This window comes from Nicotiana tabacum, chromosome 7, assembly GCF_000715075.1.
Source record: "Nicotiana tabacum cultivar K326 chromosome 7, ASM71507v2, whole genome shotgun sequence".
Taxonomy (NCBI): Eukaryota; Viridiplantae; Streptophyta; class Magnoliopsida; order Solanales; family Solanaceae; genus Nicotiana; species Nicotiana tabacum.
In genome coordinates, this window is record NC_134086.1 from 138,622,645 (window position 1) to 138,694,733 (window position 72,089).

The 72,089-nt window shown below is 38.2% G+C and overlaps 3 protein-coding genes and 2 pseudogenes across 3 annotated transcripts in view; all 5 read right to left on the minus strand.

The window, feature by feature from the left end:
* Nucleotides 1-3,128: 3,128 nt before the first annotated feature.
* Nucleotides 3,129-22,349, minus strand: LOC107821635 (uncharacterized; annotated as a pseudogene).
* Nucleotides 22,350-22,871: 522 nt separating this feature from the next.
* Nucleotides 22,872-25,745, minus strand: LOC107821005 (uncharacterized; annotated as a pseudogene).
* A 789-nt stretch (nucleotides 25,746-26,534) lies between these two features.
* Nucleotides 26,535-28,174, minus strand: LOC107781007 (uncharacterized). The gene has a single exon (XM_016601632.2). The coding sequence runs from the start codon at nucleotides 28,142-28,144 to the stop codon at nucleotides 26,792-26,794; it is 1,353 nt and encodes a 450-aa protein (XP_016457118.2). The 5' UTR covers nucleotides 28,145-28,174; the 3' UTR covers nucleotides 26,535-26,791.
* Nucleotides 28,175-29,010: 836 nt separating this feature from the next.
* LOC107781006 (pentatricopeptide repeat-containing protein At3g49170, chloroplastic-like) lies at nucleotides 29,011-31,848 on the minus strand. The gene has a single exon (XM_016601630.2). It carries the CDS (start codon nucleotides 31,811-31,813, stop codon nucleotides 29,264-29,266), a length of 2,550 nt encoding a protein of 849 aa, XP_016457116.2. The 5' UTR covers nucleotides 31,814-31,848; the 3' UTR covers nucleotides 29,011-29,263.
* Nucleotides 31,849-64,954: 33,106 nt separating this feature from the next.
* LOC107777096 (uncharacterized) overlaps nucleotides 64,955-72,089 on the minus strand; it is a 12,592-nt gene continuing 5,457 nt past the window's right edge. The window contains exons 8-18 of the mRNA XM_075217716.1: nucleotides 71,954-72,089; nucleotides 71,324-71,450; nucleotides 70,925-71,127; nucleotides 69,995-70,348; nucleotides 69,731-69,826; nucleotides 69,435-69,653; nucleotides 68,999-69,238; nucleotides 67,294-67,503; nucleotides 66,174-66,443; nucleotides 65,852-66,055; nucleotides 64,955-65,595 (exon numbers count right to left, since the gene is read on the minus strand). The exon at nucleotides 71,954-72,089 is cut by the window's right edge and continues 304 nt beyond it. Coding sequence (XP_075073817.1) covers nucleotides 65,440-65,595; nucleotides 65,852-66,055; nucleotides 66,174-66,443; nucleotides 67,294-67,503; nucleotides 68,999-69,238; nucleotides 69,435-69,653; nucleotides 69,731-69,826; nucleotides 69,995-70,348; nucleotides 70,925-71,127; nucleotides 71,324-71,450; nucleotides 71,954-72,089 — 2,215 coding nt within the window. The 3' untranslated portion in view covers nucleotides 64,955-65,439. The remainder of the gene's footprint in view (nucleotides 65,596-65,851; nucleotides 66,056-66,173; nucleotides 66,444-67,293; nucleotides 67,504-68,998; nucleotides 69,239-69,434; nucleotides 69,654-69,730; nucleotides 69,827-69,994; nucleotides 70,349-70,924; nucleotides 71,128-71,323; nucleotides 71,451-71,953) is intronic.

A 72,089-nucleotide genomic window follows, 5' to 3' on the forward strand; every position in this document is an offset into this window, starting at 1 on the left:
ATATATATATATATATATATATATATATATATATATATATATATATCACCTTTTATTCCTTCCAGAAATCAAGTGATTCAATCCCAACCTTTAACCGGTATATCATTAGAATAAGCATCACAAGAGAATTCTTGAAGAATCTTCTATTCTTCAATATATGTCAATGTAATTCTTAATTAATTTTTCGCATCATAATTGAACCGAGATGGTCAACCGGTCATGCCAATTAATATTTGTTTTAGTAAACCTCTAGTTTACTTGTGGCATATGATTCCAGCATCATGCTTAAATTTGTGTAGTACAAATTAAAAGAAGATCGGGTAACCTTTTATATTTACCCGGTATGATTATAGAAATATGAAGATATTCAATCTTCCTTTCATTTATAGTCTCAATATGCCAATCACTTTGACTTATATATTTGAAACTCAAAAAGTTTCTTTTGAGACTTTACAATATCAATGTCATGAATAAGTTTATTCATCCGGGTAGTAACAAATTAGTTTTTCCGGAGTTCTTAACAACTTTTGTACTACAAGATCTTTTATCATACCATTCATATGGTAAATGTCTCCTTCACGGATAAAATTATATCATAATAAATTGTCATGGTCAAAATCATCATAAGCAAAATCATTTCTTGCTTTAACTTTGCCTTTAATAACTTTTATAAGGCATGACAAAATAATATTTGGCGTATCACATGTACGCGACCAATGACATATTCATGTAACCACACAATAATATTTATTCTCTTTATTTTACTCAAACCTCCCTTAGAGGTGAGTTGTGTGGTATTCATATAATCATGAATTGCATGTCTTTATTCATTGCTTTTATCACATATTGCCACATTCAACTTTAGGAATGGGTTTGCATTCTCAATGCTCATCACAAGTCACATTCTCTTCAAGGAATGGATCATAATCAGCGACGTGCTTTATTATTTTCATACCAATTTGATGGTAAGCATTACCTTCACATTTTAAAGGACTATTTTGAGAACCCTTATTGTTCTCCTTTTATAATCATAGTGATGATTATTATTATTTTGATATTTGGAACGCTCACGTTCATTGTTCAACCCCTTGTCTTTATTGAAACTTATTATGCACTGCTATCACATTCACTTCAAGAATGGAGCAAATCAAGTGGGACAATTTTCATGTCTTTTCATGAAAAATATATTATTTTTCTTTAGTCATCATTATATCATCAATATGGTACATTGGGACTCAAACCCAATGTCTTACCAATATAAATGCATGTTAGGCCATAATAAATTGGGACTCAAACCCAACTCTTATCATTATGGAGCATCAGGACTTGATCCCGATGTCTTACACTCAATTAATGGCATAATAGGCTAAACAATATTGAGATTCATTCTCAAGCCTTAATTTCAATCACATGCCAAGAAAGTTATACACAACTAATTTGCAACTTAGCAAATCAAATTTGCTTTCTTAAATAAGTGTATAAATCTCAAATCAGCGTAAAGCTTTATTAATTATTTGTAGCATCTATATGAAATACAACCGTTTGTAGTCAGAATATTTCTTCTAAATTCTATTAGAGTTTAAAAGGATCATAAAATCATTGTCATAATATTTATTGAGTCTCTCTCAAAAATATTGTTGTTTTCGGGGTATACCCTACCTATTGGATTTGATTTAACGCCATGACTTTCCTTCACTCAATTCAACCAAGCAATTAGTGAATAAATTTATCAAAAGTACACCATATAGGTAACAACACATATGTAGTACTAATACATAAATTCAGCATTTATATTACCTGAAAAGTGACATTATAGGTAACAACTTACCAGTTGTAGCTTGTGCATCATTCATATAAAATACTTGAAAATGGTAAGTCAGTAGCAAGCATCAAGTAGGTCATGGATACTCGAAAATACCTCTTCTAGTAGTCATACTAATCACTGTTTGCTTTCAAATGATACGACCATAAATTATGAAGTATACTTTCTCAGTAGCTGATTTGTTTTCCAAATTTCAAAGAAGTAATTAATCAACCTAGATAAAGATGTGAAGTATTTCTTGTTTTCTTCAAGATGATTTATTCTTCTAATCAGTATGACAATTTTTTTTATTCTCCTTTTTTTTTTACTATATGCAAGTGCAAAAATCCAAAAGGAAAAAAATATTCATCCAAGTAAAAGAAAATGTTAAAAGCGGTAGGACAGATTTAAGATAGTTAACACACAAATATGCATAAGACATTTTATATAACATATCCTTGGTTACCATAACATGCCTCATATCAACAATTAACTGCTACTATGATTTTCACATATAGAACTTCGAAAATTTTATTCCATTCATGTAATATAAAAGATGTAATATTAATATGTGCTTATGCAATACATGTATGGTACGAAGTTGTGTGCATATGAGATATTAAAGGATGACAAGTATAACATAATTATACCTTCTTACGGTCCATTACTTACCATATGTAATTTTTCTTTACATCTAACCATGAGATGATATGTATGACTTCTAATTGCAATCTTTCCGGATGTAGGAAATATTTTGTAGATATATATACAATTGGTTAGAGAAATATTTGGATGTAGGAATTTTATATATATATATATATACAATTGGTTAGAGACTCGTGCTGATAACGTGTTATGAAATAAAAGCAATTTAGTAAAACATGAACAAGAAATAGAGATAGAGAGAAGGAAGAGATTTTCTTCTTTAATTGTGTGTATTTTCCTATCTATTACAAGGCCTTTATATAGGCATAAAAAGTGAAGAAAATATCATGGAATATGTCATTGAACATACAAAATATATCATTGAATATGTCATTAAGCATTTGAGATCAAGATCATGGAAGAAGAATAGACATCCACCATAATGTGATATTTATCATAACAAAAATAAAGTATTCAATGGATAAGAAATAATACTAGATAAACTGGAGATTCTTGATAAATTACACCAAAAAAGGATCTTGATATAATAAAGCCAAATTGATGGAGATCTCAAGAATCTTACTTAAAACTCAAACAATAAATATTTCAAATTACTAAAATAAAAGAATACACAGCAAGCAAAGCCGATCATTTTGTGGAACATACATAAAATTATGGCGGAAAGGAAATGGAAATACTCGGAAGGAGGATGAAAAGGTGTTATAAGTCATGGAGATGTAGAAAATAATTGAGGGGAAGGGTTGAATATTAGTAGTAGGTTGGTGGGGGAGATGTTGCCGGTGGTGGAGGTGAAGCATAGGAGACTGACTGCTCGTATGGAGGTGATGCATAGATGGGTGTTTGCTTGTAGTACGTTGGTGGTGGAGGTGAAGCATAGGTGGCAGATTGCTCGTGCTTCACAGGTGGTGGAGGTGAAGCATAGGTGGGTGCTTGCTCGTACTTCACAGGTGGTGGAGGTGAAGCATACGTGGGTGTTTACTTGTAGTACGTTGGTGGTGGAGGTGAAACATAGGTGGAAGATTGCTCGTACTTCACAGGTGGTGGAGGTGAAGCATAGGTGGGTGTTTGCTTGTAGTACGTTCGTGGTGGAGGTGAAGCATAGGTGGGTGCTTGCTCGTACTTCACAGGTGGTGGAGGTGAAACATAGTTGGGTGCTTGCTTGTAGTATATTGGTGGTGGAGGTGAAGCATAGGTGACAGATTTCTCGTACTTCAAAGGTGGTGGAGGTGAAGCGTAGTTAGGTGTTTGCTTGTAGTAAGTTGGTGGTGGAGGTGAGTAATACGATGGCGATTGTTCATAGGTTTTTGGTGGAGGTGGTGAATTGTAGGTTGTAGGCGACTTGTAGTACTTTGCTGGCGACGGGGACTTGTAGTAGTACTTTGAAGGAGTTGGGGACTTGTAATAATACTTTGTGGGAGCAGGTGACTTGTAATAATGCTTTGAGGGAGCGGGTGACTTGTAATGTATGGTTGCAACTGGTGCCTTGTAGTAGTGTTTTGAAGGAGCTGGTGACTTATAGTAATTCTTTGAAGGAACAGGTGACTTGTAGTAATACTTTGAAGGAGTATGTTTCTTGTAATACTTCTTTGCAACCAGTGACTTATAATAGTGTTTTGAAGGAGATGGTGACTTGTAGTAGTGTTTTGATGGAACAAGCGACTTGTAATAATGTTTTATCGGAGCGGGTGACTTGTAATATTTCACTACAACGGGTGATTTATAGTATTGCTTTGAAGGAGCAGGCGACTTGTAATATTTTGTTGGCAAGTGTGATTTGTAATATTTTATTGGTGATGGCGACTTGTAATAGTCGTGCTTCGATGGTGCTGGAGATTTATAGTAGTGTGACGGAGAATGTGCAGTAGGTTTCTCAGTTTTCTTGTAGTAAGGAGTGGGTACCTCATACTTGGATGGAGATGGTGATTTGTAGTACTTCTTAGAGTTGTAAGAAGGAGAAGTATAGCCATAAGAGTAATCAGCAACAACAGTGCTGGCTACTAAGCAAATTGCCAAAGCAGCTGTTAGTAAGGGCCATTGGCCCAACTTCCCTAAGCTTGTCATTTTGATTTGCAACAAACTATAGCTGGAAAAGGGAAAGATAGAACTAAGACTTGTCTTGCATATTTGAGTAGAGAGCTCTAATTTTTATAGGCAATGTGACATAATTTTGCACATTAATGTAATAGCTTCATGGTTACCCACTAAGCAAAGAGCAAAGTACAAATAAGGACTTGATCAGTACAAAGTGGGAGGCATTATCTGGTGACAAAAAATAATAAGAAATACTCAATAAAAGTACAACAAAGGGCGACACCGCGAAGTAGTTATAGAGTTTGACATTGTCCCTATCCCGTTGCGAAGTTAAAAATTTCGCTAAGGATATTCAAAGTTTAATATATACTAGTATTAGTACCCGTGTGATGCACGGATCACATTAAAAATATTAATCATAGCAAATTATAATTTTACTTGTTTAAGCACATGAGATTATATTACTTTAACAAAATTAAACTATCTTCTTAATTTATTTTAGTATACCCAATAGATAAACTCTATGATGTCATACTTTCTTCAAAATGTAATAATGAACTATTCCAAAAAACATATATATTAGAAGTTCTTGATAGTAAAAGATCTACGCCATTATTTAATTTTAACCCATATGCAGATTCTTTTCTTATATGTTTTGTTCCTAAAAATATGTATTTAGAAAACGATTGTGTTGAAGACAAACCAATTATTTTTCGAAAAATTATTCTCATTATTCTAGAAAATAGAGTTTTATTTTTATGAAAATTTGCTAATGAATATTTTTTAATTGAAATTCAAAAACTGACGACGCTTGAGACTTGACTCAAATATTTTATCTTTTAATTCAGATTAATAAATACTTACACTTAATTCAAAAAATAATTTATATCCAATTTTGTTATATTGCTAATTAATATTGACCAAAATTTACCATGTGAAATTTTTAATAGCTTGTCACTTGACTTAATACTTTATCGACTATTCTCCTCTTACCAGGTTATGCTTTAACACATATCTAAATGCTTAGTAGTCTATTTATGATTTATCTGATATTTGATCTCATTGTTATGATTCATTTCTTGCTACTCAATAAGAAGTGCTTGACATTCTTGAGAACTAATTTTCAAATAACTATGTCAAGCTGGAAAAAAAAATCAACTATAGTACCTCGTCTTTTTTCTTAATATCTTTTAGCAAAATCTATAAAAAAAATTAAGATAAATGAATCATATAATTATTGATCAAACCTTGTCAAAAAACTTCAGGCCAAAGGGAATTATTATTAGTATTTTATCCTGAATTTTTAAATATATTTGAATTTTACCTATTATTTGAAGTTAGAATAAAAGATTTACCAAAAAATCATATAATTATTGAATAACTCTACGTTCATTATTTTTATATGATATTATGCACTCTTATTATTAAATTGTTAATAACTTTTTATTACCTTGTCACTTGGATTAACATTGTGTTCGTTGCTTTCTTTTTAATATAATATAAGTATTTTTTTTACTCCGAATTACTTATTATTTTAAAAAAATATTTTTTCACAATTTTATAATTTTCTGATTATATTCAAAGTATAAATATCCACATATTATTTCTATTTCCTGTTTGTATTTTATTTTTCTACATGATATTTTAATTGGTTTTTCATATTTAATAATCTACCTTTAATCAAAGTAATGTCATATTTAAAGCTAAGATTTGATTTTTACTTCGTTCAACGTATAAACAGCAATGTCATATTGAATTTTTTTTGTGTGTGTGTTTTTGTTAACATAGGCAAAACATTTAGAGCAATTAGTAACAAAATCGCATGCTTGACCCAAAAAATTTGAAAAATTTAAAAGTTAAAATATTCACTAATTGATTACATTTTTTCTTTAACTTAATTTTGAAATTAGTAACTATTACTCTAAATTTATTGATTCTTTTCTTTTCATGTTTTATTAAAATGAGAAAAACATTAGATCAATTAGTAACAAAATCTTACTTTACATTTAACGTTAGATTACATTTGATTGGTATGATTTAGTGTTGATTGATGAAATGCACCATTTATGGGTATGGAATATAGGTATTAATTCAAAAAAATTGTTGATATTTCTCATTAGATTTTATCCCGATTCTTATTAGATTTTGTTCAAAATCTATTTAGATTATATTTAAAAGTGCCAAGTGGCATTTTCTCAATACACCACTTGCCTTAACCATATGCTTCTTTTTAATATAATATAGATGTATTAAAAGAAAATTTTAATTTATATACACAGTATAATATTCTATATACTCAAAATAATTTTTCGATGAAGGGTATTCAACTAACCACCTTTCACTCTATTTGGCTACGTTACTGCCCTTATCTCCAAAGAAAAGCAACAGGAAAACAAAAATGCAATGGTTATCAGCACGTTGTGTGCGATTCTATACAGACAAAGCCACTACAAAATCAGATGTCAAAGTCACCAGAAAAAGAAAAAAAAATGGAAACTATAAACAAAGTCTATAGAACTTCTATAGAAACAAATATTTTATATGTTTCTTTCACTAAGTAGAGGTAATTAAGGTTTGTGTACATAGTAGGTATGTTATTATCATAAATATTTTATGTGTTAAAATTATCATAAATATTTTATGTGTTAAAATTAAAAATGGTATACATGTTATCAGTTTGGTTTGGATTCAGATCAAGTACTACTTTTACTTTTTGGATTAATACCAAACCGAACCTAGTTGGATTATAAGCCAATTTCAGTACAAGAGATTTCAGGAGATTAACAAAAGCAGGAACCAAAATAAATATCAACAAACATTACTGTCAACTGATAAGGTTTGACTAACGAGATTGATCTTTTTTGCTTCGGCTCGTCTAATGACATTTTCACATTTTTTGCTCAGATATGTTTAAAAACAAATAAGACAGTAACTCATCTCTCTCTCGAGACTAGATAAAAGCCAGACAAAAGAAGTAGAGCATAGTGCAATGCCAAACATCTTGCTGAAAAATCAGTCATCAGACGACCTATGGTACATGAAGTACGGGTGTTTTCTTCAATGGTGCTCCTTATGATCATACTCCAATTCTCTAGTTACAGAAATTTTCAAAACATTGATATTTTTTCATTACATAATGCCAGCTAGGGTATACAAAATACAACATTGTGACGATCCAAAGGGGTCATCACCTGTTTTCTTACCCATTTCGTGCTTCCGAGGCCTTGAAAACCTCAATTTTAGTCGCTTCGATGTGCATGCGCAGCCGTGCGTGTAGCCGGAAAGCTTAAATATGAAATTCTGTGAAAAATGCTAAAATTTGATATTAAAATGAGTAAATTTGACTTCGGTCAACATTTTGGGTAAACAGACCCGGACCCGTAATTTGACAGTCCCGGAGAGTCCGTAGGAAAATATGGGACTTGGAAGTATGCCCGGAATCGAATTCCGAGATCCCAAGCCCGAGAAATGAATTTTTGAGTAAAATTATTTTTCTGAAATTTATAAAGAAAATTGAAATGAAAATTGGTTAGAACGTGTTGGTATCGGGCCCGTATTTTGGTTTCGGCTCTCGGTACATGTCTTATATGTGGTTTAAGATATTTCTGTGAAGTTTGGTTGAAATTGGACGTCGTTAGACGTGTTTCGGACTTAAAACTCTAAATTTGAAAGTTTATGAAGTTTGAAGAAAAACAAGTGATTTTGAGGTTTGATTCATTGTTTTTGATGTTATTTTGGCGATTTGATCGCACGGTTAAGTTCGTAGAATGTTTTTGAGTTGGTGCATGTGTTTGGCTAGTAGCCCCGAGGGCTCGGGAGTGTTTCGGAGTGGTTTCAAACTTAGAAAGATTGCAGATTTTGGCTTCAGCAGTTGCAGGTCATTCCTTCTTCGCGTTCGCGACGCATCCTCCGCGTTCGCGAAGCTTCCCATTTTCCTTTCATCACGTTCGTAGCATTGGCTTCGCGTTCGCGTAGGGTCAATTGACCCTGGGGGGCTTAGCCTTCTTTCCCTTTGCGTTCGCACTCGTAATCTCGCGTTCGCGTAGTGTCCAGGACTCCCTTCATCGTGTTCGCGTGAAGTCCCACGCGTTCGCATAGAGCAACTCTGAACCCCTGCACTTTTATTCTACGCGTTCGCGATAGCCTTTCTGCGATCGCGATGGCCTGTAAGTTCTACCCTTCGCGAATGCGACCAGCTTGTCGCGAACGCGAAGGGCAATTTCGCCCAGTTATAATTTTAATTCCAGAACAGTGTATTACGGGATTTTTCACAAGTTCCACGAGCTCCTTCTTCTCCAAGGTTCTTAGGCGTCCATTGAAGCTTTCTTTCACCAAAACTTTGTGGGTTAGTAATCCTTAACTCGTTTCCTTCATTTCTCATCAACATCTAATGAATTCCTAAGCCTAAAACATGAAATTTTAGGTAGAAAATTGGAGATTTGGATAGAGTTAGGGCTTTTTGATTTTTCTTGATTTAGACCTCGATTTGGGTCGAATTTGAAAATAAATTATATATTCGGGCTCGTGGGTGAATGAGTGATATGAATTTGGTCCGAACCTCGTGTTTTGACCAAGCGGGCCCGGGGTCGATTTTTGGAATTTTGGGAAGAAAGCTTGGAAATCTATAATTAGGCATTGGGTTTGATTTGTTTAGAATATATTGATATTATGAAGTCATTATTGTATAGACTTGATTCAGTTGGAGCCAAATTCGAGAGGAAAAGCGGTTGTTGTGGATTGATTGTGATCTTTGAACTTCGAGAAGCATTGGCTCGAGTGGTAATACGAATTGTGAAAGTATATGAGATAAATGAAACCCTTTGGAGCATTGGCTCAAGTGGTAAAGTGAGTTATAAAGTAAGAAATGAAAGAAAGAGAAAAAGTTATTAAATTGTTCCCTTGCCGGGATGCTTGTTGCTTTGTTGATTATCTCCCTTGCCGGGATGTTGAGATTTATTGATATTGTTCCCTTGCCGGGACTTAGCTGTTTAATTGTATTCCCTTGCCGGGATTTCTATTATTATTATTTGTTTAATCCCTTGCCCCTTATTTGTGATTGTTGTTTGGGTGAGGAAGAGCGATAAAGCACGTAGGGTAATGTCGTGCATTGTTTGCTATTGTGAGGAAAGAGTGTAAAGCACGAAGGGTGATGTCCTGCCGTACAATGTACCATTCCGTACCGATATTTATTGATTATATGGTGAGAAAAGAGTGTAAAGCACGAAGGGTGATGCCGTGTCGCATGATGTACCATTCCGTGCCGATTTTATTGATTATATGGTGAGGAAAGAGAGTAAAAGCACGAAGGGTGATGCCGTGCATTTGTTGATTTCTGATTTCCTTGTTGATATCTGAGTTATGTTATTTCTTTCATTACCAGTTGTTATTTGATTATTTTGAGGTATTAGATTTCCTTACCCTATTTGCCTTGTGATTGTTGTTTGAGTGAGGAAGAGCGTAAAGCATGAAGGGTGATGCTTTATTCGATCAGCTTCAAGGTGCCAAGGTATTTCAAAGATAGACTTGATATCTGGCTACCATCAGTTGAGGATTAGGGTACCTGATGTCCCTAAGACATCTTTTCACACTCGGTATGGGCATTACGAGTTCTTGGTTATGTCATTTGGGTTGACAAATGCCCCATCAGTTTTTATGGATTTGATGAACTGAGTGTTCAGGCCTTATTTGGACTCGTTCGTGATAGTCTTCATTGGTAATGTCGTGCATTGTTTGCTATTGTGAGGAAAGAGTGTAAAGCACGAAGGGTGATGTCCTGCCGTACAATGTACCATTCCGTACCGATATTTATTGATTATATGGTGAGAAAAGAGTGTAAAGCACGAAGGGTGATGCCGTGTCGCACGATGTACCATTCCGTGCCGATTTTATTGATTATATGGTGAGGAAAGAGAGTAAAAGCACGAAGGGTGATGCCGTGCATTTGTTGATTTCTGATTTCCTTGTTGATATCTGAGTTATGTTATTTCTTTCATTACCAGTTGTTATTTGATTATTTTGAGGTATTAGATTTCCTTACCCTATTTGCCTTGTGATTGTTGTTTGAGTGAGGAAGAGCGTAAAGCATGAAGGGTGATGCTTTATTCGATCAGCTTCAAGGTGCCAAGGTATTTCAAAGATAGACTTGATATCTGGCTACCATCAGTTGAGGATTAGGGTACCTGATGTCCCTAAGACATCTTTTCACACTCGGTATGGGCATTACGAGTTCTTGGTTATGTCATTTGGGTTGACAAATGCCCCATCAGTTTTTATGGATTTGATGAACTGAGTGTTCAGGCCTTATTTGGACTCGTTCGTGATAGTCTTCATTGGTAATGTCTTGGTATATTCCCGCAGCTAGGAAGAGCACGAGCTGCATCTCAGAGTGGTTCTTCAGACTCTGAAGGATAGTCAGCTATATGCGAAGTTCTCGAAGCGTGAGTTCTCGTTGAGTTCAGTTGCATTCCCGGGTCATGTCGTATCAACAGAGGGTATTCAGGTTGACCCGAAGAAGATTGAAGCAGTCAAGAACTGGCCTAGACCAACATCAGCTACAGATATTAGGAGTTTCTTGGGGTTGGCAGGCTACTATCGTCGGTTCGTGGAGGGTTTCTCATCTATTGCAGCCCCGATGTCCAGTTGACCTAGAAGGGTGCCCAGTTCAGATGGTCGGACGAGTGTGAGGCGAGCTTTCAGAGGCTCAAGACAGCTCTGACTACGACACCGGTATTGGCTTTGCCCACAGGTTCAGGGCCTTATACAGTCTATTGTGATGTTTCCCGTATTGGACTTGGTGCAGTGTTGACGCAAGATAGCAAGGTCATTGCTTATGCTTCGAGGCAGTTGAAGATTCATGAGAAAAGCTATCCAGTGCATGATTTGGAGTTGGCAGCCATTGTTCACGCATTGAAGATTTGGAGGCACTATCTGTATTTGAGGCAGATGAGGTGGTTGGAGTTGTTGAAGGATTATGATATCACTATCTTATATCACCCGGGGAAGGCCAATGTGGTGGCCGATGCTTTGAGTAGGAAGTCGGCTAGTATGGGCAGTCTTGTTTTATTCCGGTCAGTCAGAGTCGCTTGTTTTGGATGTTCAGGCCTTAGCCAATGGATTCGTGAGGTTGGATATTTCTGATCCTAGTCAGGTATTAGCTTGCACGGTCGCTCATTCTTTATTGTTGGAGCGTATCTGTGATCAGCAGTTTGATGATCCCCATTTGTGTGTCCTTAGAGACACGGTGCAGCGTGGAGGTGCCAAGTAGGTTACCTTAGATGCTGATGGAGTTTTGAGACTGCAGGGGCGAGTTTGTGTGCCTAAAGTGGAGGGGCTTCGAGAGTTGATTTTAGAGGAGGCCCATAGTTCCCGGTACTCTATTCATCTGTGTGTCGCGAAGATGTATCAGGATTTGCGGCAACATTATTGGTGGCGTAGAATGAAGAAGGATATTGTGGCATATGTGGCACGGTGTTTGAATTGTCAGCAAGTTAAGTACGAGCATCAGAGGCCTGGTGGATTGTTTCAGAGGATTGAGCTTCCCGAGTGGAAGTGGGAGCAAATCACTATGGACTTCGTTACTGGACTTCCGTTGACTCGGAAGAAGTTTGACGCGGTTTGGGTCATTGCTGATAGGCTGACCAAGTCAGCGCATTTCATTCCTGTGGCAGTCTCCTATTCATCCGAGAGGTTAGCTAAGATCTATATCCGGGAGATTGTTCGCCTTCATGGTGTGCCGGTATCTATCATTTCGGACCGAGGTACACAGTTTACTTCGCGTTTCTGGAGAGCAGTTCAGCGAGAGTTGGGCACCCAACTTGAGTTGAGTACAACATTTCATCCTCAGACGGACAAGCAGTCTGAGCGGACTATTCAGATATTGGAGGATATGCTCCGAGCTTGTGTTATTGACTTTGGAGGTTCGTGGGATCAGTTCTTGCCTTTAGCAAAGTTTGCCTATAATAATAGCTACCGGTCGAGTATCCAGATGGCTCCTTATGAGGCTTTATCTGGTAGGCGATGTCGATCTCCGGTTGGATGGTTTGAGCCGGGAGAGGCTCGGTTGTTGGGTACAGATTTGGTTAAGGGGGCCTTGGACAAGGTCAGGATTATTTAGGATAGGCTTCGTACAGCCAGTCCAGGCAAAAGAGTTATGCAGACCGCAAGGTTCGAGATATGGCATTCATGGTTGGTGAGCTGGTATTGCTCCGAGTGTCGCCTATGAAGGGCGTGATGAGATTCGGGAAGAAGGGCAAGCTTAGCCCTTGGTTCATTGGCCCGTTTGAGATTCTTGATCGAGTGGGAGATGTGGCTTATAGACTTGCATTGCCGCCTAGCTTATCAGCCGTGCATCCAGTTTTTCATGCGTCCATGCTCCGGAAGTATCACGGTAATCCATCCCACGTGTTAGATTTCAACACTTTCCAGTTGGACAAGGATCTGTCTTATGAGGAGGAGTCTGTAGCTATTCTAGATTGGCAGGTTCGTCAGTTGAGATCCAGGAGTTTCCCTTTTGTTCGTGTTTAGTGGAGAGGTCAGCCTCCTGAGGCATCGACCTGGGAGTCCGAGTCCAATATGCGGAGCCGTTATCCCTATCTATTCTCCGACTCAGGTACTTCTTTCTTTTGTCTGTTCAAGGACAAACGATTGTTTTAGAGGTGGAGAATGTGACGACCCAAAGGGTCATCACCTGTTTTCTTACCCATTATGTGCTTTCGAGGCCTTGAAAACCGCATTTTTAGTCGCCTCAATTTGCGTGCGTAGTCCGGGCGTGTAGCCGGAAAGCCTAAATAAGAAATTCTGTGAAAAATGCTAAATTTTGATATTAAAATGAGTAAATTTGACTCCGGTCAATATTATGGGTAAACGGACCTGGACCCATGATTTGATGGTCTCGGAGGGTCCGTAGGAAAATATGGGACTTGGGCGTATGCCCGAAATCGAATTCCGAGGTCCCAAGCCTAAGAAATGAATTTTTGAGTAAATTGTTTTTCTGAAATTTATAAAGAAAATTGGAATGAAAACTGGTTAGAACGTGTTGGTATCGGGCCCGTATTTTGGTTCCGGCGCTTGATACAGGTCTTAATGTGGTTTAAGATATTTCAGTGAAGTTTGGTTGAAATTGGACGTCATTAGACGTGTTTCGGACTTAAAACTCTAAATTTGAAAGTTTATGAAGTTTGAAGAAAAACTAGTGATTTTGAGGTTTGATTCATTGTTTTTGATGTTATTTTGGCTATTTGATCGCACAGTTAAGTTCGTCGAATGTTGTTGAGTTGGTGCATGTGTTTGGCTAGTAGCCCCGAGGGCTCGGGAGTGTTTCAGAGTGGTTCCAAACTTAGAAAGATTGCAGATTTTGGCTTCAGTAATTGCAGGTCATTCCTTCTTCGCGTTCGCGAAGCTTCCCATTTTCCTTTCATCGCGTTCGCAGCATTGGCTTCACGTTCGCATAGGGTCAATTGACCCCGAGGGGCTTAGCCTTATTTCCCTTTGCGTTTGCACTCGTAATCTCGCGTTTGCGTAGTGTCCAGGACTCCCTTCATCGTGTTCGCGTGAAGTCCCACGCGTTCGCATAGAGCAACTTCTGAACCCCTGCACTTTTATTCTACGCGTTCGCGATACCCTTTCTGCGATCGTGATGGCCTGTAAGTTCTACCCTTCGCGAATGCTACCAGCCTATCGCGAATGCGACCAACCTGTCGCGAACGCGAAAGGCAATTTCGCCCAGTTATAATTCTAATTCCAGAACAGTGTATTACGGGATTTTTCACAAGTTTCACGAGCTCCTTCTTCTCCAAGGTCCTTAGGCGTCCATTGAAGCTTTCTTTCACCAAAACTTCGTGGGTTAGTAATCATTAACTTGTTTCCTTCATTTAATGAATTCCTAAGCCTAAAACATCTAGACCTTAACTCGTTTTCATCAACATCTAATGAATTCCTAAGCCTAAAACATGAAATTTTGGGTAGAAAATTGGGGATTTGGATAGAGTTAGGGCTTTTTGATTTTTCTTGATTTAGACCTCGATTTGGGGTCGAATTTGAAAACAAATTATATATTGGGCTCGTGGGTGAATGGGTGATATGAATTTGGTCCGAACCTCGTGTTTTGACCAAGCGGGCCCGGGGTCGATTTTTGGAATTTTGGGAAGAAAGCTTGGAAATCTATAATTAGGCATTGGGTTTGATTTGTTTAGCATATATTGATATTATGAAGTCATTATTGTATAGACTTGATTGAGTTGGAGCCGAATTCGAGAGGGAAAGCGGTTGTTGTGGATTGATTTGGTCGTGGAAGTTGAGGTAAGTGTTTGGTCTAACCTTAGCTTGAAGGATTAAGAGTTGAGTTTTATTTGCTACGTGCTAATTGTCGAGTACGACGTATAGGCATGGTGACGAGTATCTATACGTTGATGTCTAGTATGACCGTGAGTCTTTATATTGCGGATATTCTGATCTTGTTGTGTCTTTCATGCCTAAATAATGATTTCTATATGTTGTAGAAAGCATGTGAAAGAAATTGTGATCTTTGAACTTCTAGAAGCATTGGCTCGAGTGGTAATACGAATTGTGAAATTATATGAGATAAATGAAACCCTTTGGAGCATTGGCTCAAGTGGTAAAGTGAGTTATAAAGTAAGAAGTGAAAGAAAGAGAAAAAGTTATTAAATTGTTCCCTTGCCGGGATGTTTGTTGCTTTGTTGATTATCTCCCTTGCCGGAATGTTGAGATTTATTGATATTGTTCCATTGCCGGGACTTGGCTGTTTAATTGTATTCCATTGCGGGATTTCTATTATTATTATTATTATTTGTTTAATCCCTTGCCCCTTGTTTGTGATTGTTGTTTGGGTGAGGAAGAGCGATAAAGCACGAAAGGTGATGCCGTGCATTATTTGCTATTGTGAGGAAAGAGTGTAAAGCACGAAGGGTGTTACCGTGTCGTACGATGTACCATTCCGTACCGATATTTATTGATTATATGGTGAGAAAAGAGTGTAAAGTACAAAGGGTAATGCCGTGCCGCACGATGTACCATTCCGTGCCGATTTTATTGATTATATGGTGAGGAAAGAGAGTAAAAACACGAAGGGTGATGCCGTGCATTTGTTGATTTCTAATTTCCTTGTTGATATCTGAGTTATGATGTTTCTTTCATTACCTGCTGTTATTTGATTATTTCGAGGTATTAGATTTCCTTACCCTATTTGCCTTGTGATTGTTGTTTGGGTGAGGAAGAGCGTAAAGCACGAAGGGTATTATCGTGCAAATTGTTGATTTCTGCTTCCTTGTTGATATGCTAGTTATGTTGTTTCCTTCCTTACTTGATGTCTTTCTATTCGGAACTGTATTCACCCCCACATCATGTTTCCCCTACCCGCATTGACTGGTTATTCCTGTATCTTTTCCCGTTGTATATATATATATGAACTGCACGGGTTTATTTGGAGTCTGGTCATAGCCTCGTCACTACTTTGCCGAGGTTAGGCTGGGCACGTACCAGCACATAGGGTCGGTTGTGCCGATACTACACTCTATGCTCTTTTGAACAGATCCAGGTCTTGGATAGCAGCAGTAGCGCGGGAGCCAGGCTTCAGTCCAGTGAGACACCGAGGTAGCCTTGCAGGCGTCCGCAGGCCCGACGTCTCCTCTATCTTTTATTTCAGTCTGTTATCTCATGTTTTCGAGACAAACAATTTATATTCTTCTTTCAAACGGTTGTATTTAGTACTCTTAGAAGTTCGTGGGTAATGTGACACCAGTTCTTGGGTAGATACATATGTTGATTTCCGCATTATTGTTCAGTTTCTTTAATTTACATCTTGTGCATATTTATTTAATTCCGTTGTTTTCATGATATTACTGATAATTGTCAAAAGAAGTAATTTGTTAATAAAGTAGCAGTTAAGAATTGGCTTGCCTAGCTCACATTAGTAGGCGCAATCACGACTCCTGAGGGTGGGAAATCCGGGTCGTGAAAAACATAAAAATGAATGTGCAAATCATATGGTTTCATACTGTACTTCTCTACATGATTACAGATACATGTTTTATAGCACTGGTAATTTGGGTTTGCTAGCGGGGCTGTAGCTATGGTATTGGGGCTCCTAAGGCTGCACAGAGGGAAGAGTGATGGTACCAAAGTGTTATTTAAATGCTACGGGTGTTTTTCGTTTATTTAATACATTTCCAGTAACTATTTACTTAAATTTTATTTTCTCGAGTTTATTCTCCTAGTAAATTCTGTATTATTACTCGAGTATTACTTGATTCTATTTAAAAAATAACACTGATATTAGCAATACATGTACTCCATTCGTAACAACGTTGTATCTTTTGACATATTTAACATAGAGAATTCATTTTAGAAAAGAATTGGAAAAATTATTCATATGCTTACATTTAATCTTTATTTTAATCAACCATTCTTGAGAAGAAAATTCTCTAGAAATAATACTCTTAGGTTAGGTGGTCCCTCTTCAACTAAATTGTTTGGAATAGATGTCTGATCCAGGAGTTATGTGTAAAGACCAAAATTGTTATGAAATAAAAACAATTTAGTAAAACATGAACAAGAAATAAAAGCAATTTAGTAAAACATGAACAAGAAATAGAGATAGAGAGAATGAAGAGATTTTCTTCTTCAATTGTGTGTATTTTCCTATCTATTACAAGGCCTTTATATACGCATAAAGATTGAAGAAAATATGTCATGGAATATGTCATTGAACATACAAAATATGTCATTGAATATGTCATTAAGCATTTGAGATCAAGATCATGGAAGAAGAGTAGACATCCACTATAATGTGATATTTATCATAACACTTCCCCTTGGATGTCCATAGATAATATGCCTCGTTAAAACCTTACTAGAAAAAAACCCTATGGGAAAAAATCCTAGTGAAGGAAAAAGAGTACACATGTTTAGAAATAGCCTTTTGGTTGCCTCGTTAAAAACCTTGCAAGGAAAAACCCAGTGGGACAAAACCTTGTAAGGAAAAAGAGTACAACGCGTATTAACTCCCCCTGATGAGAGCATCAATTCACATCCTTGATCATTCACATCCCAATCTTGTACACTAGTTTCTTGAAGGTTGACGTCGGTAGAGATTTGGTGAACAAATCAACCATATTATCACTTGAACGAATCTGTTGCACATTGATATCACCATTCTTTTGAAGATCATGTGTGAAAAATAACTTTGGTGAAATGTTATAGACCTCAACCAAATACATTCTCGGCTTGCTTCATGAATAGCAATTATCTCAGCATGATTAGAAGAAGTAGCCATGATTGATTGCTTAGTCGATCGCCAAGATATGGCAGTGCCTCCACATGTAAATACATAGCATGTTTGAGATCAAGCCTTGTGTGTGTGTCAGATAAATACCCCACATCGGCATAACCAACAAGATCGGTATTGCAATCATTGCCATAAAATAAGCCCACATCGGTAATCTCCCTTAGATAACGCAATATGTGCTTGATTTCATTCCAATGTTTCCTTGAGCGGAGCTATATCTTGCTAAGATATTAACTGGAAAAGTTATGTCAGGCCTCGTAGTGTTAGCAAGATATATTAACGCACCAATTGCATTAAGATATGGTACTTTAGGACCAAGACGCTCTTCATTATTTTCATGAGGTCGGAGTGGATCTTTATTTATATCGAGTAATCTTACAACCATCAGGGTACTTAATGGATGTACTTTATCCATATAGAATCGCTTTAAAATATTTTCAGTGTATGTTGATTGATGGACAAAAATTTCATCTTTCATATACTCAATTTGTAGACCAAGATGAAATTTCGTCTTTCTAAGATCTTTCATTTCAAATTTTTTTTTCTTTAAACAGTCTACTGCTTTATGAAGCTCCCCGGGAGTTCTAATGATATTTGAATCATCAACATACATAGCGATTATAACAAATTCAAATTCGAATCCTTTTATAAGGACAAATTGAATTATTCTTGTACCCTTCTTTCAACAAGTACTCTCTCGGGCGATTATACCACATGCGCCCTGATTGTTTCAATCTGTATTAGGATTTTTGAAGCTTTATTTAATAAATTTCTTGGAAACCTTAATATGCTCCAAGACAATTTAAATCTTTCAATGATATCCACTATACGCATATCAAGTTTTCCATATATTACCAGATTAAAACCTGAAGTGACTATATCCACTATAAGAGAACATGTCTCTATATAATCAATGTGAGGATATTTACTAATTTTCTTGTGCCACAAGTCGTCTTTATGTCTATCGACTTGAACCTTTCGCACAAGAACACATTTATACCTCAATTGACTTTATACTTTCAGGTGTTGGACTATCCGTCCAACTTCACATTTTTCAAGTGAAGTCAATTTCATTGCGTATTTTTATTTGGCCAATCTTTTATCCGTCCAAATTTCATGACAGATTTGATCTCAAGATCCTCGTCAATATTAATAATATTGAGCGCTACATTATGTTAACAATATCATCGACAATCATTTTATGTCGGTTCCATTATTACCAATAAAGACATAACTTATTGAGATCTCTTTATTTCATTATTTTCAGGTACCTGATCCTCTCCCATGAGGTCTTATGAAGTGTTATGTCGTGGTGCTCTTCTAGGGCACTTGCCTCCTTATTATGACCATTTTGAATATTTGCCCCTCTCCTTCTTCAAGGAGTTTTATCTTTGGAACCGATTGGTCTGTTACACTTCATGCGTGCCATAGACTCTGTCCCTCATGGACTTTATTCTATTTGGAGCATTAGCAGCTGAAATATGACATTTAGCTTTGGGTCAGCAAATGCGTCTGGCAATAATTTGTAAATGAATTATCACTTGAACTTCAAGTTTATATTTTCTTGTACGAGGATCTATATGTATTCATAATAATTCATTTCACGTATCACTTTCTCAGCTGCCCATTTTCTCCCCCTAATGTTGGGATCACCAACACATTTCCCAACCATCTTTGGGAATGCATCTTTGTGCATTTTGGTGGCATAATTAAATCATATAACACATCCATATTTCTATATAGGAATTATTTGGTTCCTGACTCTGAACCGATTGTGATAGGGAGAAATTTTTATAACTTGGTTAGATGCGCACAAGTGCTGCTGTATATTAAATAATAAATCTCATACCAAATTTCGTTTTTGGGAGTTTTGTTCTCATAACCAATGATTTAGCTATAATTGGAGGCATACAATTTCTGCTAAACCAACTAGGATTTAAACCAGTATTATTAAAATAAATCATCATAATTTATATTCTGGAATTGTGCTCTAATAATTTGAGCAAGCAATCTTGCAAAAACCAAACTGCAAGTTGATAACAAATGCACATGTGACCATAAAATAAATGCATCTATTAAAATCATATAATAGTAAATGGTCCGCATGGCAGGTGACTGAGCCCATATATATATCACCTTTTATTCCTTCCAGAAATCAAGTGATTCAATCCCAACCTTTTAACTGGTATATCATGAGAATAAGCATCATAAGAGAATTCTTGAAGAATCTTCTATTCTTCAATATATGTCAATGTAATTCTTAATTAATTTTCCGCATCATAATTGAACCGAGATGGTCAACCGGTCATGCCAATTAATATTTGTTTTAGTAAACCTCTAGTTTACTTGTGGCATATGATTCCAGCATCATGTTTATATTTGTGTAGTACAAATTAAAAGAAGATCGGGTAACCTTTCATATTTACACGGTATGATTATAGAAATATGAAGATATTCAATCTTTCTTTCATTTATAGTCTCAATATGCCAATCACTTTGACTTATATATTTGAAACTCAAAAAGTTTCTTTTGAGACTTTACAATATCAATGTCATGAATAAGTTTATTCATCCTGGTAGTAACAAATTAATTTTTTCGGAGTTTTTAACAACTTTTATACAACAAGATCTTTTATCATACCATTCATATGGTAAATGTCTCCTTCACGGATAAAATTATATCATAATAAATTTTTCATGGTCAAAATCATCATAAGCAAAATCATTTCTTGCTTTAACTTTGCCTTTAATAACTTTTATAAGGCATAACAAAATAATATTTGGCGTATCACATGTACGCGACCAATGACATATTCATGTAACCACACAATAATATTTATTCTCTTTATTTTACTCAAACCTCCCTTAAAGATGAGTTGTGTGGTATTCATATAATCATGAATTGCATGTCTTTATTCATTGCTTTTATCACATATTATGACATTCAACTTTAGGAATGGTTTGCATTCTCAATGCTCATCACAAGTCACATTCTCTTCAAGGAATGAATCATAATCAGCAGCGTGCTTTATTATTTTTATACCAATTTGATGGTAAGCATTACCTTCACATTTTGAAGGACTATTTTGAGAACCCTTATTGTTCTCCTTTTATAATCATAGTGATGATTATTATTATTTTGATATTTGGAATGCCCACTTTCATTGTTCAACCACTTGTCTTCATTGAAACTTATTATGCACTGCTATCACATTCACTTCAAGAATGGAGGAAATCAAGTGGGACAATTTTCATGCATTTTCATGAAAAATACATTATTTTTCTTTAGTCATTATTATATCATCAATATGGTACATTGGGACTCAAACCCAATGCCTTACCAATATAAAGGCATGTTAGGCCATAATAAATTGGGACTCAAACCCAACTCTTATCATTATGGAGCATCAGGACTTGATCCCGATGTCTTACCCTCAATTAATGGCATAATAGGCTAAACAATATTGAGATTCATTCTTAAGCCTTAATTTCAATCACATGCCAAGAAAGTTATACACAACTAATTTGCAACTTAGCAAATCAAATTTGCTTTCTTAAATAAGTATACAAATCTCAAATCAGCGTAAAGCTTTATTAATTATTTGTAGCATCTATATGAAATACAATCGTTTGTAGTCAGAATATTTCTTCTAAATTCTATTAGAGTTTAAAAGGATCATAAAATCATTGTCATAATATTTATTGAGTCTCTCTCAAAAATATTGTTGTTTTCGAGGTATACCCTACCTATTGGATTTGATTTAACGCCATGAATTTCCTTCACTCAATTCAACCAAACAATTAGTGAATAAATTTATCAAAAGTATATCATATAGGTAACAACACATATGTAGTACTAATACATAAATTCAGCATTTATATTACCTGAAAAGTGACATTATAGGTAACAACTTACCAGTTGTAGCTTGTGCATCATTCATATAAAATACTTGAAAATGGTAAGTCAGTAGCAAGCATCAAGTAGGTCATGGATACTCGAAAATACCTCTTCTAGTAGTCATACTAATCACTGTTTGCTTTCAAATGATACGACCATAAATTATGAAGTATACTTTCTCAGTAGCTGATTTGTTTTTCAAATTTCAAAGAAGTAATTAATCAACCTAGATAAAGATGTGAAGTATTTCTTGTTTTCTTCAAGATGATTTATTCTTCTAATCAGTATGACAATTTTTTTATTCTCCTTTTTTTTTACTATATGCAAGTGCAAAAATCCAAAAGGAAAACATATTCATCCAAGTAAAAGAAAATGTTAAAAGCGGTAGGACAGATTTAAGATAGTTAACACACAAATATGCATAAGACAACTTATATAACATATTCTTGGTTACCATGACATGCCTAATATCAACAATTAACTGCTACTATGATTTTCACATATAGAACTTCGAAAATTTTATTTCATTCATGTGATATGAATGATGTAATATTAATATGTGCTTATGCAATACATGTATGGTACGAAGTTGTGTGCATATGAGATATTAAAGGATGACAAGTATAACATAATTATACCTTCTTACGGTCCATTACTTACCATATGTAGTTTCTCTTTACATTAATCATGAGATGATATGTATGACTTCTAATTGCAATCTTTCTGGATGTAGGAAATATTTTGTAGATATATATACAATTGGTTAGAGACTCGTGCTGATAACGTGTTATGAAATAAAAGCAATTCAGTAAAACATGAATAAGAAATAAAAGCAATTTAGTAAGACATGAACAAGAAATAGAGATAGAGAGAAGGAAGAGATTTTCTTCTTCAATTGTGTGTATTTTCCTATCTATTACAAGGCTAGGTATAAAAAGTGAAGAAAATATGTCATGGAATATGTCATTGAACATACAAAATATGTCATTGAATATGTCATTAAGCATTTGAGATCAAGATCATGGAAGAAGAATAGACATCCACCATAATGTGATATTTATCATAACAAAAATAAAGTATTCAATGGATAAGAAATAATATTAGATAAACTGGAGATTCTTGATAAATTACACCAAAAATGGATCTTGATATAATAAAGCTAAATTGATGGAGATCTCAAGAATCTTACTTAAAACTCAAATAATAAATATTTCAAATTACTAAAATAAAAGAACACACAGCAAGCAAAGCCGATCATTTTGTGGAACATACATAAAATTGTGGCGGAAAGGAAATGGAAATACTCGGAAGGGGGATGAAAACGTGTTATAAGTCATGGAGATGTGGAAAATAATTGAGGGGAAGGGTTGAATATTAGTAGTAGGCTGGTGGGGGAGATGTTGCCGGTGGTGGAGGTGAAGCATAGGTGACTGACTGCTCGTACTTCATAGGTGGTGGAGGTGATGCATAGATGGGTGTTTGCTTGTAGTACGTTGGTGGTGGTGGTGAAGCATAGGTGACAGATTGCTCGTACTTCACAGGTGGTGGAGGTGAAGCATAGATGGGTGCTTGCCCGTACTTCACAGGTGGTGGAGGTGAAGCATACGTGGGCATTTTCTTGTAGTACATTGGTGGTGGAGGTGAAGCATAGGTGGCAGATTGCTCGTACTTCACAGGTGGTGGAGGTGAAGCATAGGTGGGTGTTTGCTTGTAGTACGTTCGTGGTGGAGGTGAAGCATAAGTGGGTGCTTGCTCGTACTTCACAAGTGGTGGAGGTGAAGCATAGGTGGGTGCTTGCTTGTAGTATATTGGTGGTGGAGGTGAAGCATAGGTGACAGATTGCTCGTACTTCAAAGGTGGTGGAGGTGAAGCGTAGTTAGGTGTTTGCTTATAGTAAGTTGGTGGTGGAGGTGAGTAATACGATGTCGATTGTTCATAGGTTTTTGGTGGAGGTGGTGAATTGTAGGTTGTAGGCGACTTGTAGTACTTTGCTGGCGACGGGGACTTGTAGTAGTACTTTGAAGGAGTTGGGGACTTGTAATAATACTTTGTGGGAGCAGGTGACTTGTAATAATGCTTTGAGGGAGTAGGTGACTTGTAATACTTGGTTGCAACCGGTGCCTTGTAGTAGTGTTTTGAAGGAGTTGAGGACTTGTAATAATACTTTGTGGGAGCAGGTGACTTGTAATAATGCTTTGAGGGAACAGGTGACTTGTAATACTTGGTTGCAACTGGTGCCTTGTAGTAGTGTTTTGAAGGAGCTGGTGACTTATAGTAATTCTTTGAAGGAACAGGTGACTTGTAGTAATACTTTGAAGGAGTATGTTTCTTGTAATACTTCTTTGCAACCGATGACTTATAATAGTGTTTTGAAGGAGATGGTGACTTGTAGTAGTGTTTTGATGGAACATGCGACTTGTAATAATGTGTTACAGGAGCGGGTGACTTGTAATATTTCACTACAACGGGTGACTTATAGTATTGCTTTGAAGGAGCAGGCGACTTGTAATATTTTGTTGGCAAGTGCGATTTGTAATATTTTATTGGTGATGGCGACTTGTAATAGTCGTGCTTCGATGGTGCTGGAGATTTATAGTAGTGTGACGGAGAATGTGCAGCAGGTTTCTCAGTTTTCTTGTAGTAAGGAGTGGGTACCTCATACTTGGATGGAGATGGTGATTTGTAGTACTTCTTAGAGTTGTAAGAAGGATAAGTATAGCCATAAGAGTAATCAGCAACAACAGTGCTGGCTACTAAGCAAATTACCAAAGCAGCTGTTAGTAAGGGCCATTGGCCCAACTTCCCTAAGCTTGTCATTTTGATTTGCAACAAACTATAGCTGGAAAAGGGAAAGATAGAACTAAGACTTGTCTTGCATATTTGAGTAGAGAGCTCTAATTTTTATAGGCAATGTGACATAATTTTGCACATTAATGTAATAGCTTCATGGTTACCCACTAAGCAAAGAGCAAAGTACAAAGAAGGACTTGATCAGTACAAAGTGGGAGGCATTATCTGGTGACAAAATAATTTAAATAAGAAAAATACTTAATAAAAGTACAATAAAGAGGGATAGCACAAATTAGTTAAAGATTGACTATTTCTAAACAATAAGCAGAACAAAGAAATGGGGACATTTTCTTTGTTCTTTTTACAATGCCAAAATCTGTAAGTTGACTTATGACAATTGAGTTTGACATCGCCGATGTTCAAGAATTTCGCTATGAATATTCAAAGTTTAATATATGTATGAAAAGTAAATTTGATATATATACACAATATAATTTTCTATATACTCAGAATAGATTTTCGTTGAAGGATATTCAATTGACCACCCTTCACTCTACGTGGCGATGTCACTGCCCCTATCTCCAAAGACAAGCAACAGGATAACAAAAATGCAATGGTTATCAACACGTTGTGTGCGATTCTATACAAACAAAGCTACTACAAACTCAGATGTCAAAGTCACCAGAAAAAATAAAAACATAAAATAAAAGAGGAAACTGCAAACAAAATGTTTATAGACCTTTTATAATAACATATTTTATGTGTTTCTTTCACAAGACAGAGGTAGGTCTGCATACATACTATCAAATCTTACTTGTGGTATCACACGGATATGTTGTTGTTGTAAATACTTTTAAGTGTTAAAAATAACAACGGTATACATGTTATCAGTTTGGTTTGGATTCAGATCAACTACTTCTTTTACTTTTGGATTAATGCCAAAACAGACCTAGTTGGATAATAAGCCAATTTGACTGCAAGAGATTTCAGGAGATTAAACAAAAAACAGGAACCAAAATAGATACTGACATACATTACTGTCAATTGATAAGGTTTGACTGACTTTTCTTGCCGAATTTATTTGGGTAACCTACGAGCTTGATCTTTTTTGCTTCAGCTTGAATAATGACATTTTCACATTTCTTGCTCAGATATAGTATTCTAGTCATGTTTGCTACGTATTGGTCTGGACGTGCCAATAAGACCATAATTGACAGTAAAAGATTTTCACCAATAGTCATTGCAGGAGCAGAGTTCATCTGTAATATGGTGAAAACGATTAGAATCTCTAACAATTATCTCTCTTCCCTCCGCTACTGATATAAACTTCATTGCATTATGGCAATCTCCACATCTACATAAAACCTGTGGACGCTATTTTCAGATTCTATCTAACTACATCCGGCGGGGACAAGTGGAAGTAGCACTGGTAATTTGGGTTTGCTGGCGGGACTGTAGCTGTGGTGTTGGGGCTCCTAAGGCTGCGCAGAGGGAAGACTGATGGTACCAAAGTGTTATTTAAATGCTACGGGTGTTTTTCCTTTATTTAATACATTTCCAGTAACTATTTACTTAAATTTTATTTTCTCGAGTTTATTCTCCTAGTAAATTCTGTATTATTACTCGAGTATTACTTGATTCTATTTAAAAAATAACACTGATATTAGCAATACATATACTCCATTCGTAACAACGTTGTATCTTTTGACATATTTAACATAGAGAATTCATTTTTGAAAAAGAATTGGAAAAATGATTCATATGCTTACATTTAATCTTTATTTCTTTCTTATTCGGTTTATTTATATATAATTTTATTTCCTAAATAGCTTATAAGTACAATTAGAATCCATAATACTATAGTAAGTCAAAGAAGAAACTTTACTGCTGTGTTGATCCATGACCACGTCTTTCGACTCACATCCATATTTTTTCTTTTTCTCTTCTTTTTTAGTAGGTAATCAACTACTCTTAGATGCCCTGGAGGTATGTGTAAAGACCAAAGTAAAGTATTCAACGGATAAGAAATAATATTAGATTAACTGCAGATTCTTGATAAATTACAACAAAAAAAAAGGATCTTGATACAATAAAGCCAAATTGATGGAGATCTCAAGGATCTTACTTAAAACTCATATGATAGTACAAGTTATTAAATAAAAGAACACACAGCAAGCAAAGCCGATCATTTTGGGAAACATACATAAAACTGTGGCGGAAAGAAAATGAAAATACTCGGAGAGAGGATGAAAAGGAGTTATAAGTCATGGAGATGTGGAAAATAATTGAGGGGAAGGGTTGAATATTAGTAGTAGGTTGGTGGGGGAGATGTTGCTGGTGGTGGAGGTGAAGCATAGGTGACTGACTGCTCGTACTTCACAGGTGGTGGAGGTGAAGTATAGGTGGGAGTTTGCTTGTAGTACGTTGGTGGTGGAGGTGAAACATATGTGACAGATTGCTCGTACTTCACAGGTGGTGGAGGTGAAGCATACGTGGGTGTTTGCTTGTAGTACGTTGGTGGTGGAGGTGAAGCATAGGTGGGTGTTTGCTTGTAGTACGTTGGTGGTGGAGGTGAAGCATAGGTGGGTGCTTGCTCGTACTTCACAGGTGGTGGAGGTGAAGCATAGGTGGGTTCTTGCTTGTAGTATGTTGGTGGTGGAGGTGAAGCATAGGTGACAGATTGCTCGTACTTCACAGGTGGTGGAGGTGAAGGGTAGATAGGTGTTTGCTTGTAGTAAGTTGGTGGTGGAGGTGAGTAATATGATGGCGAATGTTCATAGGTTTTTGGTGGAGGTGGTGAATTATAAGTTGTAGGCGACTTGTAGTACTTTGCTGGCGACGGGGACTTGTAGTAGTACTTTGAAGGAGTTGGGGACTTGTAATAATACTTTGTGGGAGCAGGTGACTTGTAATAATGCTTTGAGGGAGCAGGTGACTTGTAATACTTGGTTGCAACCGGTGCCTTGTAGTAGTGTTTTGAAGGAGTTGAGGACTTGTAATAATACTTTGTGGGAGCAGGTGACTTGTAATAATGCTTTGAGGGAGCAGGTGACTTGTAATACTTGGTTGCAACTGGTGCCTTGTAGTAGTGTTTTGAAGGAGCTGGTGACTTATAGTAATTCTTTGAAGGAACAGGTGACTTGTAGTAATACTTTGAAGGAGTATGTTTCTTGTAATACTTCTTTGCAACCGATGACTTATAATAGTGTTTTGAAGGAGATGGTGACTTGTAGTAGTGTTTTGATAGAACATGCGACTTGTAATAATGTGTTACGGGAGCGGGTGACTTGTAATATTTCACTACAACGGGTGACTTATAGTATTGCTTTGAAGGAGCAGGCGACTTGTAATATTTTGTTGGCAAGTGCGATTTGTAATATTTTATTGGTGATGGCGACTTGTAATAGTCGTGCTTCGATGGTGCTGGAGATTTATAGTAGTGTGACGGAGAATGTGCAGCAGGTTTCTCAGTTTTCTTGTAGTAAGGAGTGGGTACCTCATACTTGGATGGAGATGGTGATTTGTAGTACTTCTTAGAGTTGTAAGAAGGAGAAGTATAGCCATAAGAGTAATCAGCAACAACAGTGCTGGCTACTAAGCAAATTGCCAAAGCAGCTGTTAGTAAGGGCCATTGGCCCAACTTCCCTAAGCTTGTCATTTTGATTTGCAACAAACTATAGCTGGAAAAGGGAAAGATAGAACTAAGACTTGTCTTGCATATTTGAGTAGAGAGCTCTAATTTTTATAGGCAATGTGACATAATTTTGCACATTAATGTAATAGCTTCATGGTTACCCACTAAGCAGAGAGCAAAGTACAAAGAAAGACTTGATCAGTACAAAGTGGGAGGCATTATCTGGTGACAAAATAATTTAAATAAGAAATACTCAATAAAAGTATAATAAAGAGGGATAGCACAAATTAGTTAAAGATTTGACTACTTCTAAACAATAAACAGAACAAAGAAATGTCGGCATTTTCTTTGCTCTTTTTACAATGCCAAAATCTGTAAGTTGACTTATGATATATAGTTTAACATTGTCCCCATCTCCAAAGAAAAGCAACAGGCAAACAAAAATGTAATGGTTTTCAGCACATTGTGTGCGCTTCTATACAAACAAAGCCTCTATAAAATCAGATGTCAAAGTCACCAGAAAAAATAAAAATAAAAGCAGGAACCAAAATAGATATCGACATACATTACTGTCAACTGATAAGGTTTGACACTTTGACTGACTTTGCTTGCCGAATTTATTTGGGAAACAACGAGCTTGATCTTTTTTGCTTCGGCTCGTATACTGACATATTCACATTTTTTGCTCGGATATGTTTAATAACAAATGAGACAGTAACTCCTCTCTCTCTCGACTAGATAAAAACCAGACAAAAGAACTAGAGCATAGAGCAATGCCAAACATGTTGCTGAAAAATCAGTCATCAGACGACCTATGGTACATGAAGTACGGGTGTTTTCTTCAGAACTTCTTCAATGGTGCTCCTTATGATCATACTCCAATTCTCTAGTTACTGAAATTTTCAAAACTTCGCTTTTCTCATTACATAATGCCAGCTGGGGTAGACAAAATACAACATAAAAATGAATGTGCAAATCATATGGTTTCATTCTGTACTTCTCTACATGATTACAGATACATGTTTTATAGCACTATGCACATCTGTAAGTTGCAACATACTAGAATGATCTTTAGTATTCTAATCATGTTTGCTACGTTGGTTTGGACGTGCCAATAAGACCATAATTGACAGTAAAAGACTTTCACCAATAGTCATTGCAGGAGCAGAGTCCATCTTTAATATGGTGAAAACGATTAGAATCTCTAACAATTATCTCTCTTCCCTCCGCTACTGATATAAACTTCATTGCATTATGGCAATCACCGCATACTCGAAGATTTTTGAATATTCTGATGGGCTTTGACTTGGATGTGCTAATAAGACCAAACGCCAAAGCAATTTTCTCACTGTGCTGGAAAAGATATTGCTCCTTTTGTTCATCCTCCACCTCGTGAAGCACCAAGTCTGTGTTGGGTACATAGCCAATCTCCTTTATTTTAAGTGCTACCTTATCTAATTTTTCATATATCTCCTTCGCTCTGGGATGATTTGTGTCGCCTACATAAAACCTGTGGACACTATTTTCAGCTTCTATCCAACTACATCCAGCTTCCTTCACCAATCTCTTTTCTTTCATGTCTTTTCTGATCTTTGCTACCTCCTCCCATTCACCCCTCGAAGCATACAAGTTAGATAGTAAGACGTGTGCTGCTGGATCACTTGGCTCCTGTTCAAGAATCATTTCTGCAGCGTACTTCCCCAGTTGTAAATTGCCATACACCTGGCATGCCCCAAGCAAGGTGCGCCAAACAAGAGCATCGACATTCAAGGGCAGTGATTTAATAAACTGAACAGCCTTTTCAAGAGAGCCTGATCGGCTTAACAAATCAACCATGCATGCATAATGTTCCATCCTAGGTGTTATCCTGTGATCACTGGACATTGAATCAAAATACTTCCATCCCTCCTCAACTAAACCAACATGGCTACAAGCTGATAAAACAGCAATGTACGTGATCTCATTTGGTTTTATACCAGCCCCAAGCATTTGATTGAACAATTCCAGAGCTCTATATGCAAAACCATGTTTTGCAAAACCTGTTATAATTGAAGTCCAAGATATTACATTTCTATCTTCCATTCTTTCAAAAACTTGAGAAGCAGCCTCTATGTTACCGCATCTAGAATACATAGATATCAAAGCATTGCAGACAGATTGGTTGGAATGGATCCCTGCTTTCAAGACCCGAGCATGGATTTGCTCTCCCTTTCCAACTGCGCCTATACTTGCAGCTCCACTCAACAAACTAGCAAACGTGAAAGCATCAATCCCAACTTCAGAGTCTATCTGGCTGAAAAGTTCAAAAGCTTCTGTGGAATCCAGATTCTTTGAATATCCATCAACTATTATGTTATAAGATACCAAATTCTTCTCAAACAGAAGTTCAAAAGCTTTTCGGGCTTCTTCCATCCTACCAGACTTGGCATACATGCTAATTAGCGAATTCGCTACACAGTTCACAGATGCAAGACCCAATTTCACTGCATGATTATAGATCTGTTCGCCTACAGCAAGATTTGAAAGATTTCCACATGCCTTTAAAAGACTAGAAAATGTAAAATGGTTCGGTTTAACTGGACCTTCTATCATTCTACAGTACAACTTAATGGCCTCCATATCATAGCATCCGCTTTGCACATATCCTGTAATAATAGCAGTCCAAGACATGACATTATGATCAGCCATCTGATCAAAAACCTTTCTTGAATCATTCATAGAGCCATCCATTGTACACTTTGCATACATGTCCACCAAACTGCACCCAACACAAACATCGGAAGACAGCCTAGACTTAACCACCCAACCATGCAATTGTCTCCCAAAGGAAGACAATCCCATCTGGGCACAAGCCGATAAAACACCACTAAACGTAAACCTATCAGGAACAAATCCTTCAGAAACCATTTCCAAGAACAGCCCAACAGCATCCCTGTCAGCACCAAGTTGAGAAAATCTAGTAATCATCAAAGTCCACGTGACAAGATTCCTCTCAGGCATTCTATCAAACACTTGCTTAGCTGACCTCAAGTCACAAAACCCTTTGGCAAACAAATCAATCAGTGCACAACCAACACAAATATCAGACTCAAAATACCCAGTTTTAACCACAAACCCAAATATCACCAACCCAATCCACCCAAACTCTCCGCTACAACACGCCTGAATCACTGCAGAGAAGCAGAACTGATTCGGGTACTCCCCAAACTCCACCATATCAAAGAAAGTAAGCACAGCTTCTAACTCCATACCACAATGCGCGAAACAAGATATCATAGCACTCCAAGAGACTAAATCTCTCTTCTCCCCCATGTTCTCGAAAATCATTTTAGCAGTTTCCCAATCACCCATTTTAGCATATAAACTTATCAACGAGTTAAGAACAATTGTGTCCGGTTCGAGCGATGAGTTGTTGAGCTTAGAGTGTAGAAGTTCACCGAGCTGGAAATTTCGAGTTCTAATACAAGATTTGAGAAGAACTGTATAGGAGGTGAGGTCAGGGGTAAGACCCATTTGGGAAATGTGATCAAGGGTCGAGATTGCTTGCTTGAGGTTTCCAACATTGGCTTGTCGAATCAAACGATCCTTCAGAGCTTCGAAATTAGGGTTTCTTCTGTGAATTTGAAGGGATGTGAGGTTTTTGGGGGAAGGAGGGATGAGTTTGGCGGGAGAGGGAAGAGAGAGAGTTATCATTATCTATAACGGCTTTCTTCCTTGGATGGTGCTCAAATTTATCCTATTTATATAATACCTCAATTTTAAAAAATAAGATATTTCTTCTTTTTATCTTATTTAACGAAAATGCAAACACTTTTGCATTTATTGCAAGCAGATGGTTGGTTGCCGTCAATTGTCATACAGTTTATTCGAGAGCTTTTTGAATGGCAATATTTGATTGAAACCAAAGATAGTAAGAATTTTGTCACATGTGAGAAGCACCCGTGCCTATGTTGCACGTTAATAATGACACGTGTTATTTAAATATTTATTTATGTGAAGAAATAATAAAATTCAATTAATAGAGAAATTTTATGTATAATAATACAACATCATCTAAATGCCGAAAAATATTATTACATTAACATAATACATGAATTTAAAATAAAAAGACATCATCAAAACTTATACAAATGATCAATTTTGTCACATTAGTTAGATAATTATGTATTATAGTTTAAAGGTATTTAATGTGATGGTATCTTAACAAACACTTCTTTGTGGACAATATTTTTTTGTGTATGTTTCCTTCTAATACTTTGGTTGCTCTGCTTTAACCAAAGCTCTTGTTGTCGATCTTGATATCCCTCTTGAAAGTGCAACATATAGTTGTTCGTGCAATAAAAATATTGCGGTAAATATAGTCCAATATTTAGAATGTTTGTCCTTGTGCTTTATTTGTTATATTTGCAAAACATAAATATACTAAATTATTTTCACACAAATTTAAAAGGATATTCCTTAGTTTCGGAAGACGAAAGTTGAATTCAAGGATAAGAGTATATTTAGAAGCACATTGACCAGTATCATAATTATTGCATGTATGACGTTATTGTCAAAACTTTGATATACCATATGTGTGCTATTACATAAGTGATTCGGCATATCTAAGTTTTTCAATAGCATGAGTGACATATTTTTTCCAAATTTAACCTATACACAGTGGAAGATCAATTTTAACTTAGTCTATCATATATACGGTGACACTAACATACGTAAGAAATAATAAACTTGACAACGAACATATATGGTAGAAGGCCATTTGGTATTAAAGTACTTAAATATTCTTCTTGGTAGTAATTATTGGTATCATTTTCTGCTAAGTCAAAAACTGAAAAATATTTTATTTTTATTATAAAATTTTGCAATCAATCTTTATGTAGTTAATCAACATATTCATTTTTGCTAGCTAAGATATCTTTAATTTCATCATGCGATTTTGATGATAGGATATAATTACATATTTTAGTGGCTTATTACACTCTAATTTACTGCACTTTAACTGAGTTTGAGCTTTAATCGCTAGTGTTTTGCACAAATTGTGTATTTTATGCCTTGTATGAGTGATTCCGAGCTATGTAGATATTATAGAATGAATTCAAGTGATTTGGATCTTTGAAGTCTGAGTAAAAACCTAAGGAATCAAGCCTGGATTGTGTTCGGGGATCAATGGATGATAGTTAAGAACGAAACGCAGAATCGAGCGGGTATACGGTGCACTGTCTAATAAAATGCACATAACTTTTTGCTCAGAAGTCTATTTGGGCTCCACAATATATCATTAGAAATATATTTGAAAGGGATACAACGTTCATGTTTTGCATTCTCGCAAATTCCCACTACCGCAGCGCGTGTAGCGGTGCACAATGCGTCGCGCCTGTGAAAATTTCCTGTAGCCTGTCAGAATCAGCAATCTGAACTTTCCCACTGCCTCCCCGCATGGTGCGTCGTCCCATGCGGCGCGGTAGTGCAAATTTTACCGAGTGAGTGTCCTATTTCGCAAGGGAGAAGTTATTTTCGTCTAGGCCCGACCCAACTTGGTATAAATACATGTAAAAACGCTATTTTGAGGAGTTGGACATACTTTGGACACACGTTAGACCTAGGAAGAGCACAGAGTCGTCGTGGAGACCAGAGATTCGACCTAAGGAGGCAAGAACACACTAGGAGCAAGGCGGAGAATTTTTCTACGAGTTTTTCACTTCCTTCTTCCTATTTTCATTATTGGTTATGAATTCTAGTATTGTAGTTATGCATACTATCATGAATAGCTAATTCGTTATCTAGGGTGTTGATGGAACCTGTTAAAGGATGATTTTCTTGTTATGTTAATATAGATTTGCCATCGTATTATCTCTATTTGTTCAACTATATGCTTATTGATGTTGATTGAAGGACCCCCGATTAGTTGTGCCTATTTAGTACGTATTACTCTGGAGAGAGTGTATATTTAGGTAGTTGTTAAACAGCATCACTCTCGACGTATGTGAGGAATCAATAACCAAGGGTTTAAAGGTAGGATTAGGGGTAACGAAACCTTGGGTGCAATCTAAGTGAGCTGTAATTAAAGCCAGCTAACGTAATTCGGTAGAGTATGTCTAGTAAATTATCGTAATTACTCGGGAGAGAATTACAACACGCAGAGCGCTCATGATCGGTAGAGAATACTTAGGCTAAATTATAGAAGACATAGCGGGAATGATTCCGACAATTGGGAAAATCATAACTCTAGACCTCCTTAATCTTTTCTCCAACATGTAGTATCTTTAGTGTTAATTTATTATTTTAATTTATTAGTTAGTTAGGTAAATACAAGAATCTTAATATCTATAAGTTAGGAATTGTTCTAGCTTGTATTCTTGGTGATAGTGAACAATTGTAGCTAAACCTTAGTTCTCTGTGGGATTCGACTCCGGACTTGTAAATCGAATTATATCTGCAACGACCGCTTTATCCTTTTTATAAGGCATTGTTAGGCGTGATCAAATTTTGGCGCCGTTGCCGGGGAACTAACGATGTAGTTGTAGGTGTACATATTTCTAGGTTGCAAGTTTGAACTGTTATTTTTGTTTTCGTGTATTTTATTATTTATTTATTTTAAATTTTTTTTATCTAAGAGACATGGCATCTTGGAATTATGAGAGTTTTGATGTTGGTAATTCTACTTTTGATCCTCGTTATGCATATTGTAGAGGAAACCACGCAGGGCAAAATTATCAAAATATTCCCGAGAGCGATTATGTGCACCAACTCAATCTTATCTGTGGAATGTGTGTGATATGTGTGGTGGTCAAGATAGTCACTTTCATGGTTATGTTTATATCTCTTATCTTTCCCCAACCCCTTACTTTGATGGTTCTTCTTTTTCTTGTGAAGTTAATAGGAACAAAAAACCCAGGTGTGAGGACCTGAAAGAGATCGAGGATATGCTAAAGTGTCTTATGGAACAATATGATGAGATACAACTGCGGGTACAAAGGCAATGGGCAACTATTCACAACTTGGAGGCTCAAGCGAATAAATTAATTGAACCTTGTAAAGCGCAACAAGTTGACATTGTGGATAGTAGCCAATATGAGTATGAATTGGCTGCAGAAATTGCCATTATACTGGAGGATTTGAAAAAATACGAGGATGAGCTAGAGGAGAAGGCCAGAGTAGAACACCAACAATCAATCGAACTACATTTTGAGGATGCCGATATCGTAGAAGAGATACTAGAGTCAACCAAGGATATTGAGGATACATATTTAGTTGACTCTAGTGTCATTAGTGTTAAGGATGTTGACAATCCCAATTTTTGTGTAATTGAGCACATTGGTCCACACTCCAAGCATTTTTCCACATTGTGTATGGATGATGATATGAAAATAAAGTCGTCCAAGCCACTTGAGGAGTCAAGGAATAAGGAACAAGATGCTTATATTCTGGAATTCTTCGTGCCAGAAAGTCGGAAATATACATCTCATCCAAAGGCCGAGAAGTTCAGAATATTACATTATTTTATTGGGCCAGTAAGATTCGTTCTACCACCCCAGGAGCATGATCACAGAGCAGAATCAAAACTTGGGGTCCAATTCATAAGTTCGAAGTGGAGGCAGAAAGTGATCTATGTCGTGCCGCGACGTTAAATAAAGCGCTTTCAGAAGGCAACCCAACTTTACTGCTTTCTTTTTTTTATTATTATTTTTTTATTATATTATTTTTGTAGTGTCGATTTTTAATTTTCTAGGAGCATGGAAAGCAAAGCTATTGGAAGGATGCTATAGCAAACCAGATGGTTGGAACAAAGTGTGAGATACCCGCATGAAGGACCAGACCTGGGAGAAGTCTGAGTACCCCATGGGATGCTAGTGCTTCGGCCTTTGGCCTACCAAGGAGTTTCTTTTACCCTCTTGTATGTATGGGTGTGCATTGGGGACAATGCATAATTTTAAGTGTGGGGTGAGGAGATTGTTTGGGTAACTTTCTATGTTATTTTAGTTATGTTAGTTTAATTGAATATTTTTTTTAAATAGAAAAGATTGGACTTTTCCCGATGATGGATCTATTAGACAATTTTCTCGAGGGATTTAAGTCTAAAGAAAAAAAACAAAAAGATTTATTTTTGTTAGGTAGTATAGCAATTCCCCTTTGGTTTTTCTTTGTGTCGCGGTTCTTTTCCAAGGGTTTTATTTGAACCGGGTGTAGTTAGTCTTTTTTTTAGGAATAGGAGCCATTGTGTTGTATTTTGAAATAAAGCAATATCTATTGACTTTGTTATGCCTTGAGAATAGTGAGTACTTTGGTTGTGATGCTTAGGCTCAGTTTTTGACTCTTGTATAAGTACCTTAAATTGTATGATTTTAACTTTGCTTAACTGCTTTGACTGGAGTGTTGTGATAATACTAATCCTGAGTGAGTTATGTGTCATGTCTGTGTCAGGTTTGTATGTATTTAGTGCATTGCATTTGATGCCTAGAACTTGTCCGGTGTGTTTGCAAAGCGAAATAGTAGTTTTGTTTAGTCTTAGAAGTGATATAGGCATTTCTTTATTGAGCCAGATATGTATATTTTACCCGGCTAATTGTTATGTATCGTAGTTAACCTCTTTGAGCCTGTAACCTGTTTCTTTGGCAACCATATTACAAGTCTTACCCATTTGTTTGAATTAACCATCTATTTGAACCTTCTAACCTCTCATGAGCACTTTAATTGTTATGAGTTGTGTAAAAGTTAAAGTGTGGGGTGTTTGATTTGGTTTTTGCATGGAACTAATGAAATAAGGAGAAAGGTGCGCTATTTTGAAAAAGTAAGAGCCATATGAATTATTTTTTTAAAAAAAAGAAAGAAAAGGAAAAAAAAGTTGTATTTTTGTGGAAAAAAAATCCTTGATAAGTGGTGACTCTTGATGTAATTGTGCTTCAATAATTTAGGAGTTAATGTATATTGATGTGAAGGTGGAGTCATAGTTTGACATAAGCATGGGCTTGAATGTTAAAGTGTATGTATTAAAGTGCTTAGGGAGGTGTAGTCACTCTTATATCTAAATGTATCCTACCCGTCCCGCAGCCTACATCACAACCAATTAAAGTCCTACTTGATCCTAGACTGAATGAGCTCGATTAGTAGAGTAGTACACTACGGGCAAGCCTATGATGCATCTTTTGTGGCATATGAATGTTATTTATGAGAGTGAGTGAATTTTTTCTATCTTGAGCTCCTAATTGTTCTTAAATTTTATGGTGTGTGGAACTGTCACCTCCTTTTTTCCGTCCCCGCGAGGGGTGAAGGAGTTTTTCCAATTAAAAGACAATCGAAACGGGATTTGTTTGTTGTTCTTGTGAGGCAAAAATCACGTGCTCACAAGAACTACTCTCTTTTGTTGTGCGAGGGCACTTGATTCATGAAGGAAAGGTAATGTCAGTGACCTCTATGTTAGAGTAAGTAAGTAAATTGTGAATAATGCATGGTACTTGTGAGTCAAATCTTAAGGTGAAAATGTTATACTTTTGTGCTTAGTCTATTTTAAATATTTTTGGTGTGATGAGTTCAGAGAATTGTTTAAAAAAGGTCGTGTCTATATAAAGTGTAGTTTGATTGCTCGAGGACGAGCAATGGTTTAAGTGTGGGGTGTTTTGCACAAACTGAGTTTGAATCTAATGATAGAAATTTCTACTATTAACATTGGGATAGATAACCAAGTGTTCGGGAAAAACCAAATCATCTTTTATTAGATGTTGTTCTTCATTTCCGACACGAAGCAAGAAGACACTGAATACTAGATTTGCTCTTATACTTTATATTTCCTGTCAGCTGAATCTTTTTCATTTGAGGCCATAGTTGCTTGTATCATCTTTAGCGAAGTCAAAATTAAAATATATTTTACTTTTATTAGGGAACTTGATAATCAATATCTCATTTAACTAATTGACATATTGTATTAGCTAAGATTACTTTTTTCAGCATGTATATTTGCACAAATTTTTATTTGACGATACAAATTTTCATTTATTAAGCAACTTTTAACATTACTATCATCATTCGGCTTGACAACCAATTGTTCTTAATGAAGGACCAAATTCACTTATTATATGTTTTTTTCCAATTTTCGAAATGAAGTAAGAAATTACTGAATGTTGGATCTATTTTTGTTCTCATATTTTTTTTAGCTGAATTATTTCTATTTGATGTCATAAGTATTTTCTATAAGGCTTGTATTTATAGTCTATATTCTCGTTAAATTTGAAACTACAGGATATACTTGATAATTCACCTCTAAAATCAATACTTTCTCACCGGGTAATATTTTTTGTCTATATACTAAATGCCTTACTTGTAGCAATTCGACAAATTGGGATCTACGTAGATATTTTTGGCTGACGTCTCAGAGATAATTAGATTTTTTTTGTATAAGTATGTTGTTGGATGGAATATAAAATTTTTACATTGCTAGTATAAACATTTAAATCCAATTATAAAACACCTTTTTTTTTAATGTGAAAAAAAGGGGGAGAAGAAAAGAAAAAAAAAATGAAAAACGTATCTTTAAACTTTATACCTCAACGCAGTTAATAGGACTAAGAACTTCTAGTCCATATAATGCGTTTTTTTTTTCATATAATTTATTCTTAATTACTACAAGCACCAAAAAGAAAATTCTGTATTGTTCAATGATTTGCAATTTATAATTTATTATTACTCTCTGAATATTATTGAAAGCGAATTTTTTATTTAAGACAGCTTAAACTTCAATATCTGTCACGTTCCGGTTTTCCCACCATCGGGAGTCGTGATGGTGCCTACTGATGAGAGCTAGGCAAGTCAATCCTTAACTACTTACTTCATTATCAAATTACTTCTTTTTAACAAATAGAAGGCGATAACATGGAAACAGCGGAATTTTACATAAATAAGTGGAAGATAACATTTAAACATCTGAAATTTGCGTCTACTACAATTACTTAAGTCTCAACTACCCAAAACCTGGTGTCACAAACTGTCTAAGATTGCTACATACAAAGGCTGAAGAAAATGACAATATACTGTTTTTGAATAAAAGGAAAATGAAACAGGAAATAGGAGTAGAGGAGACACGAGGGCCTGCGGACGCCTGCAGGTCTACCTTGGGTCTCCGCGCAGACTGAAGGTAGCCTCCACAATACGGCCCAAAAGCAGCTCCGGGATCTGCACATAGTGCAGAGTGTAGTATTAGCACAACCGACCCTATGTACTGGTAAGTGTCTAGCCTAACCTCGGCGAAGTAATGACGAGGCTAGGACCAGACTACCAAATAAACCTGTGCAGTTCAGATATATATACAGCGAAAAAGAAATACAAAATTAATCAATCAATATGGGAGGGGGAGCATGCTGTGGGGGAGATAACAATTCCGAATAAAAAGACATCAAGTAATGAAAGGACAGGATAACTCGGATATCAACAAAGAATCAGAAATCAACAAATGCACGGCATCACCCTTCGTGCTTTTACTCTCTTTCCTCACCATATAATCAATAAAATAGGCACGGAATGGTATATCATGCGGCACGGCATCACCCTTCGTGCATTACACTCTTTCCTCACAATCATACACGGCATCACCCTTCGTACTTTACACTCTTTCCTCACAAAAACAAACAATACACGGCATCGCCCTTCGTGCTTTAACATTCTTCCTTACCCAGACAACAATCACAAACAATGGGGCAAGGGAATAAACAAGATTATAATAAGAAACTCGGCAAGGGGAACAATTTAGTGACTTCTTTCTCTTATTCACTTTTACTTCACAACTCACTTTACCACTTGAGCCAATGCTCCAAAGGGTTCAATCAACTTATATACTTTCGCAATTCGTAATATAACTTGAGTCAATGCTCCTCGATGTTCAAAGGTCACAATTCCTTCCACAAACTTCTCACAACAAATAGAAATCAACTCTATAACATGGATAATACAACGAAGTCATGAAAATCACAATATAAGACTCACGGGCATGCTTGACACCAACGTATAGATACTCGTCACCATGCCTATACGTCGTACTCAACAATTATTACATAGCAAATAGGACTCGACTCCTAATCCCTCAAGCTAAGGTTAGACCAAACACTTACCTCGAACTTCCACGGCCAACTCAAGCCTCAAACACCACTTTCCCTTTTGAATTTAGATCCAAATCAATCATATCTAGACACAATCGACTTAATAACATCAATAAACGCTAAACAATCCAATTCCAATGCTTAATTATATCTTTCTAATCATTCTTCCCAAAAAGTCAAAAATTGACCTCAGGCCTGCTTGGTCAAAACACGAGGTTCGGACCAAAACTCTATCACCCATTCACCCACGAGTCCAAATATATAATTTGTTTTCAAATCCGACCCCAAAACGAGGTCTAAATCACAAATAATCAAAAAGCCCTAACTCTACCCAAATCCCTAATTTTTTACCCTTAATTACATGATTCAAGCCTAGAAATCTAATGGTTGATGATAAAAATGGAAGGAAACAAGTCAAAGATTACTTACCTAAGAGGTTATGGTGAAGAAGCCCTTTAAAAATCGCCCCAAGAGGTGTGGAGAAGAAGAAGTTATGAAATTTGGGTTAAGTCTCGTAATGCTACTGTTTCGAAACTTTAAAAATGATTGGGCAAAAAACAAGTCCATCGTGTTCGCGATGGGTTAGGCCTACTAGACCTTCGCGTTCGCGGAAAGCGGCTCGCGTTCGTGGAGAAGAAACTCCTCGAGCCTCGCGTTCGCGTGCAATGGATCGCGTTTGTGTAGGTCAAATGCCCCACCCCCTGCCCAGGTTCAATTAGCCTTCGCGTTCGCGTGGCCAGGACCACGTTCGCGAAGGGAAGACCCCCCAACGCCTCGCGTTCGCGACCTGGGTTACACGTTCGCGTAGAAGGAATTTCCTTCAACAAAAATTAACACATCGCGTTCGCGAAGGTCCTCCCGCGAACACAAAGAAGGGTATACCAGAATAACAGCAGCTAAAAAAATCTGTAACTTTTCCTAAGTCCAAAACCTTCTGAAACACACCCGAGCCCTCGGGGCTCCTAATCAAACATATGTGTGACGACCCGGCCAGTTGTCTCATGAGTTACTACTCCATTTTCCCCCATTTCAGCTTCTTTATGCTTCGTTATCCGTGTTTTATGCGATCGGGTTGATAAGTTTGGGTTCGGAGAGGATTTGGTAAGAAATGAGACATTTAGTCTCTTTTAAGAAGGCTTAAGTTGGAAAAGTCAACCGGATGTTGACTTATGTATTAGAGGACTTGGATGTGAGTTCCGATGGTTCGGTTAGCTTCGGGAGGTGATTTGTGACTTAGGAGCGTGATCGTAATGGGTTTTGGAGTTGTAGAGAAGATTTAGGCTTGAATTGGCGAAGTTGATATTTGGCGCTTCAGGAAAAAAAAGTTTTAGACGACAAATTGAAGAGATAGGAAGCTATCTATATGCTACAGCTTAGGGAGTTGTTAATTGAGGTCTTGTAAATTAGTTCATGGCTAATTATGGGAAGTGCAATGAGGACTTTCATTATATTGTCTATAGTAGCTGCAATAAAGACTTTAAAACTATGTATTACCACATGTCTAATAAAGGAGAGTTGAATGGTCAAACTAGACCTTGCATAGGTGACTGAAAAGTTTCTAGAATATTGATTAATATAATGGTAAATGGACAACCACGTTTAAAAGTCTTAAAGTGAGATTTTGGCCTGCATTTTGAGAAGTGCACAAGAGAAGTATATTTATAAAAGTCAGTGGGTCCCCCACTATTGTGAAATAAGTCATGATGGCTATGTATAGCAGCAAAAGGACACAAAGATGCTCTCTCCATTATAGTAAAGTGAAGATGGGAATTCGGATGGTTTCCCCAAGGATCTTATTTGTTTGATTCCTCATTAAAGGTCAAGGAATTAAATGGTCTGCTGTTCATTCATCTAAATAGCTTCAAAAAGATTTGGCCAGCTGCTCCAAAACTCATTGTAGAACGAGAAAGGGAAACAAATATGCATTTGGTGGAAGGCACAACCACTACTATAGTTGAACTACCAAGAAATTGCTAGAATCTTCAAGAATGCTCTAAGAGAGGAAACGATTGGAGGTAAGAATTTAGGACCTAAAACTCGGTTATATTGTGAAATACACCTAGAAATTCATGGAATTTAAGCTAAAAATGGAAGAACTAGGACTTGGAATTTTGAAATTCTTATTGGGGATTTGGAGGACCATTTGGGGTCGAATTTGAGAACTTTTGATATGTACGAACTCGTGGGGAGATAAGGAACCCGTTGATGTAAAAATTTCTGAATTTCGAGAGGTGGGCCCGGGGATCGGGTTTTGCTAATTTCAGGATTTTTAGTATTTTTCAATTGTTTTCGCTTGGGTTTTGTTCCCTTAGCATATTATGACATATTCGTTCTGATTTTGGATAGATTCGACGCGCATGGAAGGTGATTCGAGGGGCAAAGGCGTCGCGAGCTAGAGTTTTAGCCGGTTCGAGGTAGTAATGATTGTAAATGATGCTCTGAGGGTTTGAACCTCCGGATTGCACATCGTAGTGCTATATTGAGGTGAGACATACGCTTGATGACGAGCGTGTGGTCGTATAATATTGGGGATTGTGACTTGGTCCATCCCGATTGATGATTTTATTGCGTATTTGACTGAAACTTATTTGCTATCATCATGCATTGGGCTAATTGCCATATTTGGGCTTCGTGCCAACTATTTGAACCCTTCGGGAATTTTTATTATCATTTCCTCACTGTTTTGAATTATTACTTGAACTCAGTCCCGTTATTTTCCACTCAGCCATTTTTACTCAGTTTTGAGACTTAAATAATATTTTAAATGATGTTTTGGGCTGAGAAATATTGTTTTACTATTGCCTGAGAGGCTTGTGATGATTTTCGGACTGAGTAAGGCCGAGGGCCTAGTTGTGAGGATACACTGGTACTGATATGAGGCTGAGGTCCTGAGATACATATATACGCCACGAGGTGGCTTGATTGATATGAGGCTGAGGGCCTAGATTTGATGCCACGAGATGGCTTAATATTGTGTTTGGGTCGTAAGGGGCCCCTCCCGGAGTTCGTACACTCCTAGTGAGCGCGGGTACCCATTATGATGTGAGATTGAGCCCGAGGGGCTGGTATGATATGAGATTGAGCCTGAAGGGCCGGTACTGTTCTGAGATATTGCTTGAGGGGAGGTTTTGTTGATATTGTGCCCGAGCGGCAAACTTCTATTTGATTACTTACCTCTTAATTACTTATTTTACTTGTTGAAAAAGGGATCTTCACTTGACTTTTCACTATTTTACTATTTTAAGTGATTTTACTGCTTCAGTATGGAATGCCTTGTGTTTTACGTGATTTCTTACTTTCAGTCATTATTTATATTTATTACTCACTAGGTCGGAGTACTCATATTACTCTCTGCACCATGTGTGTAGATTCAGGCGTTGCTGGTTCCTCTCGTGAGTACTGATTCCTCCAGTTCCAGGCGGCTTTCAGGGATTACGAGGTAGTTGTTGGCGTCCGCAGCCCCGTGTCTCTATTATATTGTCATTTCTATTCCTTTCGAACATTTGTACTAGTTATTGGATCTAGTAGACTTGTATTATGACTCATAGATGCTCATGACTTGTCACACCCCGGTTAGGACTGTGTCGGGCTGGATTTCCGCATTGTTATCTATATTTTCGCTATTTAGTATTATTTAAACCATGTTTAGACTATATTTGTGTTAATTAATTGCTTTAAAAGATGAATTGGATTTAACTGGCTGGCCTTGTCTTCACATAAGTCTCCATCACGACCGGGTTCGGGGTTAGGGTCGTGACAAGTTGGTATTAGAGCCTAGGTTACATAGGTCTCACGAGTCATGAGCAGGTTTATTAGAGTCTCGCAGATCGGTACGGAGATGTCTATATTTATCCTCGAGAGGCTGCAAAACCTTTAGGAAAAACTTCATATTCTTGAAATTTTTGTCATGCAAACTTGTTGGTCCGAGTACTAAACTTCTATTATTCTATTCTCTCACATATGGTGAGGATACGAGCTACCGGACGAGGTGGACGACCACCAGTGCCACCAACTGCGGCCACGAGAGGCCGAGGACGCGGTCGTGGTCGTGGTAGAGGCAGGGGAGCGAGGGCAGCACCTATTGATCCACCAGCTGCCCCAGCTCAGGATCAGGCTCCAGCTATGGATGCTCCAGCAACACCAGTTCAGGAACCAGCTGTGCCTATCGTGATTTCGGGTATTCAGGAGGCCTTGGCACAGATCTTATCAATTTGCACTAGCCTGGCTCAAGCGGTTTCAGCCACTGCAGCCGTAGCTACTTCACAGGCCAGGGGAGGTACCCAGACTCCCGTTGCTCGCACACCTGAGCAGGTAGTGTAGGGACTTCAGACACCGGAGGCATCTCCAGCCCTGCCGGTTGCACCAGCTCAAGAGTTTGTGGTATCGGTTATGTCGGATGATGAGCAGTGTCTCCTTGAGAGGTTTGGTAGACTCTAGCCTCCGACATTCAGCGGTGCATAGGGCGAGGATGCCCAGGGTTTCTCTGATAAGTGCCAGCGGATGCTTTGTACAGAAGGAATTCTTGAGACTAGTGTTGTGGCATTTACCACCTTTCAGTTTTTTGGGGCTGCCTTCACTTGGTGGGAGGCGTATGAGAGGCATAGGCCTGTTGGTGTAGCGCCTCTTACTTGGCAGCGATTCTCCGTTCTCTTCTTGGATAAGTATGTGCTGCCGTCCCGCAGAGAGGAGTTGCGTAGATAGTTTGAGTGGTTACGACATGAGGATATGACTGTGTCACAGTATGAGTTGAGTTTTTCTGAGTTGGCTCGTCATGCCATCTGGATGGTTCCGATAGACCGAGAGAGGATCAGGAGATTTGTTGATGGCCTTAATTATCATCTTTGTATTTTTATGACCAGAGAGAGTAATGGGTTCTACATTCAAGGAGGTGGTTGATATCGCTCGTTAGATTAAGTCAGTTCGCCGTCAGGAGCGAGAGGAGAGGGGGGCCAAGAGGCCTCGAAGATCGGGCAATTATAGTGGTGCTCCTTCGAGGGGCCAGTTTCAACTTGGTAGAGGTTGTTCATTCAGGTCTGCTTAGTTGGCTCGCCCAGGATATCGTGGGAATCTTCAGGTCATGGTTATCATGGTCTCAGTAGGGCCAGTCATCACTTAGCTCCCTTCCAGCTTAGAGTTCATCTCATGCCCCATCAGCTCAGGGTTCTTCTATGCCGGGCGCATCTGCTAGTCACTTCGGTGTGAGGGGTTCCCTTCAGTCCCCTTCTCCAACACCTGGGAGCCGTTTTGAGTATAGAGAGTTTGGGCACATGTGGAGGCAGTGTCCTCGTTGTGTTGCTAGTTCGTCCCAGTAGAGGGGTCAGTCTTTGGCTTCAACACCAGTTTCTTCACCACCACCCACTCAGCTAGTTAGGGGTGGGGGTCAGTCAGCCAGGGGTCACCCCAGAGGTGGAGGTCGATCAGGGGGCGGTCAAGCCCGTTTCAATGCACTCCCCGGTAGACCCGATGTTATTGCTTCAGATGCTGTTATCACAGGTATTGGTTTAGTCTGTCACAGAGATGCCTCTGTATTATTTGATCCCGATTCCACCTTTTCTTATGTATCATCATACTTTGCTCATTATTTGGGTACACCCCATGAGTTTCTTGCTTTACTTGTTCATGTATCTACCCCGATGGGTGATACTGTTGTTGTGGACCGTATGTACCAGTCATATGTGGTGACTATTGGGGGTCTGGAGACCCGAGTGGATCTATTGCTATTGAGCATGGTGGATTTTGATGTTATTTTAGGCATGGATTGGTTATCTCCATGTCGTGTTATTCTAGACTATCATGCTAAGACAGTCACTTTGGCTATGCCGGGTGTACCGCGGATCGAGTGGTGTGGTGTGACTGATTATGTTCCTAGTAGAGTTATCTCTTTCTTGAAGGCCCAGCATATGGTTGGGAAGGGTTGTCTGTCATATCTAGCGTTTGTGAGGAATGTCGGAGCTGAGACTCCCAGTATTGATTCTGTCCCAGTTGTGAGGGATTTTCCCGATGTGTTTTCTGTAGACCTGTCAGACATGCCACCGGACAGGGATATTGATTTTGGTATTGACTTGGTGCCGGGCACTCAGCACATTTCTATTCCGCTGTATCGTATGGCACTAGCGGACTTGAAGGCGTTAAAGGAGCAGCTTCAGGAACTCCTAGATAAGGGGTTCATTCGGCCTAGTATGTCACCTTGGAGTGCGCTGGTTTTGTTTGTGAAGAAGAAGGATGGCACAATGAGAATGTGCATTGATTATAGGCAATTGAACAAGGTAACAATTAAGGACAAGTATCCTTTACCTCGCATTGATGATTTATTCGACCAGCTTCAGGGAGCGAGGGTGTTCACCAAGATTGATCTCCGTTCGGGTTATCACCAGTTGAAGATCAGGGATTCAGATATTCTTAAGACGGTGTTCAGGACCCGATATGGTCATTACGAGCTCTTGGTGATGTCTTTTGGGCTGACCAATGCCCTAGTAGCGTTCATGAATTTGATGAACAACGTGTTCTGTCCTTATCTCGATTCTTTTGTCATAGTCTTCATTGATGATATTCTGGTGTATTCGCGTAGTTGGGAGGAGCACGCGGAGCATTTGAGAGTTGTGTTGCAGAGATTGAGGGAGGAGAAGCTTTATGCAAATTTCTCCAAGTGTGATTTTTGGCTCAGTTCAATGTCTTTCTTGGGGCACGTGGTGTCCAGCGAAGGTATTCAGGTTGATACGAAGAAGATAGAGGCGGTTCAGGGTTGGCCCAGACCGTCCACAACCACAGATATTCACAACTTTCTTGGTTTGGCAGGCTATTATAGACGGTTTGTTCAGGGATTCTCGTGTATCGCATCGCCTTTGACCAAGTTGACTAAGAAGGGTGCTCCATTTATATGGTCGGACAAGTGTGAGAAGAGCTTTCAGAAGCTCAAGACAGCTTTGACCACAACTCCAGTATTGGTTTTGCCATCAGCTTCAGGTTCATATACCGTGTATTGTGATACTTTGAGAGTTGGGATTGGTTGTGTGTTGATGTAGGAGGGTAGAGTCATTGATTATGCTTCTCTTCAGTTGAAACCCCATAAGAAGAACTACCCCGTTCATGATTTGGAATTAGCTGCCATAGTTCATGCATTGAAGATTTGGAGGCATTACTTGTATGGCGTATCTTGTGAGGTGTTCACTGATCATCACAGTCTTCAGTATTTGTTCAAGCAAAAGGATCTTAATTTGAGGTAGCGGAGATGGTTGGATTTGCTTAAGGATTATGATATCACCATATTGTATCATCCGGGAAAGGCCAATATGGTAGCCGATGCTTTGAACCTAAAGGTAGTGAGTATGGAAGTTTGGCATATATTCTAGTTGGGGAGATACCTCTTGCAGTTGATGTTCAGGCCTTGGACAATCGGTTCGTGAGGTTGGATATTTCGAAGCCTAGTCGGGTGTTGGCTTGTGTGGTTTCTCGGTCTTCTTTATATGATCGCATCAGAAAGCGACAGTATGATGATTCGCATTTGCTTGTCCTTAGGGACAGAGTTCAGCATGATAATGCCAGAGATATGACCATTGGTGATGATGGTGTGTTGAGAATGTAGGGTCGGATTTGTGTGCCCAATATGGATGGGCTTCGGGAGTTGATTCTGGAGGAGGCCTATAGCTCGCGGTATTCCATTCATCCGGGTGCCGCAAAGATGTATCAGGATTTGAGGAAGCACTATTAGTGGAGAATAATGAAGAAAGATATTGTGGGATTTGTAGCTAGGTGTCTCAATTGTCAGCAGGTGAAATATGAGCATTAGAGACCTGGTGGTTTGCTTTAGCAGATGGTTATTCCTAAGTGGAAGTGGGAGAAGATCACTATAGACTTTGTTGTTAGACTTCCTCGGACTTTGAAGAAGTTCGATGCTATTTGGGTGGTTGTGGATCGGCTGACCAAGTCCGCGCACTTCATTCTGGTATGTACTACTTATTTTTCAGAGCGGTTGGCAGGGATTTATATCCGGGAGATTGTTTGTTTGCATGGTGTTCCGGTTTCCATTATTTCAGATAGAGGTACCTAGTTTACTTTGCAGTTTTGGAGAGCCGTGCAGAGAGAGTTGGGTACTCAGGTTGAGCTGAGCACAGCTTTTCATCCTCAGATGGACGGACAGTTCGAGCGCACTATTCCGATATTAGAGGACATGTTGCGTTCTTGTGTTATTGATTTCGGAGGATCATGCGATGAGTTTCTACCGCTTGCAGAGTTTGCTTATAACAACAACTACCAGTCGAGTATTTAGATGGCTCCATATGAGGCTTTGTATGGGAGGAGGTGTAGATCTCCAGTTGGTTGGTTCGAGCCCGGTGAGGCTAGGCTATTGGGGACAGATTTGGTACATGATGTTTTGGAAAAGGTGAAGGTGATTCAGGAGAGGCTTCGTACAGCACAATCGAGGCAAAAGAGTTATGTTAATAGGAAGGTTCGAGATGTGTCCTACATGGTTGGCGAGAAGGTTCTGTTGAAGGTTTCACCCATGAAGGGTGCTATGAGATTTGGGAAGAAAGGGAAATTGAGTCCTCGGTTCATTGGGTCTTTAAAGGTGCTTCGGAGGATTGGGGAGGTGGCTTATGAGCTTGCTTCGCCGCCTAGCTTGTCGAGTGTGCATCCGGTATTTCATGTTTTTATGCTCCGGAATTATATTGGGGATCTGTCTTATGTCTTGGATTTCAGCATGGTTTAGTTGGACAATGATCTGACCTATGATGTAGAGCTAGTAGCTATTTTGGGTCATCAGGTTAGAAAGTTGAGGTCAAAGGATATAGCTTCATTGAAAGTGCAGTGGAGAGATCGGCCCGTGGAGGAGGCTACCTGGGAGACCGAGCGGGAGATGTAGAGCAGATATCCTCACCTGTTTAAGGCTTCAGGTATGTTTCTTGACTCGTTCGAGGAAGAACGTTTGTTTAAACTGGGAGGATGTGACGATCCGGTCGGTCGTCGCATGAGTTACTACTCTGTTTTCTCCCATTTCAGCTTCTTTATGCTTTGTTATCCGTGTTTTATGCGATTGGGGTGATTAGTTTGGGTTCGGAGAGGATTTGGTAAGAAATGAGACACTTAGTCTCTTTTAAGAAGGCTTAAGTTGAAAAAGTCAATCGGATGTTGACTTATGTGTTAGAGGGCTCGGATGTGAGTTCTGATGGTTCGGTTAGCTTCGGGAGGTGATTTGTGACTTAGGAGAACGATCGGAATGGGTTTTGGAGTTGTAGAGAAGATTTAGGCTTGAATTGGCGAAGTTGATATTTGGCGCTTTAGGAAGAAAAAAAAAGAAAAGTTTTAGACGACAAATTGAAGAGATAAGAAGCTATCTATATGCTACAGTTTAGGGAGTTGTTAATTGAGATCTTGTAAATTAGTTCATGGCTAATTATAGAAAGTGCAATGTGGACTTTCATTATATTGTCTATAGTAGCTGCAATAAAGACTTTAAAACTATGTATTACCACATGTCTAATAAAGGAGAGTTGAATGGTCAAACTAGACCTTGCATAGGTGACTGAAAAGTTTCTAGAATATTGATTAATATAGTGGTAAATGGACAGCCACGTTTAAAAGTCTTAAAGTGAGATTTTGGGTTGCATTTTGAGAAGTGCACAAGAGAAGTATATTTATAAAAGTTAGTGGGTCCCCCATTATTGTGAAACAAGTCACGATGGCTATGTATAGCAGCAAAAGGACATAAAGATGCTCTCTCCATTAAAGTAAAGTGAAGATGGGAATTGAGATGGTTTCCCCAAGGATCTTATTTGTTTGATTCCTCATTAAAGGTCAAGGAATTAAGTGTTCTGTTGTTCATTCATCTAAATAACTTCAAGAAGATTTGGTCAGCTGCTCCAAAACTCATTGCGGAATGAGAAAGGGAAACAAATATGCACTTGGTGGAAGGCACAACCACTACTATAGTTGAACTACCAAGAAATTGCTAGAATCTTCAAGAACGCTCTAAGAGGAGAAACGATTGGAGGTAAGAATTTCGGACCTAAAACTCGGTTATATTGTGAAATCCACCTAGAAAATCATGGAATTTAAGCTAAAAATGGAAGAACTAGGGCTTGGAATTTTGAAATTCTTATTGGGGATTTGGAGGACCATTTGGGGTCGGATTTGAGAACTTTTGATATGTACGAACTCGTGGGGAGATAAGGAACCCATTGATGTAAAAATTTCTGAGTTTCGAGAGGTGGGCTCGGGGCTCGGCTTTTGCTAATTTCGGGATTTTTAGTATTTTTCAATTGTTTTCTCTTGGGCTTTGTTTCCTTAGCATATTGTGACGTATTCGTTCTGATTTTGGATAGATTTGATGCGCGTGGAGGCCGATTCGAGGGGCAAAGGCATTGCGAGCTAGAGTTTGAGCCGATTCGAGGTGAGTAATAATTTTAAATGATGCTCTGAGGGTTTGAACCCCCGGATTGCACATCGTAGTGCTATATTGAGGTGAGACACACGCTTGATGACGAGCATGTGGTCGTATACTATTGGGGATTGTGACTTGGTCCATCCCGATTGATGATTTTACCGTCGTGCCAACTATTTGAACCCTTCGGAGATTTTTATTATCATTTCCTCACTGTTTTGAATTATTACTAGAACTCAGTCCCGTTATTTTCCATTTTTTTACTACTCAGCCATTTTTACTCAGTTTTGAGACTTAAATAATATTTTAAATGATGTTTTGGGATGAGAAACACTGTTTTACTGTTACCCGAGGGGCTTGTGATGATTTTTGGACTAAGTAAGGCCGAAGGCCTAGTTGTGAGGATACACTGATACTGATATGAGGTCGAGGGCCTGAGATACATATATACGTCACGAGGTGGCTTGATTGATATGAGGTCGAGGGCCTAGATTTGATGCCACGAGATGGTTTGATATTGCGTTTGGGCCGTAAGGGGCCCCTCCCGGAGTCTGTACACCCGAGTGAGCGCGGGTACCCATTGTGATGTGAGATTGAGCCCGAGGGGCTGGTACTGTTATGAGATTGAGCTCGGGGGGCTGGTACTGTTCTGAGATATTGCTCTAGGGGAAGATTTGTTGATATTGTGCCCGATGGGCAAACTTCTATTTGATTACTTACCTCTTAATTACTTGTTTTACTTGTTGAAAAAGGGATCTTCACTTGACTTTTCACTGTTTTACTGTTTTAAGTGATTTTACTGCTTCAGTATGGAATGCCTTGTGTTTTACGTGATTTCTTACTTTCATTCATTATTTATATTTATTACTCACTAGGTCGGAGTACTCACATTACTCCCTGCACCATGTGTGCAGATTCAGGCGTTGCTGGTTCCTCTATTGAGTACTGATTCCTCCAGTTCCAGGCAGCTTTCAGGGATTAGGAGGTAGTTGTTGACGTTCGCAGCCCATGTCTCTATTATCTTGTCATTTCTATTCCTTTCGAACATTTGTACTAGTTATTGGATCTAGCAGACTTGTATTATGACTCATAGATGCTCATGACTTGTGACACCCCGGTTAGGACTGTGTCAGGCTGGACTTCCGCATCGTTATCTATATTTACGCTATTTAGTATTATTTAAACCATGTTCAGACTATATTTGTGTTAATTAACTGTTTTAAAAGATGAATTTGATTTAACTGGTTGGCCTTGTCTTCACGAGAGGCGCCATCACGATCGGGTTCGTGGTTAGGGTCGTGATAATACGTACTAACTCAATGACATCATATGAACTTATCTATGCGATCAAATCGCCAAAATAACATCATTAACATCGAATTAAACCTCAAAATCAAAGAATTATCTCAACTTCTTAAAACATCAGTTTTAGCAATTTAGGTCCGAATCGCGTCAAATGACATCCGGTTTTCACCAAATTTCACAAAAATATCTCAAATCATATATAAAACCTGTACTGGGTGCCGGAACCAAATTACGGGCCTGATACCATCATGTTTTAATCAAATTTCATTTCAAATTCCTTTAAACAATTTCAGAAACAATTTTCTTTAAAAATTCATTTCTCGGGCTAGGGACCTCGGAATTCGATTCCCGGTATACGCTCATGTCCAATATTTTCCTACTGACCCTCCGGGATCGTCAAATCAGGGGTCCGGGTCCGTTTACCCAAAACATTGACCGAAGTAAAATTAATTCATTTTACAATCAAAACTTATCATTTTTCACAGATTTTCACATATAGGCTTTCCGGCTACACGTCCGGACTGCGCATGCAAATCGAGGTGATGCTAAAAGAGGTTTTTAAGGCCTCAGAATACAGAATTTCGTTTTAAAACAAGTGATGACCTTTTGGGTTATCACATTCTCTACCTCTAAAACAATCGTTCGTCCTCGAACGGACAGAAGAAGGAAGTACCTGAGTCGGGGAAAAGATGGGGATAACGGCTTTGCATATCGGACTCGGACTCCCGGGTCGATGCCTCAGGAGGCTGACCTCTCCACTGAACACGAACAGAAGAAAAACTCTTCGATCTCAACTGATGAACCTGCCGGTCTAGAATAGCCACCGGCTCCTCCTCATAAGAGAAGTCCTTGTCCAACTGGATAGTGTTGAAATCTAATACGTGAGATGGATCGCCGTGATATTTCCGGAGCATGGACATATGAAACACTAGATGCACAACTGATAAGCTCGGTGACAATGCAAGTCAATAAGCCACCTCTCCCAATCGATCAAGAATCTCAAACGGGCCAATAAACCTAGGGCTAAGCTTGCCCTTCTTCCCAAACCTCATCACGCCCTTCATAGGCGACACTCGGAGCAATACCCGCTCACCGACCATGAAAGACAAATCTCGAACCTTGTGGTCGGCATAACTCTTTTGCCTAGACTGAGCTATACGAAGCATATCCTGAATGATCCTGACCTTGTCCAAGGCCTCCTGAACCAGATCCGTACCCAACAATCGAGCCTCTCCTGGCTCAAACCATCCAACCGAAGACCGACACCGCCTACCATATAAAGCCACATAAGGAGCCATCTGAATACTAGACTAGTAGCTGTTGTTGTAGGCAAACTCTACTAAAGGCAAGAACTGATCCCACGAGCCTCCAAAGTCAATCACACAAGCTCGGAGCATATCTTCAAGAATCTGAATGGTCTGCTCGGACTGTCCGTCTGTCTGAGGATGAAATGTTGTGCTCAACTCAACCTGCATGCCCAACTCTCGCTGAACTGCTTTCCAGAAGTGCGAGGTAAACTACGTACCTTGGTTCGAAATGATAAACACAGGCACACCATGAAGACGAACAATCTCCTAGATATAGATCTCAGCTAACCTCTCGGATGAATAGGAGACTGCCACAGGAATGAAATGTGCTGATGTGGTCAACCTATCAACAATGACCCATACTACGTCGAACTTCCTCCGAGTCTGTGGGAGTCCAACAATGAAATCCATAATGACCCGCTCCTACTTCCACTCGGGAAGCTCAATCCTCTTAAATAAACCACCAGGCCTCTGATGCTCGTACTTAACCTGCTGACAATTCAAACACCGATCCACATATGCAACGATATCCTTCTTCATTCTTCGCCACCAATAATGTTGCCGTAAATACTGATACATCTTCGCGGCGCCCGGATGAATAGAGTACCGGGAGCTATGGGCCTCCTCTAAGATCAACTCCCGAAGCCCATCCACATTAGGTACACAAACTCGACCCTACAATCTCAAAACTCCATCATCATCTAAAGTAACCTGCTTGGCACCTCCGCACTGCACTGTGTCTCTAAGGACACACAAATGGGGATCATCATACTGCCGATCATGGATATGCTCCAATAATGAAGAACGAGCGACTGTGCAAGCTAACACACGGCTGGGCTCAGAAACATCCAACCTCACAAACTGATTGGCCAAGGCCTGAACAACCAAAGCAAGCGGCCTCTCACCGACCAGAATATAAGCAAGACTGCTATACTGGCTGACTTCCTACTCAAAGCATCAGCCACCACATTGGCCTTTCCCGGATGATATAAGATAGTGATATCATAATCTTTTAACAACTCCAACCACATCTTCTGCCTCAAATTCAACACATTTTGCTTGAACAAATACTAAAGGCTCTTGTGATCCATGAACACCTCACATGCCACGCCATAGAGATAATGCCTCCAAATCTTCAACACGTGAACAATGGATGCCAACTCCAAATCATGAACTAGATAGTACTTCTCATGAATCTTCAACTGCCACGAAGCATAGGCAATGACCTTGTCATCCTGCATCAATACTACACCGAGTCCAACACGAGATGCATCACAATAAACTGTATAAGGCCCTAAACCTGTGGGCAAAACCAACATCGGTGTCGTAGTTAGAGCTGTCTTGAGCTTCTGAAAGCTCACCTCACACTCGTCCGACCATCTGAACTGGGCACCCTTCTGGGTCAACCTGGTCATCTGGGCTGCGATAGATGAGAACCCCTCTACGAACCGACGATAGTAGCCTGCCAATCCCAAGAAACTCCGAATCTCTGTAGCTGATGCTGGCCTAGGCCAGTTCTTGACTGCCTCAATCTTTTTCGGATCAACCTGTATGCCCTCTACTGATACAACATGACCCAGAAATGCAACTGATTAGCCAAAACTCACACTTTGAGAACTTGGCATACACTAACTATCCCTCAAGGTCTAAAGAATCACTCTGATTAGCCAATACACTAACTTATTCTTGATTGTAACCTTGTTTAACTACTGGTAATCAATACACATCCTCATCGACCCATCCTTTTTCTTAACAAACAACGCTGGCGTACCCCAAGGCGAAACACTGGGTCTAATGAAACCCTTCTCAAGCAAGTCTTACAACTATTCCTTCAACTCTTTCAACTCAGGCGGGGCCATACGATACGGCGGGATAGAAATGGGCTGAGTGCCCGGAGCCAAATCAATGCAAAAATCAATATCCCTGTCGGGTGGTATACCCGGCAGGTCTGAAGGGAATACCTCAGGAAACTCACGAACAACGGGCACAGAATCAATGGAAGGAACCTCAGCACTAGAATCACGAACATATGCCAAATAGGTCAAACACCCCTTCTCGACCATACGCCGAGCCTTCACATAAGAGATAACACTACAAGTAGAATGACTAGGAGTCCTTCTCCACTCTAAAAGAGGCAAACCCGGTAAAGTTAAGGTCAAAGTCTTAGCATGACAGTCCAAGATAGCGTGGTAAGGTGATAACCAGTCCATTCCCAATATAACATCGAAATCGATCATGTCCAGAAGCAACAAATCTACTCCAGTCTCAAGACCCCCAATCACAACTACACAAGAGTGATGGACTCGATCTACCACAATAGAATCACCCACCAGTGTAGACACATAAACAGGAACACTCGATGAATCACTAGGCATGACTAGATAAGGTGCAAAATAAGATGACACATACGAGTATGTAGACCCTGGATCAAATAACACTGAAACATCTCTATCACAAACCAGAACTGTACCTGTAATAACCGCATCTGAAGCCTCAGCCTCGGGCCTGGCTGGAAGAGCATAGCATAATCGGGGCTGGGCCCCACCACCTTGAACTACCTCTTTGGGGTGGCCTGCTGTTGGCTAGCCTCCACCTCTGGCGGCCTGAGCTCCACCTCTAGTACCTCTACCTTCACCTCTAGCACTTCTACCCTTACCTCTAGCGGGTTGGGCGGGCTGTGGAACACCTGGTGCCTGAACCATGGCACGGGAACCCTGATGTTGAGAGCTACTTGGTGCTCGAGGGCAAAACCTAGCAATGTGACCCGTATCACCACAAGTGTAACAAGCTCTCGGCTGCTGAAACTGCTGACCTTGTCGACCTGACTGACCACCCTAGAAACTCTGAAGCGGCGGTGCACTGATAGAAGAAGGTAGTGCACTGTAGGAATGCTAATCCGAATACTGCATCTAGGGACCACGGCCACCTGAAGTACTGTGAGAAACCTGAAGCGCTGACTGAAAGGGCCTATGAGGATGGCCTCTACCATAAGAATCTCTACCTTCAGACGAGGTACCACTGAATCGGCCTGAATGACGGGGCCTCTTGTCCGACCCATGAACACCTCCCTGTGACAGAACCATCTCTACTCTCCTGGCCACATTGGCCGCCTCCTGAAAAGTAATCTCACTCCCAGCCCCCTAGCCATCTGAAGACGAATCGGCTGAATAAGACCATCAATAAACCTCCTCACTCTCTCTCTCTCTCTCTCTCTGTGTGGGAAGTATGATAAGAACATGATGATGAGAGCATGGCGAGTCAAATCAATGAATCTGGTCTCATATTGGGTAACAGTCATGGAACCCTGCTGGAGATGCTCAAACTACCTCTGATAGGCTTCTCTCTGAGTAATGGGGAGAAACTTCTCCAGAAATACTGTGCAAACTGCTCCCAAGTCAAGGCTAGCAATCCGGCTGGTCTAGCCAAGCAATAATCTCTCCACCAAGTCTTGGCGGATCCAGACAAGCGAGAAGTGGCAAAATTGACCCCATTGGTCTCAACTATCCCCATGTTCCTGAGAACCTCGTGACAGCTGTCTAGATAATCCTGGGAATCCTTAAAAGATGCTCCGCTGAAAGTGGTAGTGAAGAGCTTGGTGAACCTATCCAACCTCCACAAAGCATCGGCAGACATAGCTGCTCCATCCCGGTCTGAGCTACCATACCCGGCTGAACTATTCCAACTGGCTGAACCGCTGGAGTCTGAATCTGGGGAGTTACCTACTCCGGAGTGCGAGTAGTAGGAGTCTGGGCTCCTCCTCTAGCCTGAGAGACGGTCGGTGCTACAGGAAGCAAGCTTGCCCGGGTGACACTCTCCATAACACCCACTAGACGGACCAGAACATCTTGAAGAACCGGGGTAGCAATAAATCCCTCTGGGACCTGAGTTGGGCCCACCGGAATTGCTGGGGCCGGAACCTCATCATCAAAGTCAACATGAGGCTCTGCCGCTGGTGCTGCTGCTCGGGGCTGAGCTCTGCCCCTACCTCGGCCTCTAGCACGGCCTTGGCCTCGCCCTTTGCCCCTCGCGGGAGCTGCTACTGGGGGCTCGGGCTGCTGAGAAGTGGATGAGAAAGTGCGTGTTCTCTCCATCTGCGAAAGAACAGAGTAGAAATTCAATTAGCATTGAGAACAAAACCGCACGACGAGAAAGAACAAATGTGAAGTTTTCCTAACTCTGTAGCCTCTGGGGGGAAAATACAAACGTCTCTGTACCGATCCCTCAGACTCTACTAAGCTTGCCTGTGGAGTGTGAGACCCATGTAACCTAGAGCTCTGATACCAACTTGTCACGACCCGGTTTTCCCACCCTCGGGAGTCGTGATGGTACCTACTGATGAGAGCTAGGCAAGCCAATCCTTAACTACTTACTTCATTATCAAATTACTTCTTTTTAACAAATATAAGGCGATAACATGAAAACAGCGGAACTTTACATAAATAAGCAGAAGATAACATTTAAACATCTGAAATCTGCGTCTACTACAATTACTTAAGTCTCAACCACCCAAACCCTAGTGTCACAGACTGTCTAAGATTGCTACATACAAAGGCTGAAGAAAATGACAATACACTGTTTCTGAATAAAAGAAAAATGAAACAGGAAATAGAAGTAGAGGAGACGCCAGGGCCTACGGACGCCTGCAGGTCTACCTTGGGTCTCCGTGCGGACTGAAGGTAGCCTCCACACTACGGTCCAAAAGCTGCTCTGGGATCTGCACATAGTGCAGAGTGTAGTATCAGCACAACTGACCCTATGTGCTGGTAAGTGTCTAGCCTAACTTCGGCGAAGTAGTGACGAGGCTAGGACCAGACTACCAAACAAACCTGTGCAGTTCAGATATGTATACAGCGGAAAAGAAATACAGAATTAACCGGTCAATATGGGAGGGGGAGCTCTGTGGGGGAGATAACAATTCCGAATAAAAAGACATCAAGTAATGAAAGGACAGCATAACTCGAATATCAACAAAGAATCAAAAATCAACAAATACACGGCATCACCCTTCGTGTTTTTACTCTCATCCTCACCAAAGCAATTATGCAATAAAAGTGTGCACGGCATTACCCTTCGTGCTTTTACTCTCTTTCCTCACCATATAATCAATAAAATCGTCACGGAATGGTACATCGTGCGGCACGACATCACCCTTCGTGCTTTACACTCTTTCCTCACAATCGTACACGGGATCACCCTTCGTGTTTTACACTCTTTCCTCACAAAAACAAACAATACACGGCATCACCCTTCATGCTTTAACACTCTTCCTCACCCAAACAACAATCACAAACAATGGGGCAAGGGAATAAACAAGATTATAATAGGAATCCCGGCAAGAGAACAACAATTCAACAATTAAGTCCCGGCAAGGGAGCAACATCAATAATATCAACATCCCGGCAAGGGAGATAACCAATAAAGTAACAATATCCCGGCAAGGGAACAATTTAGTGACTTTTTTCTCTTATTCACTTTTACTTCACAACTCACTTTACCACTTGAGCCAATGCTCTAAAGGGTTCAATCAACTCATATACTTTTGCAATTCGTAATATAACTTGAGCCAATGCTCCTCGATGTTCAAAGGTCACAATTCCTTCCACAAACTTCTCACAACAAATAGAAATCAACTATACAACATGGATAATACAACGAGGCCATGAAAATCACAATATAAGACTCACGGGCATTCTTGACATCAACGTATAGATACTTGTCACCATGTCTATACGTCGTACTCAACAATTATCACATAGCAAATAGGACTCGACTCCTAATCCCTCAAGCTAAGGTTAGACTAAACACTTACCTCGAACTTTCACGGCCAACTCAAGCCTCAAACATCGCTTTCCCTTTTGAATTTAGCTCCAAATCAATCGTATCTAGGCATAATCGACTTAATAACATCAATAAACGCTAAACAATCCAATTCCAATGGTTAATTATAGATTTCTAATCATTCTTCCCAAAAAGTCAAAAATTGACCCCGGGCCCGCTTGGTCAAAACACGAGGTTCGGACCAAAACCCGATCACACATTTACCCACGAGCCCGAATATATAATTTATTTTCAAATCCGACCCCAAAACGAGGTCTAAATTACAAATAATCAAAATAACCTAACTCTACCCAAATTCTTAATTTTTTACCCTTAATTACATGATTTAAGCCTAGAAATCTAATGGTTGATGATAAAAATGGAAGGAAACAAGTCAAAGATTACTTACCTAAGAGGTTACGGTGAAGAAGCTCTTCAAAAATCGTCCCAAGAGGTGTGGAGAAGAAGAAGTTATGAAATTTGGGTTAAGTCCCGTAATGCTACTGTTTCTGAACTTTTAAAATAACTGGGCGAAATTACTCTTCGCGTTCGCGACAAGTCCATCGCGTTCGCAGAAAGCGGCTCACATTCGCGGAGAAGAAACTCCTCGAGCATCGCGTTCGCGTGCAATGGATTGTGTTCGCTGAGGTCAAATGCCCCACCCCCTGCCCAGGCTCAATTAGCCTTCGCGTTCACGTGGCCAGGACCGTGTTTGCGAAGGGAAGACCCCCTAACGCCTCGCGTTCGCGAGGGTCCTCCCGCGAACGCGAAGAAGGGCATACCAGAATACCAACAGCTAAAAAAGACCTGCAATTTTTCTTAAGTTCAAAACCTTCTGAAACACACACGAAACCCGAGCCATCGGGGCTCCTAACCAAACATACGTACTAACTCAACGACATCATACGAACTTATCCGTGCGATCAAATCGCCAAAATAACATCATTAACATCGAATTAAACCTCAAAATCAAACAATTATCTCGACTTCTTAAAACATCCGTTTTAGCAATTTAGGTTCGAATCATGTCAAATGACATCCGTTTTTCACCAAATTTCACAGAAACATCTTAAATCATATATAAGACCTGTACCGAGTACCGGAACCAAAATACGGGCCCGATACCATCATGTTTTAATCAAATTTCTTTTCAAATTCCTTTAAACAATTTCAGAAATAATTTTCTTTAAAAAATTCATTTCTCGGGCTTGGGACCTCGAAATTCGATTCCGGGCATACGCCCATGTCCCATATTTTCCTACGGACCCTCCGGGACCGTCAAATCACGGGTCCGGGTCCGTTTACCCAAAACGTTGACCGAAGTCAAATTAATTCATTTTATAGTCAAAACTTATCATTTTTCACAGATTTTCACATATAGGCTTTCCGGCTATACGCCCGGACTGCGCACGCATATGGAGGTGATGCTAAAAGAGGATTTTAAGGCCTTAGAACTCAGAATTTCATTTTAAAATAAGTGAGGGTCATCACAATATCCTAGCTCTATGCTTGTATTGATATGTCTAAACTTTCTAAGGAAATATCATTATATATTTTGTATCTTCTGTTTAATCTGAAGAGAAAACTAAGTGAAAATAAAAATATTAATTGCTATTAATTTATTAGTTATCTATCTATCTATATTATTATAAAAGCACGAATGTTAACGACGAAAATATCTAAACTCTTATACCCTTTTTTTAAAAAAATTTAATTATAAAAACGTAAAAGTAACTCATTAATTGTAGAGTTCAAGTCAAATTGATACATAGATACAAGTAAAATAAAAAAAATTCGTTCAACTTTACAAAGTTTTGAAAGCCGACTCATATGTTTTGTTATTAATCAATTGCAACAGTAAAAAAATTGGACTTATTATATATGGAAAAAAAGAATAATTTTTCCCCAACTTTTCAAGTAGGAGTATAAAATAACTCTTGCGATTGTTTTTGGTAGTAATTTTTAAAACCTTTTTTATTTTTTTTTATTTTTTATTGTGTAACTTGATTTCGACTTCCGAGAGTACTGTACAATATTTTAGATGGTTAGCTTTATTTGGATAGTACGGGTCTTTTGAATATTAATGTATTAGCATTTAATTTTTTATTTCATTTAGTTATATATTTATGATAAATGTTCTAAACATCTATTTTAGACATTTTTCAATCATGAATATGCTTATTTTTTATTTTACTTTTTATATTTTTGTATGCACTTACTATATTACTCTTAATTAAATAATATGTGATTCGTACTATAGATTTGCATAAATTATTGAGGAAAACTTTTGTTTATATAATTTGCCAAAGTACACAACTAACTAACTTGGCGATTTTTTTAACTTTCTTAAAAGTAAGAAAATTCATCAATTAATAAATTTCCGTCTACTCACTCTTCTTTTTCTTTTTCTTTTTCTTTTTCTTGCAGTTTCGGATTAATATTTTGTTGTACGCTTCGACTATAAGTGATCTCCTCATAATTTACGTGGCAAAGACAAAGACATGCTCAATATTAGTTTCAAAGTTTTGAAGAGGAAAAAAATATGAATTACTTAGGCCCGAAAACGAATAGAAAATGGCAAATGAAAAATAAAAAAAGTAGCACTGTATGTCATACGTTATGTAAACTGATGTTTATGCCCTTTAAAAGCTAAATCATATATTTCTTCTAGAAAATAATTTTGCCGTTGGATGGATCATAATGTATAAAACTTTAGCCACTATGAAATTCAACCAAAAATAACTATTCACTAATAATATAATAAAATAGTTATGATGCAAATAATGAACAACCACATTGATTATTTTGAGAGGAAAAAAAAGAACACGAGGTACATGAGTGATAACCGATATTTGGACATACTAAGCTATTTCAAGCACGAGCATGTACACTTATGGATGAGACACACGACTAAAGTTTAATTAACCAGAATTGGAGTTGAATTCAGAGATTACATTATTATCTATTGACGTTTTATCTTGTATTATTCGTTATTAATATATCTTAATCTAAATAAATATGACTTCTATGTACCTGAATTATTAAGACTTAACTAAATTAAAGTAAATCATCCAATCACAAAAACACTATTAGGTATTATTGCATTCTTTAAGTGATTTACAACTATAATTGCATAATTATGTCATTTTAGAATGTTTATTACTTTTGAAAAATATTTGGTAATCGATATATTATTATATTATTATTATAAAAGCATGGATACAATGTTGGTTTACCAATACAGCCTTGAAATATTAAATATAATAACTCTGAAGGAAAGTTCATAATTGGAATTCCAGCGACGGCCCTCTAATCCTATTAGTCGTAGGAAACACACATGAATACATCCAGTTGTTCCTAAACCTAATACCAATTCCTCCTAGGAACACGTTATATTTTCTAAAAATTCATATATTTGACAACCTCTAATTATATTGTCTGAATCCAAAACTAATACCAATACCTCCAGCGTCGTCCCTCTAATCCTATTAGTCGTAGGAAACATACATGAATCCATTCCCACTACAAATTTAATAATTTGAAAACTTATTATATTATCTGAATCAATTAGAAAAAAGGATTTAAACACTTCTATAAAAGAAGTCACTATTCTTTATTCTCCATGATAAACTTTTTGACAAGTATATTACTCCATAACAAAATTTTGCATCAAAAGGTATTATTTCTTCCACTTCGCTTATATTTAGGTGTTTTCCACTTGGCTTAACTATTATATTATTTAATTGGTACTCCTAATTCGCATCATTTATAGGTCCTTTGGATTTTTTCAAGATACACGTGTTTTTAGTTTTGTCCTAAAATAGTTAATGATTTTGGTATAAAGTTTAAGTATTGATTCCTCTGAACAGGAACATAAGCATCAATGGTTAAGTGTCAGTCAATCGAAATAGTTAACAAGAGCTTTGGAGGTATAATGAACATTTATGAATCATTTGGTGAAAAGTAATGAGATTTGGAGGTAATTTTCATCAAGTGTTACAAGTAGTTCCAAAATCGACGAGGACGAAGACTGTAGATATACGTTTGGTAAAAAACATACTTCTAGCATCAACTAAAAAAGATTCAACCAACAATATATACAAGAGCTAGAATAAATCCAACATTCATGACAAACATGGAAGAGCGTATAAGAGATTTGGTCTTCTTCCAAAATAATTGGTCGTCAATTCCAACAGTTATGGTAGTGCTAGATTTTTTAATAATTTTCATCATTAAATAAAAATGTAAGTTCCGCAAAATACATTATGGCAACAACTACAATAACTACAAAAATAAATATGTCAATCAACAAGATGGGATATCAATTGTCAAATTATTATGTGAAAGTAAAATCCTTCTTATTTTGACTCCATAAAAGATGATAGTAATACATACTAAAATATTTTAACACAAAATGACTTTTCGCCACACGTTTGTTGTCATGTTATTTATATGTATTTATTATATATTTAAAGGTTAAAAGCTTCTTTTCATTAAACGAATGCACACCAAAGTCTTTCTTACCCACTTTGTTTATATAGATAATTAAAATGCAACAGTGATAATAAAACATACTCCTATATGGTATGAGTTAACTAAAAAGTGATATTTTATCAAATATAAATTGCATGAAATTAACAGTATTTATTATTAATCGTGACTATTGTATTGTACTTAATTACTTTACCTTTTTTTATTTATTAAATCTTTCTCTTTTTAGTTGGGCTGTTACTTGTGAAACACGTACATAGAAACTAGTGATTTTAAAAGTCTGTAAGAAGTCTACGAATAAAAAAATTAGGTCTACCTTTTAAAATTCTCATTGAATTCTAATTTCAAACAATTAGTTGAAGGGTACTTAGTTCTTACGGGAATAAATTAATAAAGATATCTATTTGGTTCAAAGTCCCAAAATTGTTTTGAAGTTGGCTAAAAGTTAATGTTCGAAATCGTATAGCCGGTTTGGCCAAGCTGCAAAAATCAGCTTATTTTGAGAAGTGCTTTTCTCAAAAGTACTTTTGGTGAGAAGCAGTTTGTGTTTGGCTAATTAGTTTGAAAAGCACTTCTGAGCAGCAATTAGTGTTTGGCCAAGCTTTAAAAAACTGCTTCTAAGTGTATTTTTCTCAAAAGTGCTTCTCAAAAAAGTACTTTTGGAGAGAATCTACTTTTTCTGCTTCTCCAAAACTGCATCTGCTTCTCCCCAAAAGCACTTTTTTTCCTTCCAAAAGCTTGGCCAAACACCTCAATTTTTGGCCAAAAGTGCTTTTAGCAACAAAAAAAAGTACTTTTGGCCAAAAAGAAGCTTGGCCAAACAGGCTAGTAGTTTTGCAAAACTCAGAGTTCTAGTGTAATCATATTACTAAAATTTACATGTAATTACAGTTTTATCTGATATAAACTTATTTGTACTTTAATTTTTGAAGGACATAAAAGTTGATCAATATTTTGAGGATATTTTGGTCATTCAACATTTAGCATTTTAATATTCGTGCTTTTATAATAGATAGATAGATAGATATTGATATAGATAGATTACTAAAACTTGCTATCTTAAACAAACTGTAACATTTATAAAATAAAATTTAAATTAAAGTTTCTAAATATAAAGGATATCATTCTTTTTTGAACAAATTAAGAAGAAACGGGAACATAAAATGAAACTAATGGAATAACAATTAGTACAAATTAGTACCTTAATCCAATGGACCCGAATATTGAATTCTAGCCACTCTTAGCCGTGCCAATAAGTTATGTTGCTAATAGATTTTCTTTTCCCACTTCTCTTGTAGCTTTCGTGTTCCTAATTCCTTGCTATTACAGGCTATGCTATTTGTTACTATTATCTTATTTTCTTGTCATTATTACTGTAACCTCTCTTCCTTCACGAGGGAGGTAGGGATAAAGTCTGCGTACACAGTATACTCCCCCAGACGCCACTGTGATTGCACTAACGTGTACATTTAGAATTCCTTTTGTAATATTATTACAAAGAATAACAAACAGTTCTCCATCTAAATAAGGAGAAGCCAATAAATAAAGCACTAAGGTGCTACTTCGTAAACACTAAAGAGGAAAATAGGAGCAACAGATTTAGGAAGCATTACATTGCATATTCATGCCACTATTGCATCTTGTACAGATTTATGATAATATATATGCACTTTCCCTAAGCTACAAAAATCTGGCCAATATTTCATGGTACACAACGAGGCTGAGGTCCAAGGATAGCAAAAGATCCACTGGTTGGCCAAACACGTTGAAGTCGCATCTCATATCTAGCTGATGACAACATGCCGCCACTGATGATGCAAAGTTAAATGATACCGATCCAAGTTTGGCAATCAACCAAGCTTTCAGTTCTTCCAGCAAGATTGACCCAATTATCTGGGTAGATAAACTGTTCCAGGCAGTCTATGGAGAACTAAGACCCTATTCCCTGCGGGCTTTCTTCTTCAGTTTATCCTGCGCACGGTACCTTTCTCGTCTCTCTTCTCTCTGTCGCTTCTTTGAGAGTTGCTCTTCCTTGATCCTTTCTGCTTCAAGTGCTTTCTTTTTCTCTCCTTCTTTGAGCTTGCGCTTTTTCATCTGCAAAATGCATTTAAAACAATGGGAAACATACACCTCATATCCAACAAACACCTCAGACACCTCATTTTGACTGACAGTAAAAATTTACATAGCAGAGGGGCTAAGAGAACTGTCACTTATGGACGAATTACCCAAATAACTCTTTAAGAGCCCATAGCTGGTATTAATTGACAAGTGACCACACAACCTACACACCCACAAAAGCACTAGTAGTAAAACCGAGCGTTCACTGCTCCGGTTGGAGGGAACATACCTTCTCATGCTGAATGAGTCTAAGATGTTGAATATTAGCAAGAACTTTACGCTCATGAGGTTCCATCACCACAGCCCTCCGACCTTCCAATGGTGGTCGCTTCCGAGCTGGAGTATCCTTGGGCTTAGAGGCAAAGGGGAGATCTTTCTGTAATGCTTTGGGAATTACCAAGGGGTTGAACTTTTTCAGCTTTCGTTCAATTGGCTGTGGCACCAAACAACAAGAAAAACAGAGAGGCATCTGTCAGCAGGAAAAAACGCAACACAAAGACTTTGAATGTAATTAAGAAGTTATTAACAACGCCTGAAATAACTTGTTTCACCTTATATAATGAATCCTTGTTGAAAGGCACTGGCAGATTATGTTCTCTCCTTAATTCAGCAACTGTTTTCATTCCTTGCCAAGTTTTGTCGCGAGGCTGTAATGCTGTTGTCAACGGATTGTAGAAGCTAGGAACTTCAACTTGAGTCCAAGCACGCAAGAAAACAATGTCACTCATGAGGATCTTATCCTCAAATGTGCATCTAGCAATGCCTTCTTTGGCATTACCACCCTTCTTCTTGGGTTGGTTACCGATCTCTTCTTTAGCAGCCTAAGATTAACAACAACAGCGCAAGTAGGGAAAAGATTCAGGCAACAAGAGTAAACCCACCCCTAAATACGAAGAACTACTCCAACTACATCTCCACAACTTTTTGTGCTGGAATCACTTTGCAACATGTGCAACTTTTAGATATGGCACCCTAATCATCATCCTCCAAACAATGTGGCAAATACTGTTAAGAAAATACCAGGTCTATGCTAGAATTTACAAGGACCACAAACTAATGCTCCATGGAGCCCATGGGTATCGAGAGAAGAGAGTCCAGAACAAACCTCGAATAAAAAGCAGAGCAGGTAACCATGGATGAAGTCCCCTTCCCCCCCCCCCCCGGTTACCCCACATTGCACCTTTTCTTTTCAACAAATTTATCTTCGTCATGTGTTTAAGTCCATGCTTTGTTAGAATATTCAAATACTAAATATCTCATGTCTCAACAAGTCAACACGTGTAATTATTCTATCATTTCATTTAATACTGTTTATTCCTCTGATCAAAATTTCTCCAATACCATCAAGGTGCAATTTCGTTAAATTATGTTGATCCCAGAAAATAGTTTTAAAAGATATTTTTTTTGAGAAGGTAACATTTAAAAATAGTAAAAAAAATAAAAAAATAGTCCCAGATTGCTTGATGGTGGTTAAATATTTACAGAAAAAGAGGGAGCCAACATGGCAAGTTGGTATCTAGAGGAAGTAACAAGAAAATATATTCTTCCCAGCTTGATTGTTTTATCTAAATAAGTCCTGTCAATTTACAGTCAAGCACGAGGATCCATAGCTAGAAAACCAGGAAGCAAAGTGAGACAGCATTCAAATGATACTCAAGAGTAGGAAACTACCTTTTTCACTTGCCCACGAATTCCACTAACAGTTCGAACAGCTGCACCTTGAAACCTAGCTATTTCAAGATCTGAAGTGAACATGTCCTTGATAAGTGCTGTCTTCTTGAATATCTTACATGGGTAACCAACTAACTTGATCTTTTTGACTATTCGTGCTGCATGGTTGAACTCTAGCACAGTTGCAGTGGCAGTGATTCTAAAGGATGCCTGAAAAGATATAAAGACGACAAAGGTAGAACAATCAGCACAGAGGCAGGATCACCTGTATTCAGCAAAAAGTAACCAGAAGTTAGAAAAAAAAGGAATTTGTTCTTTGATATAGCATAGGATTGTTTATTGATAAAGCTTCTCTCAGTTATTAGTTATGAAATTGCCTCACTACATATTTGTTAGCTCTTCAAACTTTACAAAGTTACCAAGTTCTTCTAAAGAATTGAAAAGGAGCCTGACAACGCTTAACACAAATCCAACTTCATATACAATCAAAGAAGAAAATCAGAACATGAAAAACATCCTAGCATTAACAGAGTCAGATCCTTACCAGAATGACTATACTCCTTTCACTATGCCAAGGACAGCTTTACACCATTGCACATTATGTTACATTCTCAAAGTTTCAAGTATAAGTAGAACATCACCTCTAGAACATGAGACCCCACAAGTTGTCCAAGCTCCAGAACTAAAGAACTTTTTAGTGGAGGGAGTTGTGAGATGAAGCAAAATACTAATCAAATAGATGGGCCAGGTGATGAGTGCTCAACTACAGAATATGACCATCTAATTATGTTATCACTTCTAGAACATGAGACCCCATAAGTTTTTCAAGCTACAGAACCAAACAACTCTCTAGTGGAGGGAGCTTCTCAAAAGACAGGAAATTTATCTACCATGAGGTGAAAGTTTTTCTTGGATAGTGCTAATGAATAATCAAAGAGGTAGTTAAGAGACTAAGATGTGAAAATGACAATTTTATACGTATCGAATATAAACAAACAGCAGAAAAGGACTTCATACCTTTATGACAGAGTAGAGCACTATCAATCATGGTAAAGTGACCAACCTAAGTTAGGAAATTAAGAGATTGCAAGAAAGAAGTCTAAGGCATATTTAGGAGATTGCAGGAAAAAGGCCAAGCATGAAGCAATGAGATAAACTGAGGCAGTAAAATGTTATGCAAATCATGCAATAAGTATTTAAAGGAGACTACGATCCAGTGAAGACAAATGAATCTGTACTCACGGATGATTCTTCCATCTATGGTTAAACATATGGTTCCCAATTAATTTGAGGGCACTGGTTAGGCTTGCTTTGCTAGACCTTTCTTTTATCATGGAGAAATCCTAGAGGGCCAGTAGCGCAAGGTTTGGCCCACCCTCCCCATCTTTCTTCACTTAAATACCAAGCTTTTGTCTATGGCAGTGATCGAACCCGTGGCATGCGCCTAACCCACACCATCGCGCATTGTGCTCATACCACTAAATCACAGACCTGGGGGAGCTTGCATTGCTAAACTTGTAAAGTTAAAATTTCTATCGATAGGCAAAATGGGAAATGGACCATAACAATGTTAGCTTGGTACTTGCTGAATACATTTCCAGCCAACTTTCCATTAAAGAGGCCAAGGCACCTAAAATTGACACCTTACCTAATTGTTTGACAAGTACTTAAAGGCAATCGTAGGCATCTATAACTGACCCCTTACCTGATTGTTTGACAAGTTTTGAACAGCGATCATTCCAGTGTGTGGAGGCACAAGAGGACCCCAAAACATTGCCAGGCAATGCATGTGCTCAGGAGTGTACTTGAGCATACGATGACGACCATTTTGGTCCTCAATAGCATAAATAGGTACAGTTTGGTAGCGCCTCCATCCAATAGAAACAATAATTGGATCCCTAGTCTTCAGCACTTTCTTGTGCCACCTATGACGCTTCAGCCGAACCTGAAAAAAGAACAGTTTTTTCCAGTAGTATCAGAATGCAAATACGCACTCATTCAAAAATCATAATTAAGATTTTCCATTCACCACTATGATTTACATACCATATAAGGCCTTAACATTGATAAATGCTAAAATACACCACGATTTTTAGAGGAAAAAAGAAGCGAATTGGACATAACCAAAGAGGAGCTTTTACCTGCATGTATCCAACATTTTCTTCCCCAAGTGCTAGACCTCCAACAAGAATAGGATGGCAAGGATCAAAATATTCGACCATCTCAGAGGGGACATCATGCACTTCTAGTCTAAGATAAGTTCCTGTTCTGAAACCTTCTACCTCTACCCGAGTGTCCTCATCAAGTTCATTCAGTGCTGCTAAATTAACTTGTTTCCGAAGCTCTACCTCCTCCTTCAACTGTGAAAATAGGCATGATTAACTCAAAGTAAAAGTATTCCCACTTTATGGTTGGCTGTAATTGACAAAAAGCTCACCTTATCATAGTAGCCGTTTCCATCAGCTTGACCCCGATGAGACTCTGTGTCTGGTTTGATATCCTCATCCTCCTCATTGGAGGAATCAGACCCACCATATGTACATAGAAGTTAAGCTAATAAAACAAATAGCACTGACAAAGCAGAAAATCACACATAACTGTTCCTAAAACCCATCATAATTAGGGGAGAGCAAAAATTATTTGATGATGAATGAAGATAAAAGGGTGGACCGGAAGGAAAAGAAAGGAAGGTAACAAAAGGATATTGATTATCAAATTTTGCACGAAGTGCTAATTTCTTTAGCCTACGCTCCTCATTTGCTGATTCATCATCCCTATGGATCATGTCACCAGTTCCAGTATCATACTTCTGACCTGTTTCCAAGTCTTCAAAATCACCAAACAGATCCTCGCCATCCTCACCAGCATCATCATTACCATCAACATCTCTTGAGCTGCCTCCACGAGCCGCTTTGGACCAGCCTTTGCTGACAAAATGACTACGGATGCTTTCAATGGATTCTTGGCTCTTCCAGTCACTTTGACTTGCAAAATTTACAAATTTGGAGCAGTCCTCGGCATCAATATTATCATCATTCACCCGCTCTTCTGGTTTCTGCATAAACAGATGCAATAATTAGACAGCTTATTTCAACTCCTACCAAAATGGTAGCAGTAAAATAAAAAATGACTACAACAGCGGAAGAGCTATATATAATTGCATTGAGAAGATTGGAATTTCTTTGGTCCCTCAACTATTGATGAATACAGTTTTGGTCTATTACTTTCAATCTTTTGATAGTTTGGTTTGGTCCCTCCACATGGCTATCATGTCTTCTGCTACAGTGAAGTCATTTTGATACTTCCATTGCATATACTTTAGAACAACAAAGCAGGAATGACAAATTTAAAGATATTAAAACAATTTTCTAAATCAAGATACCCTCAAAATACAGGGTAAAAGACATGGCAGTCACATGATTGAGCCATTAATAATAACTCTCCTTTGACGATCTTTTAGACTAAAGTTAACAGATACTCTTAAATCATACTTCTAATTATATAAACGATGATTCCATTCCACATATTTCATCTAATTTAACACTCAATGTGCTGGATATCACATGGGCCAAAAGCAAAACTACCATGGGGCCAAAAGCGTTATTATTTGATGTGCTGTATAAGGACAAACCTTAGTTCCTTCCCCTTTTGGCACGAAGAACTCAGTATCACTATCATCGTTTTCAGTGCCACGCTGCTGCAACCCAGCTTTAGTAATTGACTTGGATTCAGTTTCCCCATATACAAGCTGCATAAGATTAACATTTTGGCGCTCACGTGTCCTTTCTGACAGGAACTCTTTCCATCTTGAAGCATTGCCCATGTCCTCTCCAACTAAAAGAAAAACAAAAGGATCCCGTAACAAATGAAAGATTTGGAGTAATTAGGAAAGGGTTGGAAAGAATACGAGCTACTTTACAGCAAGTTAGGAACTTTACTTACTCCAATGCCAAGAGGATGATGAAATATTAAAAAGAGATCAAAGTACCCAATGGATGATGCCAATACTAAATGAAGATCAAAAACCTACCATCTGTATCGAAATCATCATCTTCCCCAGAATTTTGATAAGCTTCATTTTCCTCATCAGTGTCCTCTATATCATCTTGTGCTTCCTCGTCCTGTTCATCCTCGTCGTCATCTTCTTCATTATAATCCTGGATCAAATGATATAGCATAAATACAACATACACGCATTTCAAACTCCAATTGCACCACAAGTTGAACCAGGATATACGAGAGAGTAACTTACTAAGTTCAGTGCATACCAATAAGTGAAGATGTAACAAACTATACAAATTCCTATACAAATTAATCTTAATTAACATGTGCACAATAACACGCTGCTAAAGTTTACATCAATGATTAGAAAGGGTAATTGATGAGCTTTAGAAAGCACTGTTCTCTAAACAAAGACAACAGGTGGCACACTTCTCAGAGGCTCTTAAAGAGGTGGAAGGCAACAGGTTTATTAGATTTCTCCAAACCAGAGAAAAAGGAGGCAAAAGCTTTCATGGTACTAGGTAGCGCTCTTCCTCCTTAATATTCTGGTACTGATACCCATCTTCTTGATTTTTATCCGCAATACACAAACACCTCATAGACAAGATGAGGTACAACTAGAAGGACAGGAACAAGACCATGAATGTCATCGGCTTACCTTTTCATCAAAGTCATTATCATCATCAAAGATAGCTTTTCTTCTCATCCTTCCATCATGGAAATCAACAAGTTCCCTGAAACTACTACTGGATCCTGGGTGCTTCTCAGATCCAATAGTATTTTCTTCCTCCGAG

What these genes read in the sequence shown, in the direction of transcription:
- LOC107781006 (XM_016601630.2), bottom strand. Translation starts at nt 31,813, where the DNA reads ATGATAACTCTCTCTCTTCCCTCTCCCGCCAAACTCATCCCTCCTTCC.
- LOC107781007 (XM_016601632.2), bottom strand. Translation starts at nt 28,144, where the DNA reads ATGACAAGCTTAGGGAAGTTGGGCCAATGGCCCTTACTAACAGCTGCT.